This window comes from Rhagoletis pomonella, unplaced genomic scaffold (genome assembly GCF_013731165.1).
Source record: "Rhagoletis pomonella isolate Grant_MI unplaced genomic scaffold, Rhpom_1.0 Rhpom_scaffold_00002, whole genome shotgun sequence".
NCBI classification, from domain to species: domain Eukaryota; kingdom Metazoa; phylum Arthropoda; class Insecta; order Diptera; family Tephritidae; genus Rhagoletis; species Rhagoletis pomonella.
The window spans coordinates 42397314-42459386 of NW_023458556.1; the positions used below are offsets into that span (position 1 = coordinate 42397314).

Here is a 62073-nt window from a genome sequence, read left to right on the forward strand (position 1 = left end):
GGAAAATTAAAAGCGGCTATGAGCGCTTTCCCAAAATTTGCTTTCACCACATTCATTTCAGTTTTGTACAACGGATTAGGGAAATATTTTTCACTGGAGACGCATAAAAGGACACCTAAATATAACTCTGAACATTTATCGTATAAATGGCTAAAAAAATATTAACTCAAATTGACACAATAAAGTTCCAAAGAAATATTTAAAAAAAAGCGGAGGGCACTATGCCTGAAAGCTTAAACAGGTCAATCGTTATGGACATTAGTCTTTTCTATACAAATTTTTGTTGAATACTTATTTTGACAATATCTATGTGAGTGGAAAAATAATTGATATATACATATATGAGTGGAAGATCCACCTATTTCGGCAGCCTATTCGAAAATTGGTTGAAGGACGCCCTCTTTCAGAATTCGTTTCAAAACGCGCTATGTCAACATATTTTCAGTTGAGATAGGGCCTTGTTGATCCAAATTCTGAATAGGGCCCTCTGCAACCAAATTCTGAATTAGGGCGTTCGTGAGCCTATTTTTTTGTAACCGGCTGCCGAGATAGGTCGATCTTCCACTCCGCCGTCGATATAGCAATGGAATATTGTCATAAACGCTAGATGAGTAAATGCTATTATTTTAAAATAATTTAATGCTAATTTCATATGTAGGTTCAGAGACATAAACTCCTTAGCGTAAAATAGTAAAAGAAGGTAGACACAACTTGGACTAATACATATAAGTAGATGATTAAAAGATATATTGTGTCCGCTCAGGCATAGTTACCCATTGTAATTAAAGTTTGGAAAAAGAATTAAAAGTGTAGGTAGGGAAAAACATGTGGACGTGAAAAATAAGTTCTCCATTGAAAGCTTAATGAATCCTAGTAGTTTGCCGAGCGAAAGAGAATGTATCTCTATACCAATCTGGCGAAGGTGCCACAGCTGTAGAGAAAATTAACTCTACTATCCTCATCCGCCAAGAAATATGCACGTAGTTGGCACGTATGGTGCCCATATGGCGTTCCCATGAATTGAGTCACGTAAACTGTCCTGTAAGTTCTCGTATTCATTAACATCCCTCTAGTACTTGACATGCTTGGCCATAAAACATGTTCTGGTTGAATTTAACAGTCCAAAAACTGCATTTAAGACCTCAGTGTCCCGGTACTGATATTAGTTCAAGCTCTTGCTCTATTTAGAGCTACTTGCTGTCCCTGCAGGATTATGATCTGCGGCACCTTTTCGGTAATTATACAGTCTGCTACTTTAAGTATTGTAAGTTCCAATTTCAGTCCTGGCGACGTCGCTACAGAAAGCTTTTACCGAGTTCTGCGAGAGAGTGTGTGGATCTCTTTTTTACGTATGAAAGCTTTTGCTAAGTGTTTGCCCGAGCTCCTACTCAAATTTGTAATTTGTGCCTTGATAGTTTTACACAAATGGAGGGACCTACAGTTTTATGCCGCATACGAACGGCAAATTGATTTAATGAGAAGCTTTTTATTAGCAGAAATACCCTCGGAGGGGCGACTTTTAGTATGCACCTCTAACCACTCGACAACAGGGGCCGCTGAGCAGATATGAGGCCCAACTATCCTCCCTATTCTGTCAGTCGGATAAGCCGAAAGATTCATTAAAACAGCTTACAATATGGCTGGACAGACATATTAAACAAGAAAACTGTAATTCTAAAATATTTTCTAATCTGTATTACCATACTAACTAGTAGCCGCTACTACTCGGCGATAATACCACACAATCCAATTGAGACGCAATGATATAATTATGTAAATCTGTTTAACCAATTAACCAAAGAAGTCGTCAAGAAATGACATATTAAAACAAAGACCGAGAAAGGGAGGAAAAAAATAAACCAAAAACAACTAACTATTTATAATAACGATTTTTATGTTATTTTATTTTATTGAAATTAGGCTAAAGTAAATGAAGAGGGCAACCAGAACCGCAACGTGTGCGGCATCTTCAAAATCGTACGAAAAGGGACCCCAGGCAAGCAGGTGCAATGTGCAGCCAGTCAGTAGTCGGACAGATTTGGGCAATACTTACTTTTGTATGTATGTATGTATATATTCTATCATTCTTGATGCATGTACGAGTATGTATGTATGTACATACATGAATGCAAGTTTGCTGGCAGTGATGAGGGCAGTAACACAATGATCAAGAAACCCTTAAAAGCACTGTTGCTGGGCAAGCAGCACGGCAGCGGGATTCTCAACAGTTGAGCGCAATTTGAGTGTCACAGTAAGAGCGATGAGGTGGCTTTGATGTGAACAACCGGTCGACTAACATACTGTGTAATTGGATGGCCTACCGCTGGTAGACAGTAAAAATTTTTATATAAATATTTAAATTTAATTTTTCTTTTCAGTATCTGCGCTTTGAGCGCATAACTTTAGTTATTCAACTCGTGTTTTAGCTGCTTGTCTGAACTTTTAAAATCAACTTTGTGAATCTGTTTACACTAACATATGTATGTATGTACACTAGTGCATATATATGTATATGCCTGGGTACACAAAGGGTCGAGGAACACGGCTTCAAGCCGCGTCTACAGCAGCGGCTATACAGCCGTCATGTTCGACTGTCAAGTTAGACACATTAACAAGTCAAAACATGAGCTCCATCAAAGCGAACGCAGTTAAATAAAATCACATAAAATTGTAGAATTTCTTATCTACTCGTACATACATACGTTGTGTTTGTACGAATATAAATGCGAAGGTAAGATCGTAAATTTTCAACAAATTTTCTTTTTGATTTGTTTCTTTTTGAGAAAAAATTAATTGAATTGGACATTAGCTGGAATCCTCTCTCTGCGTATCAAAAGGTGAAGCGGTTCTTGCTAAATAAATAATTGCAATAAAATTTAAAAGCGTGAGAGCTTTTAAAAAAAGTTAAAGAAGTATTGAAGGTATGTATGTACATACATATGTATGTATGTGAAGGTGTGTGTAAAAAGAATGATAGTAAAATAATAAACTATATTATACGTACATATGTATGTAACGCAAAATTAGTCGGAAGTTTGGACTCAAACAACACTCAATATCATTGACACCTGGGCCTGGCTGGGGCTGGATTCTGTACCTGTGAGTTTACAAGTGTACACTGAAAATTGTATACACTCGTCATTTTGCGATTCAGCAAAGTAGCATTTACATATGCAAACACATATCGTGTAAGAGCCCTGTAACTAGGGTTGTCACTGACGAAAAAAAAAAAAATACTTACCATCTACTTGAGAAAGTTCTTCCAAATCTGGAAAATATCTTCCAATAGCTTTTTTGGTTATCTGAATAAAAACTATAGTTTTTCTCTGTTTTTTAGTTACCTTAATAAAAATTAAAAGCGAAAGTGATGAAACCAAAGGCATCAACGAAACGTCGTAATGTGAAAAAACCTCAACTGGAGTTGTTATAGACAAATACGCTGACTCAAGAAACCGCTTGGTGATTTTTCTTTTAATATTCACAATGTTTTTCAAGTAAAAATTTTCTTGCTATAAATATATTCTTTGCGCTTTAAATAAACTCATAAAAATCAAGGACTTAAGCTAAATTCAACATTTAGAAAAATTCCAAAAATCGCCGTCTAAGTTTCGGACTTTTTACTCTGAATTTTTTGAAAATTTTTTGGTAGGCAGGTTTATGGCCCAAGGAATTTAAGTATAACAAACAATATGCAGGTAGAAATTCCCGTTACTTTTTTATTTTTTTTCCGCCGGTCTTTAGTGTTTTTTATTTTTATTTACCAATTGCCATTTATAAAAACTGTCGTTGATTTTTTTTTTTTTAATTTTTTTTTGTCAACAATGATAGTGTGTTATTACATACCTTTTCCTTTTATTTTTTCTTCTTATTTAAAGAATTATTTAAAATATTTACATTCAAATGTATGTATGTATATAAAGAGTGTGCATTAAAGCGTACGAAAAATAAAGCTCGGAAACGAAAAGTTTTATTTGTTTTTCAAACAAAAACAATAAAAATCTACCAAAATGGGAAAAAGTTACCTTTTTACCAAGCCAAAAATTTTTTCTACCAATTTTGGTAATAATTTACCAAAGTGGCAACCCTGCCTGTAACCCAACCAAAAGTAGCGTTATTCACTGAAAGGAGAAGGTTAAATTTTTCCCACTACCTTTAAATGAGTCACTAATCACATACATTTCTTCCAAAGTGACATATTTACATACATAGGGTGATCCTAGGTACTAAACTTTTAGAAGAATCAACCAACTCTAAGAAATTTTATGAAAGTCTCACGTTGAACAAAAGACCTCAAAACCTTAACAGCGTTCCTGCAATGCAACGAGGTCATTGGTAAAACGTGGGTGCGGTTAACTAGAAGAATCCTGCACTTATACGATAAAAAAACTTTGAGCTATGTATCTTGGGTGTAGTGGAGCACACCCTTGACCAATAACGGGGAAATCTACAAACCAAACTTCAGGCAACGATGTACGGCAGATTTTTTACAATACCTGTGGCTGCCCTGGCTCAACTGCCTAATCCAACGTCATTTAATGCCTTTATCTACTGCGAGGTCCTTAAGGCACCTAGCAGACTTTAAGCAAACGGGGTTTGGTAACATAAAATCTAGATGTTAATATATTTCCCACTCCACAAGACAGATAACCAATATTGCCTTTGCCGAAAGGATACTAACATTTTTAGTTCTGTCAGACTGACAGCCGACAATACTAAGTCCAGGTTTCCATATTGTAGAGTCATTATTGATGACTTCGAAGCTTAAACAGCATCCGAGTCTGGAGTCTGCATCGTAGTTAACGGGAATAATCTTTGTTTATCACTTGCTTTTCGCATCTGTAGTGATCATCAAGGCCTGGAGTACCTGGTTATAAGACATATCTGACCATTTGCTCAGAGAAGCCTCAGCAGACTAGGCATTCATTGGTCCAAAACCAGTTATAGCAATACGACCTTCGGGCATCGAGGCCACCGACAGCTATGATTGAGAGGTACGAATGATCAAAGGTGAATAGAATTCAAGTAGCATATGAAAACACTAATTTTGCATTCTGCCTTGAAGAGCATGAAGCGGCGGAACACTTTCGTATATCTTCCGCGCCTATGCGCGCAGTATTTGTGTTAGTCCGACAAAAACTATATTGAACAAATAATTTATGCGGAACAAGTAGTATAGATCTTAAAAATGTATGTAGATATCAGCGAATAATCCTCTCCATGCGATAAAAATAGGCAATTTCAAGTTGTGATACATTTCTGAAAAGGTTGAAAGGCTTGCTAGGACGGCATTTTTATGACGCCAAATTTTTTTCTTGTGCGGCGCAGCCTAATGTGCGTGCTATTAATATTTTAAAGTTTGATTCACCCACTGTTGCTTATTTTGGCTTCCTAAAGTAACTGCCCGTAGCAATTTCTTGAGCTCAGCTGTCCCGTGCGTAAGTTCGACGATGTAAAAATATTGTACTTTTCACAATCAACTCTGTTCCTACTCATAACCGGTCACACAGTGGCATCAAACCAGACCAATTGTAAAATAAGTGTATCAGATAAATTTTTATTTGCAATATAATCCAGCTAAGGATTGAAAAATAAAGCAACAAATATTATTTCGTCCGGATATTAACATAAAATCAATGCTAGAGTTAAATGAAGTATGCTTTTGGAATGTAATATGGATGGGAACTGAGCTTTTAATAAGACATCTTCCATGCACACAAATCCCAATACATCGCTTATGAATATTTTATTTACAGGCAGATATACCTAGTTTCAGTTTAACTTCAAACATATTTACGTACAATCACACATACTTACAAAAGTAAGTAGAATTGTCGTTCCTCTTCTGGTGCTGGCTGAAGCGTATGTACTATTATTTAAGCAAAGCCAAAGGTCTACCCAATCTCGAAAGGTTTACTTCTTTCGACAGATAGCAATTTAATGCTAAATCAATTTTTATTAAATATACGTACATACATATGTATGTATTTTTAGCATATTTACTTATGCCATAATAGCTTGAGAGATTATTCGCCCTCCTCCCTCATGCCCACCATTTTGCCCACTTTCATAAACAAAAATGTCTCGTCGTATATCGTTTTCGATTACCATTAAGTCACAAGAAATCGAATGTTGAATATTAAATGAACTGTTCGGTAAGTGAATGTATTTTCAATAAATAAACTAAATACATACACACGCTGAAGGTGGGACAAAGAATACAGTCAAAGAAGAAAAACTTAAATAATAATACGAGTATGTTTTGATTGAAGTATGAATAAAGAATGACAGCTTTATAGACAGGTATAGACATGTGACTGTGAGAAACTGTAATAACAATAAAATGAATGCTTGAATGATGGTCAATAAGGCAATATTTTATTGGTTATTGTAACTTAAGTTATTTGTTTACTTCTTATTTTTTGATTTCGTTTGTTCTACGTTTATTATGTAGCTTTCAGCGACTGTCAGATTTAGCGCGGGAATGCTGAGCTATTGAGACAATTCATATGTTTGTATGCGCTGTCTTTTATCTACTAGTTGTTATTAATACCAGATTGTAGACATTTTGAATCTTTTTCAGGAGTATTCTTAAATTTTTTGAAAATCATCATCATTCGTTTTCAGCTACGAGCTTAACAAGCTCGCAAGCAGTATTAATCAAAAAATGCTAAAGTTCCTTCTTAAGGTTCTCGTAAACGATGAGAATAATTCTCATGGCAATGGGAATTCATTTTCATAATCACTGTCATCTTAGAGAAAATAAATATACATTCACACTACGGTCAGGATGAGGGTGAGTTTTATTCATGAAAATGTATGTGGAATCACTTCTCACCTCTATATCTTTTATTTGATAGTTTTTCGCATGCCCTTATAGAAGAGGGTGTCCCGTAAAAATTTAATAACCTTTTTGATATGAACTATGGCATCAACAACAAAGCGTTGTGCATTTGCTTTGGGACCCAACGCATAATGAACGAAGTGAGGGGAGAAGAATCATCTTTTCAAGCGGAGAAGCTGAGAGGCAGGCAAAAAATATAGCAGCAATCAAATGATTCAAAAAGCGCAATGCTGTGTTTTTTTTCAGAGATATAAAAATAAAAAAATAAAAAATACTTCCAGAGTACAATAGAGAGAAGAGTGGGTATGCCTTTGAAGTTGGAACGTTGGCTTTACACCATAGTGTTAGGACAGGTACTATTCCATGGCGTAGTCGATACTATTGGTATTGTACTTCCGAAGGTATGAATAATGGCATCAGTGGAGACTTGCGCACAGAACCCACTGAGGCAATAAATGTGGTTCTAAATATCCTACTCAAAATGAAAATCTTTAGCTATGGAACTACTTAAAGTCACTACGGAAACGGCGGAAACGTGTAAGAAGGCCCTGAAACTATCAGGCGTATACTTTGTATTATACAGAAGATTAGAGACATTTTTGCAAACAGGATTTTAAACGATCTGAACTTGACGGGAACTTGGCTAAAACTCGATGACTCCACAAACCAATTCATAGACGGGTAGGGAATTCCAGCTTTCAATTTAATCTTTAACAACCTTGAACCGACGAGTTTGTCGAAGGAGAACACGTTAAGCGCTAGTCTGATGAATGTAAGCTTGAATATAGTATACCCTAGTCTGACCCAGTTAAGGTCTGCAAACTGCAATCGTCTGAACTCGTATCTATCTCACGAAACAAGCCGCTGCTTCAGCTGCCCTTTTAAACCCAATCAGTAGATACGCCTCCCCACTTGGTCTAATCCCGTCCAAATGACACGTTTTAGAGGCCTACCGCAAGTGATCTTGACGACCCCTATAATAACAAAAACAACATGGAGAACCCTGTGACTGCATGAAGTGGGATCCTAAATTTTTTGGCATTTAATTTAAATCCAAGTTACATACCAAGTCTCTTTGACGATACCATGCAAAATACTGAACCAACGGTTTGGAGGATATCAGTATTTAAAATTAGTAAAGCCCTAAAAAAATCACTTGATAAAAGTATATATGTATGAACACAGCCCACCTAGAAGTATTTTAAATTTAAGGAAGCATTTGATATTACTTAGACAAGCTGACTCTACGAGGTCATGCGTAAACTCGTTATCTCCAGAAAACGCCTGCATTGTTTTAAAGAAACGTTGGTCCAAACGTGGGGGGGGGCGCTTTCTCTATGAGCCATATGCCACAAAAATTTGTGCTAGATAAGCTGACTCTCTTTTGTACGATTTCTGTGATCTGATGTAGAAAAGTGAAATACAGACTGCCCTTCCGCATCGCAGTGGCACAATGATATTGATATCATCAACCTCAACACCAGATCCGTGAGCGCAGCATTTTCCAGCTCAGAGGTGGCAAAAAAAATTTTGGCCGTGCGAAAATATAGGATCAGAAAAAATATCTACTTTCTGGCAACCTACAAAAAGACTTCATGTATTGGAACGCAGGCTTGGAAAACTTGGAAGTCAAAAGAAGACTAATTTTTGCTACTAGGCGTTATTTTGGATTACATAGGCAAGCAGAGTCGGCTTTCGAGGCACAGGAATTTGACTAAGATGATTGCGTGCATGCAATAAAAGAATATGCAAAATCAATGAATCCGGGTACCGAAAATATATCGATGTGGGTGATGAAACTCCCGTGGAAGTATTCTTTGCCTCGGTACTTATGAATGGAGAGCGAAGGTAGGAGCCCGATTAAAGGGCCAAGCGCATAAGGACCTGTCTACGCTTGCCGTGGCTTGATTGTTAGGTTGTTTCAACTGGACACAAACCAACAAATGGTTGTAGTATCAAATAGGAATGAAGAAGAAGCGTCATAGGCACGGTCGAGAAAGTAAGTCTATGGAAATCGATTTTCTGGAATTGCTTACTTATAATTTAAGCTCTTACTTTCTAGTGCGCACAGATATACAACACTCCTCACAACTGAAAAACTTGCGGCCATCGCTTTTAAGAAGGCCAATGCCGCGCCATATAATTGCAAATTTCAATTAAATAGCAGACAAAAAAAAATAATATGTAAAACAATAGCGAATTAAGAAGATAAAGAAATAAACTGGCGAAAAAGGCAAAACGAAATATAAAGAAATTTTGCAAATATTATAATGAAGACAGAATCTCTGCGAAATCTTTTTGTGCAGCAAAACAAAGCAAAAAGTAGTCAGCAGCTCCAAGGCAAACGCTTACTTATGGGATATGGCCACATGGCGGGAGACTTTGCAAATTACTTTGGCTACCCATTGGTATGTGGCAGCTGCAGTTGAAGGCATTCACAGCCACGCAGTCGGTTGTCCCCTACACTGGATGGCTAAAAACGCAAATGCCATTTAAATTATATGTACATACATACATACATACATACAAGCCTAAAGAAATGTTCCTTAATACGACGGGATGCTCCTCCTTCCATACTTTGCTAGCGCGAAAATTACGCAGCGAAAGACTTGCGCTGGGGTCCACCAAACTGGCGCAATGAAGTGTATCGAAGGGTCTAAATTAGCGCGATAGCAAAGACTAAGGAGTTCCAGAATCATTCGCAGAAGAAGGCATGAATTCTGTGTGACAGGAAAGACCAACGTCTGGGTGAGGTGTAGTGCAATTGAAATTGAAACTGAAACTGGACAGAAGGCAGTAGGCAGTAAAAATTCCTATGACGGCAATAACAACAACAACAATAACTTAGTAGTGTGAAGAGTCGACGAGGACCGTTGCTATATCAACTAGCCACTAGCCAAGTCGCAATCATTTGACGGACGCACTTTTTCATACACACGCAACCATATATGTACATATGTATGTATTAATGTAGATAGACAGATGAGGCACATAAAGAGGCGGACAGTCATTGGCAAAAGTATTGATAGACAGTAGCAACAGTAGCTGAGAAAAAGCAACAACAGTAGCATTGGAGCAGTCAGTCGCCTCAGCAAGTGTTTGCCAACATTCCAGAGCAACATTCAGGACAACATTTAGAGCAACATATTCAGATGGAGAAGAACAGCTAAAGATGCCCACTTGCCACGCACTTCAATTTACGCTATTTTATGTTGCAAGTACACTCAATCACATACAAGCAGACTTTTTTTTTTGTTGCAGGCATGCAATCAGGCAAAGTATTTTAACTTTCTGGCTACGTAGGCCTCAAAACGAACGCTCTCACAGCCAATGTGGATAAGTGGTCTCATATTTTGCAATGTGGAATGCTTGCATCTTGCAACAGCAACTAGTACTACGTATTGATGGTGGGTCAACTTTACAACAATTATGGTATGTAGATATGTGCATGTGTGCATGCATGCATACGTGCGCACATTACTAACCTCTGCAGTTCGTCAACTGTCACGCACAAATGACAACTTTGATGTATGCGAGTCAAATTGAAAAGCTGCATTGTTGCAATTGATGTTGGAATCTGGACTGGATGAAGAATGAAAAAATGCTGCACATCAAGTGAGGGAAAATAGAGCAATAATTTAAAGCAACTACAAATTAATTTAACTTATTGCATGAAAGAGAATACGAGATTTTAAATGTTTTGTTTTAGAATAAATTTTTGCGTGCCGCTAGTTTAGAGGAAGTGGCTTTTAGTGCTTTAGCACAGCCACCTGAGCGAAAGATGCCAAGCTGTAGCTGGAAGTTCGCGTCAATAGCATACGAATTCCGACTGTGAACAATCCGAAATTTCTAGGTTATACTTTTGAAAGATGTCTTAAAAAAAATTGTCAAGTTGCTGGCTGGAAGCAGCAAAAGAAAAGGTAAGGTAACGCTGTGGTCAGTTTGATCAGTGGACGAAGCTGCAGACACGCCACAACAGTCCGGACAGCTGTTTACAAAGTGATTTCTGATGTTGTCAGAAAATCCTCTACTTGGCGAGGCGCAGGTCACCCCAGTATTGGAGCACAACATAAAGCTGACCAAACAGTTTCTCGGCAGCTGATACCGACTTAAGCCACCACGCAGGAACCAGGTGGCATTACTTAAAACTTGCGCTAAGAATACATCTATATGAACTAAAAGACGAGGTCCAGAGCTACGCACAACAACCACTTCACTCGACGACATTAACACAGAGACCATCAGCACCCTCACCACATCTCGCCGAATGAATGTCGATAATGGAGTTCAACCCACACCTATCACCGAAATATGCGGTCTGGATATTGTAACGTTTTAAGCACCCACTTGTCCCCGACTGAGTTCGGCATGCGAAACTTCCCAGCATGATACTAACCACTTCTTCATATGTCCCCTTAAATACACTAAACACCCTTCTCGCTTTGGTTCAACCTCGTCAAAACAAAACGTTTCCCGGGCCTACTGTTAGTTGAGCTTAATGACACAGTGTTTCGGCTATATGGAGGCAGGTTGAAAAATTTCATGGTGAAAGTTGATCAAAAAACCCTGGTTGGGACTAGAGAGGGTAGAGTAAAAGTCATAAATACAAAATTTCATATCATTCACGCAAAAAAAATTCCATCACAATTAATGACTCCGCCGACATTTTTTGTCAGTTTTGGATGTTATAGTGATCTCCCCATATTTTATATTTGGGATTTTCTAATAAAATAAAGACTACAAACTAAATTTCATCGAAATCGGATGAAATTTAATGTTTCCGCCCACAAGAGTGGAGGGCGTGGCAATTATTCCATCTTTCCAGAGTAAAATAAGAGCACATGTCAAGTTTTTACTATTTAGGATTACATCTATTACTTTACTTCGGTAAAATATTGAATTGTTACACGTTTAAGGCCAGGAAAAACAAAGGCGCTTCTAGTGTATAGTTATTATCTACTTAATGATGGTTTTTATATATTATATTACTGTTATATTTTACTAAAACAAGTTAGAAGATTTTACCGCTGCGGCGACAGTATAGAAAATTCCTTACTAATGTTGCACATACATATACATACTATGGAAGACTTTTTATTTTTAAATTTATTCGCAATATTACTGTATTTCAAGCTAAATAATAAAATATTATTTTAAAACTACCACCCGCGTGGATAGCTTAATGAAAGTACGCATTTCTCTACCAAGGAATTCTATTTTCTCTTTCTTTGTGCTGACCGTCAACAGACTGTCAGCTACCCACCAGCATATTATCAAAGATAGTAAGTAGCAACAGCAATAGAGATATGGCCATAAACAAAGAACTAGAAGTCAAATATGAGAAATACTCCACATTCTGCGGCACCTGCAGGTTCACAAGAAATTCTGACATTAATTTAAGGACTTTTTTTATTTAATTTATTCGCAGTAGGACAAACCTAGGACAAACGTTTGACTATTGTCGCTATAAAGGTGTATTTGTATGCTTTATATGTTTGCATACATTTACCTATATACATACATAAGTGGCAGTATGCCCAGGAAATGTTTAAATTCACATTACACACATATATTAGAGTGGTCCAATTTTTGTATGGAGAAAAAAATTTCATCCTAGAAAAAGGGGCACCCCCTTAGTTTTTCTTTTTGATATTTGTAATATCTATACCAACATTCAATGTTACCGACAGTGCGGTCTCGTAAAATTTTCCGTATCCGGAAACGAACAGAAAACGACTACAATTTTAGTTCATTTACGTATCCAAGAACGTCCAAAAAAGTAACGCCGGTTTTTGTATCCGGAAACGAATGGAACACGACTACAGTTATCATTCATTTTCGTATTCGTAGAATGTTCGAAAACGATGATGCAGAGGAGCGTGCCGCTATTTGTTAGCTTCCAGAAGAGCCCGGTTTCAAATTCCGCCAGGCGCATCCTTGATATTTAGCTTTTTTTTAACCACGAAAAAGAATCTGTGAAGTGCAGAAGAAAAGCATATTGAACGAAAAATTCCATCCGGCAAAATTCAGAAACAGTCAAAAACCTCTCCGTTTCACAACAATTTTCGGTACTTGTCTGTACATACGTTTCTGCGGCGCACTTTAGTGGGAATACGGATCGTCAAAGTATCCGACAACGGAATCGGTAAGCGTACAAAAATCCGAATTTCATCTTCACTTTTTTCCTTTTTCGGATCGATTTTCGGATTTTACGCTGGCTGGGATGCTATCGTTCGCTTTGCGTACTTTCTGCTGCCTATATTCTATATCATGTTATTTCTGGCATAGATATCGGCGTTTTGTTCATATAAATAACACTTCCTTTGTTGCTACTTCTTCCGCCTAGCATTGCCATTGTTATGGCAACAAAAGCAATCAACGACAAACCATGGCAGTAACAGTCTGATAGACAACCTTGCCCGGAGCAGCAAATGTTGGTAGCAAACTACCAAGTACATATATATGTACGTACATATGCATGTGTGTTACCAGCAGGTAGAGGAGTTAAACTGGGGAGGGAGGAGATACATTTGAAAGAAAACACAACAGCATTTTCTGGTAAAGGGCAATCGATTGCCTTTCGCAGTTGATTATCAGCCTTATCATGAGCTTCATTTCCTCCGAACCTATTCACTTTTAACATTTGATTTCCATGGTTTTACTATGGGCGGATGACAAATTTTCTGGTGAATTTTTCCTCAGGCGAAACTCAGGATAAGGCAGTATTAATATTTTTGTGATATGGTTGTTTTTATTGTAGTTATTAAGTGTTCTTTATATATGTACATACATATGTACATATTTCTATATATAGAACATATATACATATATGTAATAGTAAAATTTCTGAATTATTTCTGAAATATATTGGAGTTTCAGTACGCACTTCCATGTACATATGTACATATGTATATGTAGCTCAGCGATATGAACATATTAAAAATAATAATTTTTACAAGTAAAATCTTAGCAATCAGAAATGACGTACATATTGATCCCTTAATGCTATTATACGAACATATAATGTTGTTGCGCAATAACTTTTCGTCCTGTAAGCCTTTACGCCTCGTCAGAGCACTCGTTAATTTTAATACTCGCTTTTAGTATTGTTGTAACTGATAAGCATCATCACTGCATTTGTACATAATTTTTTATTAACTAATGAGAAGTACTATGCGACAAAATGTGAGCAGGTCACGCAGTCAATTACACGCACGCCTATTTCGAAAATGAGAAGGTAATTCATTAGACTATGTTTGTGTGTTTTTATATTGAGCACGAAATTAACTGAGTAGACTTTTCACGAATCATTACGCTTCACGTTATGAATATTGGACGAAAGTATAAAGCTCCTTGCCAACTTTATATAGTAGTGAAGTAACTATAGAATACATTATTAATACTATAGTTCTTGTCTGAGTTTAATTGTCATGTGCATTCTGTGTCTTCTTGTAGGATAAAAAGCATTCCAGTTTTTGAACAAAAAGAAATCTTACAAATAGATCAGCCTCAACCAGCATAGTAGTTATGCTCGTATTAAATAATTTAAAGAGTTAAATGAATGTGTTCTTGAATTTCGTGCGCTCATCAAGCATTATTTTGTGCATAAAAAATCATTACCAAAAGCAACCTTAATAAGTATTAATTACAACGCTTTATAAGTGGCTTAGAGATAGAGTTCGTCACGCCAGAAATCGTCGATAAATTTTAATGGGATGATATTTGAGGATCGGGGAATGAAAGTGTCTGAGGTTGATCAGGCCGTGGACATCTTAACTATGCATATACATTGTTTTTTACATGAATATTTGGACTTAAAAATCTTTCCGAGGGATGGATGTCATCATTGTTTACACTCGTACTCAAGTGACAACTTTAAACAAGGATTTGCCGATGTTCACTTGCAGTTCGGATGAGTTTATGCATTTTTTAATAAACGTAAACGAAATAAAGAGACAACGAAACAGTAAAAGCTGTGCCAGTTCAACTTACAGCAAAGAAGGCGAGAGTGGGTCATGACGACAGCTTTTTTGGTATGCAAGCGGTTTAACTCACGTCGAATACCTGGAAAAAGTGTAAACCGATCATCGGAAAATGTTTTTCTGATGTGTGTACAATATTCGACATTGATTCGAAGCAAAAATTACAGCATTGGCGAAGAAAAAAACGCACGGACGTACACAGGCGCAGTCCCAATGCATGAGTTAGGTCACGTATCTCTCCATTACCCAGCATTTTATCCAGACTACGAAGCTGCGTTTTTTTTTTGTTTATCTGTAGAACTGGCTCGGTGGTGGGAGATTTGCGCCGAATAAAGAAGTCATTACTGAAATACCTATTTTGAGGAACTTAAGGAAAAATATTCTTTGTTCTGAAAGTCGCTAAATATACAAACTGTTTTCATATTATGATATGGACATAGTCAAACAAAAAACAAGTCGTAAGCGCTTCCTTAACCATGTGGTGCCTTCAAATTGGTAAACAATAATGTGGTTAAAAGCACAAACCGGGAGCGCGCACTAACGTAATGAAGGACAAGTTTTAGCTTTTATAAACGTTGCATATTTTCCAAAAACCTTTCAAAAAGGTAAATAATTTTCTCATGGGTGGGTCAGAATCTATATGTGAATTTATATGTGAAGAAAGATTTCCTTCAATTATTTGAAAAACTGAGACGTGTATGTAAACTTGCACACCCTAAGTATATTTACGTATATGTATTTTGAAACTAAACAGAACCCATTCACTTCCTATTTGTACCTACCTAACATAACCAGTATACATATTTACACACATATTTACGTATGTAGTGCATTTGTATGTATGTATGTACGTTCATAAAACACCGTAACCGGATGAAATCAATGAATTTGCTACTTAAAAATTATTTTTCAGCATGAACTTTTACAACTTTGCAGCTTGCAACATGCAATAGCACGTCATTTCCGTATCCGCCTAATTACAATTTGTGTTTGTGGGATGCACAGTGGGTTTTAGGCGCAAAAAAATTAATAAATTTTTTTAACATTCAATTTTTATATTTGGATGGTTTTGCTTATAAAGTAATATTTGAATAAGGAATATTCAATATAACTTTTTACATATTTGACAATTTTATACAAAACTAGCAAATACCCGGCGTGCTTCACTGCGCCTTAAAAGTATTTTCGTGTTGTTTGAAACCCGCACTAATAATATTTCATTTCTTTTATCAATTTCATTAAATAAATTTTTCCAAACAGGTGGCAACCCTCCTAAAAAAGATTTTCGGCAGTAACCTTTCCTAAACCTCTTCAGTTACCCATATTGCAATATTTGGTTTACCTTATCAATTAAATAAATATAAGCAATGTCGACGTTGACACTTTTTATGGATAAAAACTTTTAAGACTTTTTTGAAGTGAAGTTTGCATGGGAGGTATGCATCAAAATAAATCGATAGTTATAATACACTTAAAAAAAAAATTGTGTAGATTTCCTAGCTAAAAGGTAGGTTACTCATTTCCTACCTTATTATTCGCGAAATTACATGCTCGATTATTTAACGAATAGTTTGTTTAAATTTCGAACCTTTTAGAGTGTAATGTAGCTGCTGTAAAAGCTACAAAATACACATCTGCTGTTTGATTTCACCCGTAGAATTGTGTAAAGCCGCTAAAAAAAGGATTTCTACACACGATAATATGTAAACGAGAAAAATACATATTCATCGTGTAAATTTACCGAAAAATTTTCAAAATAAACAAAAATATACTCGATTTATAGCCGCATTTTTAAACAGTGTTAAGTAGTATTATTAACAAAAATCTACCAAAATTAACAAAAGTTTACCTTTTTACCAACCTAACTTTTTCTAACAATTTTGGTAAAAATTTACCAAAGTTGCAACCCCGCATACAACATTATTATAAACATGTGGTCGAAATTACGGTGTCATATATTCACCGGTACGCATTTTATGGCATTTTTTAAGCGTTATTGAGTTTAGGCCTTTATTGGAGGTATAAATCGATCTCGCCAATTTTTCGTTTTTTTTTCTTAATTTATGGCCATAAATTTTGCATACGGAAAATTAAAGTTCTACAGCGACTCCAATTTTTTTCCAAGAAATGTATGGGATTGTACCACTGTGCAACGCAGCAAGAAAACTGTTTACGGGGCTTGCTGCATAAACTTCATTTATTTGTTTGAGTTTTTCTTATCGACATTAGCTTTACCGTTACGTTCTAGCAAACACTGATGAGTACAATGACAATACACCTCTTGGGCTATTTCTTGCTGTTTTGTCGCTATGACACAGCCAGGCTACAATCCATTGTTGGTATGTAGTTGCAAATTTTCATGCAACAACAAAGAGTTTTCAACTAATAATGTCGAACGAAATGTGCTAATATATATAGATATGTATGTAGTATATGTTTGCATATTAGAACACTTTCCTATAAATTTGTGAGCTGATGTGCTCGCTTTGTGTGCGAAAAGGGAAGTTTGCAATTCAGTTTTTGCCAACGACAGGAACCGAATAAAGGAAGTTTAGCTAAAGTAACAGCCCTACTCAATAGAGCGGGGATACATTCATAGATATGTATGTTAGACTGACCCGATTTTACTCAATGTCATTATTTTTTGAGGTCGATAGCTAAAAACTTTCGAATACTTGTAAAAACTCACCTGACCAAGTCTGGTTGCGAAATTGAAATATTAACCCCTTGCGAGTCTCCGTTTTGTAAATTTGTTGGCTCTAATATTTAAGAAAGTGTTCAAGGAGATTGCAAGGGTAGATTTTGTAGAAATATATGTTTATGAAGTCGCTGAATGGTGCCATCGGGTCATTTATTTTTCCCTATAATCAAAACTTCTTGAGAAATTAAAATAAATCTGAGAAAAAAGTAGAAAAAATATTCAATTTTCTTATTTAATGCTTAAAATTTATTGTTTGGAATTTGTTTTTATCAACCAAAGATACTCAGGATCGTAGGCAATTGAAAGAGCTTTAAAATAGAAAAATCTAAGTACAATTTGGGTGAATTAGTGTCAAGTTACATACAAACTTACATACAGTGCCTGCCACATGAATGATAGTTTTCCTTTTGTTTATTTAATATTCATACATTTTTTATAAATATATAGCATATTCTATAACAAAAACCATGTTAATTCCGTTTTCAAATTTTATACAAAATTTATAATAATAATTTAACACATTTTCATAAACATTTTAACCTTTTAAAAAATGGGTATACAGCTTTATGATTTATTCAATTTAAGTATAATAAGATGCAAGTTCCAAGTTTCTAAAAAATTGCTTTGATTTTCGCGAATTTGTTTGCCGAGGATGTGGCGCATTTTCCTCCACATAAAAATTGTTTACTATAAATATTTATTCCATATCTTCGTTTAAATACATAAATACATTTGAAACTCAACGCGATTTTTTTTTTGTATAAAACTTGCAGATTATTCCATTAAAATTTTATAGACTGCAAACTGCATACGCAAAAGGTTCTAAAAAATATTTAATAATGTTTGAAGTTTTGATGAAAATTTGTTAAATTATTACGCTAAACTTTGTATTAGTGTCGAGAATTTGATTGACATGGTTTTTGTTATAGAATATGCTACTTTGGGAACATGAAATAAGCAAGAGCAAAGCTGTCAATGCTGAGTATCAAAATGGGGTGCTATTCAAGTGGGCGGCAGTGTATGTATGAAGGAAGGTATGTACGTAGGTAGGAGAGTTAAAACCAGAATGATTGCTGGTGTGTACTGGATACAAAAAATAGTAAAGCGTACATTATAGTGCAAATATTTACTAAGTCATCTTTACGAACATACGTATATATGTATGTAAATACAAATGTATTGTACATATGCATAAGCGTATGTGTTGTGCCACCAACAAAGAGTGCATATACATACTTCTTTGGAGTTTTCGAAATATCCAATTAGTTTGCACTTGGACACTACATTTTCACAGAAAAATTCTAAACGATAGATATGTATTAGAACAGTGCAGGATTATTGTCGTTCTTATAGATTACCTGCTTAAGGTCTATTGTAACAGAAATCTATTCGATTAATAGATCTTCTTCGATCAGTAAGAAACTTCGTGGTTTCATTCGACTGAGGTCTTGTGCTGTATTTATATGTGTATGTATTTATACATACTTGTGCTTAGACAGAATTGTGCTACATGGCGCTTTTCCTAAAGGGTCATCAGTTACATACGTACATACATAATAACACAAACACATTCTTCGTTGAAGGGATTTTCATTCACAAAATTTCCATTCAAACATTTAGAGTCCAGTCATAAACTATCTAACTACATATGTATCTACCTTTTTACCTTATTGTGTCATCAATTTGTTTATGAGTTTTGGTTTTACTATTGTCTTAACTTTATACAAACGTATAACTTTTGTTTGCATATTAACGCTATGCGGTGGACACAAATAATGTTTTTCATTGTCGTAAAAGCTACTCTCATAAACAAACGTAAACTATATACATACGTATGCAAGTATTTATTTTATACATATGCATGTATGTACATTGGGGTGGTCCAAAATAAGTAAAGGCGGAATCTTAATGCTCTTACCCCCTAGAAAGTGTATATATAGAAAAAAAATCAAAAAAGTTGTCCATGTATTTTATAAAAAAAAACAATTTTTCGGAGAAATGGTATAGCATTCTTTAAAAACAATATAATTCGATCGGAAAACTCTGGTTCTCTTCAGGAGACTTCCAATAACAATACCAAATTGTTTGTTTAACCATTTGCTAGTACTAAAGAGTTTTTATTTATCCCCCCATTGCATTTTTTTTTTTGGCATTTTTCGGGGGTTTTAGTGGATCAATAAAATATAGTTACAATGAAACATTTTTTAAATAAATAATTGGGTATTTTTATTGGGAATATCGAAGAGGAACACAGTTTTCTTATCGAAAAATATTGATTTTCTAGAATTCTATACCATTTTTAAGAAAAGTGTTTTTTTCCCATATCAAATACATACATGGAAAATTTTGAGCGTTTTGAGCGACCTAAAATTAATATTTCTTGATTTCAAAATAGAAAAATTTGGGAAATTTATTTTCAGTATAGAACAGAGCATATACATATAGAGAGCATAAAAATTCCGACTTTACTTTCTCACATGCATTTTTGGACAACCCTTATGTACATATGTAGGTTTAAGAGCAACGTATCCGGAAATAACGGATAGAAATTAGCGATTTATAATATATCAAGTTGTAAAGAGACGAAGCATATAAAAGAGGTAAAGGTGCTAATGGATATATAAAAAAGGTGTATTAGAGAAGTGAGTGCTATTATGGTTACGAAGAAGTTGCAAGTTGCCAGCTTTTCTAACCATAACATGAGTATTCAAAGAAAATGAAAGCAAAGGGAGCAAAGAAAACCAGGCCACAGATTGTCAGGACAAGCTCAAATTAAAGGCCAATTTGAATTAGAAGATTTAGTAAGCTATTGCACATACACATATACATAATTCAAACAAATACATTTATACTAGTAAAAGGTTTAGCTTTTTTGAATCTTCTTCTTGGTGCTGTAAGTGTTTTCTGGTCGGTTCCAATAAGGCACAAAATCCGTTTCTTTTCTATGCCAACTGCAACCAATTGGAGATTACAAGTAAAGCCATGACCTTCTGCATCTGGTCTTTCCATTGCAGACGAGGCTTTTTCTATTCATCTACTACCAGCATCGCGATCCGCGTTATGAATTTTCAGAGCTTGAGCGTTTCCGTGCATTTATACCAAATGTTATATAGTAAAAGCGCAAATGCGTTCACATCTTCCGTAGAAACACTCAATCCGCCGCCCCATCAAAAGTTTAATTGTCCATGCATCCGCGCAATGAATGCAATATTCTTCCTCCAAACAGAGCCAATCCGGTGATCCGAAGTGACAGAAATGTGTGTCCCTCCTCACTCACCACTTCAAGACCTAAGCAAATGTTTATTTTTTAGTATTTATAAGCTAGCTTTTATATTGCCTCTTTCCAAATTTCAACGGTATTCGAAAGGAGAGTACATACATATCGATGGTCCTCTGCAATAAAGACACAATTCAAAAAATAAAAACTCTTCCCACTACTTTAGTAAAGACAAAACGTGGATTAGACAACGATTAGAGACATAAGATAGTTAGCGGTAAATAGTGTTTTGAGTTTTTGAATTTTGAGTTGTGCCGATATTGCAGAGGACTATCGATATGTGCAACTAGAGACTTAACATTTATCCTCCCACTTTGCGGATTTATGTATTTACTTTCCTTTCCTACATAATTTATCTCAAATGGAGAATAACGAATATTTAAAAAAAAAGTTTAAACGACCAATGCAGATCTCCATTATTTGAGAATAACAAGCAACACTTGTATGTATGTCCATTGAAATTTATCAATCATTGAAATGAACTGAATAAAAAACAAAACATTAAACTGTACTTTTTTTTTGTTTAGCGAACATATTTACCAATGTTATAGAGCTTATCTAAGCCCTTAAAATGGATTTTTTTTCGTGCTTATTTCCTTGGTCCCTGCTTATTTGGAATGACTTTTCAATTGTCGCTGTTTACCACCGCAGAATAACATTACATACAACGATAGTGAATATTTAGGTCTTGGTGTTGGTTGATTTTTCCGACAGGGTGGTAAGATGATTTATTTTGGAACGAATTTCCGTCATCCCTTGTCAAGTTTGGTTTGCAGACAAACCGGTTTCGGCGTTGTGCCATCTTCAGTGTCATTTTTCGTCAGGTCCGTTCCAGGCTAGAATCTTCTATTTACTCGGCCGGTATTTTCCGCATTAACGCTGACTCTCTTAAATATGCAGCCCAGTCACTGATGGCCATCAGCATCTAGTTCGCCTGAGAGCTGATGGTCGTCAGACAGCGGCAACAGCTCTCTACAATCTAAAATGTTGATTGTGCAATTCTTCAGAACGAGATGAGCACCTACCTCCCTTCTAGTAAAGCTTGCCACAATGCAATACTTAACACAGACAGAATTCAAAATAACTAGGTCATTTATATCTACCAATACCTAACCTTTGAGATTTTATTCAAAGTTTCCATACCGAAAATGAGTTTTCATGAATTTCAACTGGTAATTCGAAATGCTTAATAAAAGAACTCAAGGTAAACTAAGTAAGCCCCACCAAAAAAAAAAAGTCTGACGAAAGTTCTGAGAAATTTTAAATTAAAATAAAGAGAGATGAAATGCAAAGTATGTATATTTTATGCACTTAGCACATAAATGGAAAATTTTGGTTTTTGTTTATTTGTTTTTACAACAATTAAAAACTCAATTAGTGCTATATTGAAGCTGCCAATCAATGTGGCTTAACAAATAAAAAACATCTGGCAGCTACATATATGTATGTACGTATGCCCGAGTACTTTAGGAACACACTACTGATCAAGAAGCTTTGGACAAGCTTTCAAAATGGTTTACTTGTTTTTTTTTTTAGTGAAATAGAGAGTGGAAAAGGAAGGCTAACGTTTAAAACTTCCAGGAATTACCAGCTGAAAAAATTCTATTTATTTTGTCACACATGCGAGATGCAGAAAAGGCACATAAATGCACAGGTATGTACAGCAAAAAAGTGCAAAAAGTATAATAGAAATATCGAAAAAAAAACTCTGCTATAAAGCAATCAGCCACAGGCCTTTAGCTGGTGGCAAAGTGCAAACAACCAAACAAAAACAAACACTAACAACAAAGTTATAACAAACAAAGCAAATAGAGCGTGAAATTGCTAAATGGCAATGCAGCACAAGCAGTGGCAGCAACAAAAACATTTTGCAGAAAAATTTAAAATTATTTCTCTTAAAATTTTATTCATTTCGCCTGCATTTACCGCACTTGCCATAGAGATGAATAGGAAAATATTGTACAACTTCCAATATATGCAGCCACTAAAACCAACTCCACATGGAGTTGCGATCCATTGGAGCACGATGGAACCACAAGCTTTTGTGTACAACAAATTAAATGACGTCAGAAAATAAAGCAGCGAAACTGAAAGCAAAAAAAAAAGAATGTTTTAATGTTTACTATTGTCAGCTTAAAATTCTTATTTCTGCAAATTGGAAACGGTAGGTGGCATATTTGACAACATTGCCATCGTCTTAAATATGTAATAAAGGTAATAGTACAATAAAATTGATCGTACTAATTATAGAAAGAGCGACCTCAAGCAGGATGTGAGAATAAAGAGAAATGTCTAAGCCGTAGAACAGCTTGTACTATTTACCTGCCCAGATTCAGTAGCGCAAAATAGTAATTGGTGAGTTGAGAAGTACCCAAAATGGCAAGCTTTAAACAGCCAAGTTCAGACTGCTAATACTCAATGCAAATAAGCTGATAAATGCTCACTACATATCTACTTTGCTTTGGTAACGTCTTAAATATTAGCTCTGATCCAGTACTCCATGAACTTACAGGTTTTTACACGAACTTGCAGGAAAAATGATCCCGTACTCCAAATTCTTCCAAAATCCTGTAAAAGAGAGCGATTTTTAGAGAGAGGTGTGTAGAGAATGAAGTTGCAAGATTTTACCCCAACTTTTTCTTTTGGTAAAATCCTGAAGTGTCAAACGATCACTGGTTGACGTTTTTACTGGAAAATTCTTATTATGTTCCGGTACTTTTTGTTGATACTCACTTTTCACTCTCAAATCAGACAGTAATTTTTCTGTTTGACACTTTTACAGCATTTTAAACGAAAAGTATTAGATCAGAGCTATTATAGGATGCGGAAATAATATTGCGGTTTAAATTTATTCAATTACACTGACAAGGCGGAGACGTAAATTTTAATCGCACATTTGTTACTCTAATTTCGGGGAAACATTTGATTTTACATTAAAATTCTAGTGTAGCTCTCTAATCGAAAACCAGGTTAGAGAACCAAGTTCGAATTCGACTGTTATTTACAATAAAATAGACTAATAGCCGGTTTCACCAGCAATTTAAATGGAAAATTATTTCCTATTTTCTGTCAATTTCCATATAAAATTCAAAAAAAAAAAAATTCAACTCTTAACCCGTTGGTGGGAACAGATATAGAGAGTGGCCTCTGCTGTGATTGAAATATCAAATGGAGAAGTTATTGGCCTCACTTGGCATTTCCAATTGGTGTCAGTTGGCACAGAGAAGAAACGACTGGCGTGCTTTTTTGAGCTCGGCCAAAATCGCTTAGGCCGGTACAGCACCCAATAGGAAGAAGATGAATCTATGAAATTAAAGACCAAATCAGCAGGAGAGACAAGGCTCTATTCCCTCGCCCTTCTTCTAAATATTGCGGCTAAGTGCGCATTGGTGGTCCCCTTTTTTATTTTGAAATCAAAAAAATATTTAGAGGAGGGACAAATTATTTTTCGTGGAAATGGTATTGAATTCTTGAAAATATGTTTCGATCAAGAAACTCTGTTTCTGTTTAGGCGACTTCCAGTAATAATACCTAATCGTAAATTTTTCAATATCTACCTACTAACGATTTTTTATAAATTTTTTGGGTGTGTATTCGTATAAAATTATATTTTACATTAATCTTGTACTTAAAGGTCTAAAGTAAAATTTTATGCGCATATTTTTTTTAGAACATGTTAACCCAACAGTTTTCATCCGGTTGGAAGTTGTTTGGGTCAAATGAAGTAATAATAAAAATGTCTGACCCATACTGCTGACCTATTGATGTGAATTTTGGTACACACCTTTAGTGCTGACGCCACCAAAAACCGGGGACTATTTAGGTACATATTTCTTCGCAACCCTCTCATTGTGTGTACCAAATGAAAGCGCTTTCGGGCAAAAAGAATCTTGAGTTGAAAGCTGTATAACTGACAGACACTGATCTTAGTTACAGTGAAATCAAAAGTGATATACAAGTGTCAAGATTCCTTGCAGAGTAGAAGACAGAATCGGGACTACGGACTTAAACTGGAACCCGCAAGGCAATCGACAAAAGGTACTTATCTTTGGGCCTTAAGCTGCTGATACTGATTTTCTATCGATATAGGATTCATTGTGTATTGGAATGTGCGAACGCAGTGCACCTGCTACATTTCAGAAACCTTCCAGCGAAATACTTTTGAGACTTTTAACACAAAACAGATTTTCAGTTCACTTCATTTGAATGGATAGTAAAAACATCTTTTTTGTATCACGCACACGAACCTTAAAATCTAACTGAAGGCAGGTAATTCAATTCACAACAACAACTACAACCTATGCTATATAATTTAAGCCGACAGCCGCCACAACAGCAGCCAGTAATCAGTAGAAAAAGTGACAGTTGGCAGCATGTTTGGGATAAATAAAATATGTACAAGCCACAAAAATGTTTATAGGATAGAATAACGAAAATATATGTACTCACAATTTGCACATGCACATACATATGTATAATGTAGGTACATATTTACCCGCATACATAGCGATACTTTTAATCAATTCAGAGGCCTACTAGACAACAGCCAAAATACGTTTGTGAAGGACGTCATTGCCAACATTACGTCAATTACTGCAATCAGACTGGCGACAACAGCAAAAACAACTGTGAACTACAGCAACATAACATAGCCTAGAAATGAGTGCAGACAATGGACCACATCATAATTACAGCAACAACAACAACAGCGGCAGTAACAACTATTCACAATTATGGCACAACTAAATGCATACAATGGGTATACTCGTGCTGCTGATTTGAGAACAAAAGGTGAACAATATGTCGTTTTGGCGCAGCAGCAATCGAAAATTGTCAGCTGCCAAAGCAACAATACATTGTTCTCTGGTGTCTGTTGTCGTATAACTATAGCGCTCTAACAATATGGCAACGTCAATTTGGCGCGACGCTTGCCAAAATAACGACAATGCCGTAGTTACGTATAAACGTACGAGTAAGTACATACGTATAATGGTGTATGAATTGATGTTGACGACTAGACGCCGATAACATTCGTCTAAACAACAGTCTGATCGCAGTATGCGATATTCATGGAAATATTTTGCAAAATCAGGTAAATGTGTGAGGCGAAATATTACACAAAATAATAAAGTGGTAGCAACAACAATGGAGACGCGCACAAAATTCGCTGCGTGAGATTACGTAAGCTTGGAAAAGATGATAAAACGATTACAATGTTATGTATGTATGTATTTGGGAGACCTTGGCGCCATTTTGCTGTGAAAATATTCAAGCTGTAAGAATGTTGATAATCTCATTAAAAATAAAATATTATAAAAAGGTGTCTTTGTATAACTACTATTAACAAATATGTATGTACTTATCTATGTATAAGTTTATATTGCGTTGGTTATGGTTTTCATACCAAGTCTGGAAGAAGTAATTCCTATTTACACCATCTAGAATACTTAAATAATTCATACGAACATTTAATATGGGTTACTTAACAGGTTGGGTATTTATGTGGATTAACACAAACGGCAATAACGGTTATTTATCAATTGAATGTGATATAACACAAATTTGCTTTATTTCATTTCTCGTTGAGCAATAAGACCAACTTTTAAACTTAAGAATTCAGTTATAAAGCAAAATAGTGCACATATGTATGTAGGTAGTCACCCAGTTACATTTGACAAAAAATAGTAGGTATGAAGTTTTATGGCCGTAGGATAACGATAACCCGTGCCAACATTTAGTTGAAGTTTTAGTTAATAACTTGAATTAATCGTTCATGAAAACTTTGGAAAAACGAAAAATTCGGTATGTTTCCCATATTTTAACGCATTTATAGTAAATCTGCATCTTTAAATTTTTAATATGACGGCAGGATTTCTCCCAAGGAAATCGAAAAAATTAATTGAAGTAAAATATCCTTTGCAACTTTTATCCTTCAATTAAACCAAGATTCTTCAAAATGCATTCAAAATTAAAAATCTTGAAGAATGATATTTTTAAAGGACATTTTTGACATGTTTCAAAAGGATTATTAAAAACAAAAGTTGTTATTAATTTTGTTTTAATTTTTCTTTTCATTGATACCTATATATCCATAGTTTGTGTAAACTTTTGGAAATATATTATCTATAAATTATAGAGCTTTGAGAAAAGTCCTGACTACCTGGTTAAAAACTAAAAACGCAGATTATACTCTATGGAGTATAGCAATACAGCTTTATATAGAAGTAAAATGAGTGAGTTAGAAATCACGCGAACTGCACAAAGATTATTCGGGTTGCTGTGGTCCGAATTGCATAAACATTTTTTTGGATAGTTTTTAAGACAAAACCAAAAAAATGAGGGCGTGTGCGTTAGTAAAAACAACTTTGATTTTTTGCGATAGTCTAATGTACATATATGCGCTTAAGAAATACTGTGTAAAAATCTTAAACGCTAATATTTAATCACTTTTAAAAAATATGACTTTTAAGTTAAGGCGTGCGAGTAAACGGTTAGATGTCTGCGTATGGTGCTACGAGGCGTATACGGTACATACGCAACTGCTGGTATATGTATCGCAGCCCTGGGCGGCGCCTGCCCGTCGGGTATATTCGCGTATACATACACGCTCTGCTTTAGAAGGCAGCGAAAGCTTCACTCAACCGCACGACTTGGTCGCACGCACACAGTGACATCAACTGCACGCACACTACAAAAATTCTCTGTCGAAGCTGCCCACCTCTGATGCACGGTGACCGTATTTATGAAAGCCGAATAGATACGGGATAAAAAATAATTTTGCAAATTTTTTCCACAACAGCTTAAAGATCTTAAAGCCTTCTTCAATGATCCTAGATATATTAGCCCTGAAACTGTATCCTTTTAGTAACATCACAAATTTGTAGGATAATTTTCTCAAGATTTTTACCCCGTAAAATTTGTTTAAAAAAATTCGTTAAATTTTAGTATAATAAAGTGGAATTTAAAGTCGCTAAGGCTAAAAACATAGTGGAGCGGCGAGCAAAGAGCATCGAGCAAAGCGTCGATTTTAAACGCATATTATGTTTCAATGGGAGAGTGAAGAGCAAAGCGTACATACTCGTTTGTAATTGAAGCTTTGCTCGATGCTAGCTCTTCACTTTGCCCGCCGCTCCACTATGTTTTGACCCTAAAGCTTACCATTAATTCTTGGCAATTTATTTGATTTTTTTGACGGTGTTACGCATTTTTTACACACAAAGTAAGTATGTTCGGCCATTTTTTTTGAAAGAGAAGCAAATGAGCAGCATTTTCCACTCGCACTTTATCATACTGAATTTTAATAAGTTACAAAACTGTAAACCAAATTTTTTTCTAAAGACTCTTATTAATAAGTTTGAAATTTTGGTGAAACATTGCATAATTAATTTTTATAGCTTTTTTGCACAAAGTTGGAAATTTGGCATAATATGGTTTTTTGTTAGGAAAAGAGCTCTACTTTCATAAAATATATAATAAATATTAAACAAACTAAGGAAAAATAGGCAAAACTTACTAAAACGTCGCGTCCTAATTTTGGGTTTGGTCGCTGTATGTGTTCCTCGATTCGAATCACAGGCATTCCGATTAGAAAATAATAACTGTTTATGGAGGAAATTACGATCATATAACAATATCACCTAAAACTCGTTCATAGGCATGCCATTTTAATGAGCACGAAACACCGAATACGGGACAAATACAGGACATCAAAAGAAATACAGAACATTTGGCGTCCGGTATAAAATAAATAAATTACCAGGACAATGGGTCAAAAAAAGAGGACTGTCCGGTATAATACAGGACGGATGGGTACCGTAGGTATATGAGCACGAGTGGTTATTTTTACTTTTTTAGTATATATATTTTTATACCCGAGCGTACTTGTGCACAAGGGTATATTAATTTTGTTCACATAACGGTTGTTTGTAACAGCCAAAACGAATCGAGATAGATATAGACAAATGTATACATAAATGATCAGGATGAAAAAAGAAATCGATTAAGCCATGTCTGTCTGTCCGTCCGTCTGTCCGTCTGTCCGTCTGTCCGTCTGTCCGTCTGTCCGTCTGTCCGTCTGTCCGTCTGTCCGTGTACACGATAACTCGAGCAAAAATTGAGATATCTCAACGAAATTTGGTATGTACGTTTCCCTTAATCCAAGGTAGGTTGGTATTGAAAATGGGCGAAATCGGACTTTAACCACGCCCACTTCCCATATAACGGTAATTTCCAGAAATACGAAAACTGCGATATTTTAGTAACTACTGAAGATTATTCACTCAAAATTGATATTTGCAACAATTTTTAGACGAAAAATAAGAATATTATAAATTTTTGGAAAATGGGCGTAGCCACGCCCACTTATGGTTACATGTGTATATCTTGGTAACCGCTGCACCAATTTCTTCCAAACTTGGCAAAGTTGTTGGCCTTCGCACAACATACCAAATGGCCGAAAATTTTTAAAATCGCTCAATAACCACGCCTACTTCCCATATAACGGTAATTTTCAGAAATACGAAAACTGCGATATTTTAGTAACTACTGGAGATTATTCACTCAAAATTGATATTTATAATAAGTTTTAGACGAAAAATAAGAATATTACAAATTTTTGGAAAATGGGCGTAGCCACGCCCACTTATGGTTACACGTGTTTATCTTGGTAACCGCTGCACCTATTTCTTCCAAACTTGGCACAGTTGTTGGCCTTGACACAGCATAAAAAATCGCCGAAACTTTTTAAAATCGGACAATAACCACGCCCACATCCCATATAACGGTAATTTAGAGAAATACAAAATCTTCGATAAATCAGTAAATATTGAAGCTAATTTATTCAAAATTGATGCTTGCAAAAATTCTTTACCAAGAAATACTTTTATGGTGCAATTTTGGAAAATGGGCGGGGCACCGTCCACTTATGATCACATATATGTATATCGGTAACCGTTCTACCAATTTGTACCAAACTCGGTGTGGTTATTGTGCTTGCCGCATGAAAGCAAAGCGTTGAAAATTATTGAAATCGGACTAAAATTACGGCCGCTTTTCATATAACGGTAAATTTCAGAAATGCTTCAAACTTCAATATTTCGAAATTGAAGGACGCCAATTTACTCAAAATTGATACACCCCGGCTTACCATCTAGCGGTAGGTTTCGGAAAGGTGAAGAAACATATATTTAATACTTGCGCCGGGTATTTAATGTTCGGCTCCGCCCGAACTTAGACTTTCTTACTTGTTAAATGTTCACTTAAATACAATTTCGCGATGGAATCTCTATACAAAACTAAAGATAATGCATTTTCTAAGATAGAAGTAACACCATTTTCGACCACAAACACGTTTTTGTCGAAAAATTTAACAACTCGTTAGATTTGCTCACATCTTATTTTTCAATGGACACTAGTAAAATAATCTTCATCCCAGAACTGTGAAAACTGAATACATATACTCGAAAAAATAATAAAAATACACATGACAAACATTGTGAAACTGGTTTGCAAAATTTTCTAGATAAATTTGAGGAGGGTTCTCACCAGCTGGTAGTGCTTCGTAGTTGTGATCGCCGCGGACATAGACGATGGCCTTTGCATAGCTGGCTTGCGACTATTCGTTGTGCCGAATAAGGTCAAACTTAAACGACTATATACTATATCACTAGATATTATCACCGACTATATCAGGGAAAACAGATATAGTCATGCTATACTTAAGACTCTATTCAAACTTATAGAGTACTCGGTTATTGCTAATGCTTGTAGATACGCATTAGACCGCTAGCCTTTACAGAAATTTTACCGTTCTGCTATTTTAAAGTTCTGCTACTTGAACTCCAAATTCTATCTTCAAAATCTGAGAGAATATGTTGACAGAAATCCCTAGGAAAATTGATAAACAAAGAGTAAGGAGGTGACAAATAAATTCAAAGATTGCGCGGCTGGACCAATCAATTTTAAATTTATCAGCCTGTTCAAATTAAAAATTAAAAATTGTCCAGGGTTTTAAAATTTATCTGCTCTTAAAGTTGATTTTTTCAATAAAAAATTTGTGTTTAAAGGGCAGATAAATTTTAAAACCGGAGATTAAATACTTTCATACAATCGCTTCCATAATTAAGTGTTAAAAAAAATTTTACATTCTCATACGAGTATAAAAGTAAAAAAAAAAATGGTAAAAAATAGATATATGGGGCGTTCCATACCAAAACGTACGGGTACGTAATATGTTTGATGTGTTTCAAGTTTTTAGGGTTGATGCATAAACATTAATAATAAATAAATATGAAATTTGAGCTTGATTAATACATTTTTAAAAACTTTACAGCACAAAAACCAAAACAAATCGATTTAATAATAATAATAATAAATCACACGTACACACATCAAAATTCTCTATGAAAATAAATATTTTTAAAATTTTTTTCATGAAAAATTTTCCACATACAAATTGTTTGATAGAAAAGATTAGTTTTGAAAATATGGCATCTCAAAACAATTAAAAACAAAACCACAATGGTAGCTCTGAGTATTGCGCAATATTTAAGTGTAGTATTATGGGGTGCACTCTACAATAATTTGAGTTAAGAATTTTTTTGACACCGAAGTTGAGTAAAATGAGTACAATTCAAATTTACAAATTTTTAAATTTTTTCTTAGAATTTTTTTGAGTATGCAGTAATGTAGCCTATTAAATTTTAGTATAATACAGTGCAAGCTTTAAGCTACTCCAAAATTTAATGGGCTACAAAACTGCATACTCAAAAAAAATTTAAAAATTTTTAAATTTTTAATGTTTTCATTTCACTCAAAACTCAAATTATTGTAGTGTGCACCCCGTAATACTATACTTAAATATTGCGCAATACTCAGAGCTGCCATTGTGATTTATTTTTTTATTTTTTTGAGATGGCATATTTTCAAAAATAAATTTTTTTATCAAAAAATTTGTATGTGAAAAATTACAAAAAAAAATGTCAAACATAATTCTTTTCATGGAGAATTTTGATGTGTGTACGTGTGATTTTTTTTCAAATTTTTTTCTCGCCCCGTTCTCGAGATATTTGGAAAAGTATTAAATCGATTTGCTTTTGTTTTTGTGCTGTAAAGTTTTTAAAAATGTATTAATCAAGCTCAAATTTCATATTTATTTATTATTTATATTTATGCATCAACCTCAAAAATTTGAAACAAATTAAACACATGAAGTGTGAACCCCGTCCATTTTGGTATGGAACGCCCCATATACAAAATTAATGAATACCACAAAAGTACGAGTATTAATTACATTCACATAAAAATTTAATTTAGTTTCCCAATTATTTCGTTGTATGGTTTCAAACAAAGGACGGATTAATAACAATAATCAGTTGGAAAATTACTAATAAACTGCAAATAAGTACTTAATGCATTAAATTTATTGAAACATTTGTGAACTGAAGTCAAATGGTATTTATACGAGTGCATAAATACATAACGATTTACAAACATGTATTAATTGTATGCTGATATACAATTAGCGTTTGCTCAACTTAATTTCAATAGAATAATTACATACATACAATAAATGTTGATTTGGGTTTTTGCATTGCGGGGTATAATTGCATGGCATTATGAGATTGATGAGTAAATTAGTTTTCTATCTATGCGTATGCATGAGTGTAATCACAAGCTTAATTTACGCATTAGTGTGGTAATTAAAAATATCAATACCTAAATTTTGTATGGGGCACCACTTTATTTTGTTATGTGCACATAATAGAGATAAAACATTTCATTTTTTTTTAGCATTTACACATGCAAATACGTATCGTGTAAGACCGCTGTTTGTATTTCTACTCCCATAATCAAAATACTTTATTCTGAAAAGTTTAATAATTTTTGGGGGATCTTTAATTTGCTGACATAAGGATGGTACGTACGGGTGATAAGATCTAAGGTCCAGTGGGTAGGTATTAGAAAAAGGTACTTGAGATCAATGAATTTTGGAACAAAAAATTGTCTTTTTGAGACAAAAACATCGATATATCATACCTCAAGATCCGACTGTAAATGTCAAAGATTCGGCGTAAAATTTTTAAAGTCGACCGCTACTTTCGAAAAAAAACTACAAATTGCCTTTATATCGAAATACCTAATGTTAGCGAAAATTGAATGACTTTTTGCGAGCTTTAATTTACTGGCATTAGGATGGTATGTTGGCAGCCACCGGGGTCGAGTGCTTAGAGGTGCGCTCTACCCCCAGTAGGATCGGTGTTGGATCCCTGGTCTAAGCAGCATAAAAAATTTTTTTTCTAATAACGGTCGCCCCTCGGCCGGCAATAGCAAGCCACCGGGTGCACCACAAATTGGAGGAGAAGCTAGGCCAAACACTTAGCAAAAGTGTAAGCGCCCAAAAATTTGTTTATGATATATTTTTCGAATTTTCCATATACATTTGACATAGTTAAAAATATAAGTATACAACGATATAGCTCCTTCAACTCGGCACCACCAGCAAAATGGAAGGGACAGGTACAGGGTGATCTGTCTACTTAATTTTGCAAAGGAGATAGGCAATCGGCGAAAGCAGTTTGCAAGTATGTCTTGCCAATTAACTTACCAGTGAAAGTAGAAGATTAATATGCTAAATTTTTGTTTTATTTTAAAAAAGAAAAAAATGCTTGTAACAAATTTTCTGCGAATCGAACGTAGATATTTCTAGAAAGAAAAAAAGCGAAATTCTTTTCTTCACAATTGGCTGCAAATGATGTGCATGTTCCACATGACCTGCGTCGCGACGCCATCGAATGGATTAAAGTCTCAAAATTATGAAATTTAAAACTTCGCTCCCTGCAACCACAAAAAGGCGAAGGAAAATTGATTGCCAGAGAGATGACAACATAAAGGGATAAAATTGCAACAATGGATTTTCGCAACATATGTAAGTAAATTTGTAATGTTCAAGCATTCAGGTAAAAGCACACACACATAAATACATATGTACGTATGTACTTATCAGCACACTTTCCAACCCGTACCTGCCACAGCACGTGTAAGTAAGTGTGTTCGTTGAGTAGAGTTTTGGGTGTCTGCGCTTGTGGTTGACTGTGCAGCAGACGACTGAACTGAGCCTGTCTGTCAGCCCTGCAGGCCAACCAGTCAGACTGACATGTATCTGTGGCTTAAGTTTGTAAGGCTTATTTGCCTACCTGGCTGACTGCCAACCAAGCTAAAAGTTTACCGAGCACTTGCAGCAATGAAGGAGTTAAGGTCTTACAATCGATGCATGCAAGTGTGAATATGAGCGCAGTGATATTAAATACCTACACACACACACACACACACACACGCAAATATTGATTGCCTGTGTTACATGATCAAGTTTACTTGCTGGAATTCCTTGCGGTTTTTCGGCTACCACATCTACTGGCACTTCGTCGGCCAGATCATCGAAGAAGACGACTACCAGAGCTGGACTGGCATACTTGCCACACACTTACCAACAATAAATACAAATAATAATTTGTATTTAAGTACCTTAATTACCACTTCACCTCGCACTTTGCCCTTTTACTGAATTTTGTGTGTGGTTTGTGTGCTTGTGTTTTTTTTTACAATATTAAAAAATCCTTCATCTCTGCCGCATGAAATGTGACTTGTCAGCCAAGGAATCTGGCTGCTATCTGCATACTCATCCTTTTTTATCAGCCATTACTGTTGCTGTATTCTCCCCTCCTTGCATATGAATAGACGATGCGTGTTTTTTTTTTGCCACTGCCACTGCTGGCTGAGTAAACATTGTTGACTGGCAACAAAAACTTAAAATCATATGAAAAGGGTTGCATCGAAGGACAACAGCCTGGCCACAACGGCCTGAGCTGGTTGTCGTCGTCGTCGCAGTGTGTTGAGTGACGTGAAAACCCAACGCTAGCGGGCTTCTTCTCAACGCCAGGGTAGGCTAAAAAGCATTCAAAAGTGATATGGTTGCTTTTTTGCTATTATTTTTGGTATCTGCAGTTTTTTCGAACGTAAAAATATCCTTGCCATTATTATGAAAACTATTTTTACAAGTGGCAACATAAGAGTGTATGCAAAAAACTGAACCTTGCCTCGACAAGTGCGCACGTGCAGTTAGTAAGTTCAATGTAAAAATGGATATGTTGTAAATGGATTTTTGTTTGTTTTGTATGAATTTCATACGCATCACCAATTTTAATTAATATTCATAGGAGCCTTACAATAAAATGTATATGTATGTATGAGTTTGTGTGTAAAAGCTAATGCAGTTTGTTTACCAAAAACAAAAAAAAACGAGCTTTTTGCAAATTCGAATGCACACAATTTTAATTAAATCAGTTTTTGTTTAATGATAGTTTAAGTCTCAGATGGTCGTAGTGAATATAAGCCATCGAATAGTATACTGATTAGCTCAAGTACTTTTTGGCGGACCTATAAAATACAGTTACTATGAAAAAATGGTTAAATAAACAATTGGGTATTGTTATAGAGAATCTTCTGAGGAGAAGCAGAGTTTGCCGATCGAAAAATATTGATTTTCAAGAATTCTACACCATTCCTACGAAAAGTTATTTGTTTCCAATATAAAATACAGAGAGCATAAAATTTCTGACTTATCCTTTTCACAATCATATTTTTTTTTTTTACCACCCTAATGTGCATAGGTACTAACATACTAATAAGTAAGTTATTTAATTTTGAGCTAAAGTTAATTGTTGCATGGATCCCCTGATCTACACCAATCATTATCCAGCTAGCGAACGAGACTGAAGAATGGTGTTACGGTTGCCGCCGTAATCGAATAGATAAAAGTTCGTTCTATTACTCGTTAGATAACGGCAAACCCCCACAATTCCATCGAATCTTCTCTATAGCAATTAAGTACCCTTTTGGCAACAAAAAAGTAATAAGGCGAGCCTCGGTGTGGTTAGCTTGTTTCAGCTCAGCTAAATGCCCCTGGCTCTTTGACGTTTGTTCAACACTAGGTGTCGAAAAGTTTCATACCTTTAGCTTACAGGGCAATTCTAGCAACTGCCTTTCAACTTACCACAGTCTTTTCTTCTGTTTGCCTTTTAGAAATAAGTTTTCTGACCGAGCAATAAAAAAGACACCTAGCGTGGTGGAAGAGTTCAATTTACATAATAAAAATTATTTATATGAAAATTATAGTTATTAAAAAAATATGTTGTTCTCTTTAAAACAATGAAATCTAAAAATTCAATTCAAAAAAAAAAAAAAAAAATTAAGACGAAAATAAGTAATAAAAATAATAATAAAAAAACAAAAAAGAAGAATCCGCGGCGCAAATATTCGAACCTCGGATCGCTGGATTGGCACGACATTGCTTCGCTCACTCGATCATTGCGACTGTTGGAGCAGCGCGAGCAAAATGATATACGCAAAATAAACCTTGCAAACTATCTTGCCTACTGTCTTTAAATTTTCTTACAAACTTACAAAAGGTCTTTAACTATCTTTGCTAGAATCGCCCTGTTGGTTTGGGCGTACAAGCGAAAGACGACAGATCTGCGGAAAGAGATACTCAACTATCGTCAGCACATGAGCCTTGCCCCGCCATTTAACTGAAAATGTGCATGCTGCCTGTATAGCTAAGAAATGAAGAGAGAGAAAGCAGTATGAGCTTCGGTACAAAAATCTGTAGTTAACTGCCGATTCTGAGTTAACTACGCGCTGTAAATTTGGCCCTAAGAAGCTCTACATTCATGATTAAACGTATGCTTCCGGAAAATCACTTCATTTCAAACCCCAGCACGTCTACTGTGTAGGTAAGTTCATGCACAGCTCTTCATTCTTCGGTTTCGCACTTTAGCGGACCGTTAATAAATCGTTGTTTTTTCTATGAACTGCAATTTTTAACAAAAATGATACATATATGAAATATTTTTATGGCTCAATCTACGGTTAAACCGTGTACGGGGAAGTAGTCCCACTAAAGCTCTATCTTTCTAGCGTGACCCAAGGCACCACACGGGTTGACTACAATATCACGCGCATGGGTTGCTCAAGGTGCGCGAACGCAGACGCAAGAGTAGGGTTTGAGTATAGTCGAGCTACTGTAATTGATATGTAACCATAAGCTTCACTAAAACCCTTTTGCACTCCGGAAGAAATTTCTGAGTTGCTTCCAAAGGAAATTTGCAACATTTAATGAGGATTTAATTCTACAAATACTCTACGCTGTATTCTTCCAGCAAATAATCTCTGCTAATTACATTAAAAAGAAGCGGAAAAGTTAATAGATCCACGCGAAGGGTGTCACCAAGAATCACACCGCAGTAGGTACATATGAAAAAAGGACTCGCAAAGAACAATGAGGGAGAAAAAAACGATCGCAACAAAAACAGCAAACAATAGGAAACATTAATCGCATGAATTTCAAATTGTCATCGTCGCATGATTTGCAAAATCTATCGACGATGTTGAGAGTTTTGTTGCTGTCACAATGCAAATATGTTTGGTTAAAGCTTTTTTTACAGTAGCAGTCACACAGCAGCACCTTGGACACTTGCGACGCGCTTATAAACACTATAGTGTTGGATGAAAAAATTGCAAATTAAACATCACCACAACAAACAGCAAGCACGGCGGCGTTTACATAATTACTAAGCAAATACAGTAAAAACAATAATAATAATGCAGATTGAAATGACAGTGGCGAAAAATTATTAAAATAAATATGAATGCAGAAAAAGACATTAAACGGCAGCTGACATTTGTGTCAGATAAAAACGTTTATATGCACTTGCCTAGGTACATACATATGTACTAGGAATGTTTCGAATGGCATATTTTTCAAATTCGCGAATGCGAATGCGAATTTTCGGCATGCGAATGCGAATGTTAGGAATAACATTAAAAAAAACTATAATCAACTTAAGTCCTCGTTTTTATTACTTAAAAATTTTGTAAATTATTAGAACATTGAACGAGTGTTTAACCTATATATATGTACAGTTTTTTTCTGTTTGTAGTAGTCAAAGTTCAAAAGGAGCATATTATATAAAAAAAAAAAGTAATTTTGCTGCCTTTTCTCCCATGAGGCGATTTCTTAGAGGCTCGTATATAAGGCCGGCTGCACTGAACAATTGTTTACATACTTGGAACGCTGGAGGGTGGAGCGCTCAAATATTTGCGTTCCAGATCTGCCAAATTGTTTTTCTTTAAGAGAGGCCTTCAATTGAGCTTTGGTTTAAAATTTTTAATGTCCTCAGATTCTACATTCGATCCTTCGCTTTCGCCGCAGGAATCTAAAATTATTTCTATGTTGCTTATAAGACTTTTAGCAGGCCCATCAATGTTGCTTGATATACTAATTAACCGTTTAGCGCCTGGAGCTAAAAGCCGGTTATTGTCTGCACCCTGGTTAGACAGATTTAGAGCCATTTCAACAATATTAGAGTCGACTCTCTGCCCATTTACACATTCGCATTCGCAAAATATTCGTATCATTTGATGTGAATGCGTATGTGTAAAATGATGCGAACCATTCGCATAACGAATGCGAATGCGCACATTCGCAACATCCCTGATATGCAACATCCCTGTATGTACATATGTACATTAGATCGTGTACCAGAAGGATTTTTGAGAGGCAATTTTTATTTATATATTTTTTGCCGAACGTGGTGTCGACTTTTTAAATTTTTCGTGATACCTTCGGCATTTACAGTCGGTTATTAAAGTATAATATATAGATGTTTTTGTCTAGAGGAAAAAATTTGTTTGTCTCAAAAGACATTGACCTTAAGTACACGGTTATATCAATTACACACCAGATCTCTATTCCTACCACTCTAACGGCGGTAAATTAAACCTCGCCAAAAATCATTAAACTTATGCTCAGGAATTTTTTTGATTATTTCGGTAGAACTATTTTAAAAATTTTTTGCTCGATGTAGGTGTCCGAACAATATAATAGTAAAAGGCGCGACCCTTGGGCTCAGCCAATTTTTTGAATTTAACTCAGGGGTGTACCGCGAACTTGTTTTATTTTCTTGAAACGTGGTACGACCTAATGTAGATTTATATGTACATATTTAATTATGTATATTCATTCTTTATATTCAAACGCAACTGGTGCTTTACAGTCACTGTACTAATGACAAGTTATTTGCAGATTTTTATTGCTCTTTTATTACCTGCCACTGTTGCGCACCAATTTTGTAAACGTGCGAACGTCACGCTGGCTTGCCCGCCTTATGACCGACCATACACAGGTGCAACTGCCATGGCTGCCACCAACTTGGCCTGTGAGCCCCTCGCTCTTTGTCGAACTAAGTAAGTTGATTGCTGATGATTTGTTAATTTTAAAACTTCATAGCTGCCTTTTCACTTTTTTGTTTAAAGATGTATGCATCTATGACTTTTTGTTAGATCTATCGAAAAATAACACCATCAGCTACCAGCCATTTGTTGCATGAAAATGCACGGGATGAGTTCGCAAACAGCAACAGGTATCTTAGCGCTCGAATCAAACCTCCTGGAAGACCACTCCATCAACTATTGAAACGTCAGCGGCGCTGTCACCAACCAAATGTCCAGCCTCTTGAGTGTTCATTAGGATCCAACGGCAGTAAAAAAAAAAAACAACAGCTACGCCACTGCATTAATGCCAGCAGTCAGCAACATTTGTTGTCATAATTTTGTAATCGATCAGTGTATATAGATACATGCAGACATATTTGTGCGCATATGTAACTTGCAACACGGCAGCATTTTTCGCCTGATTACACACGCATAGCATAACAAGCATACGTATGTATGTACATCCATAATATCCTGGAATGTCTGTGCATTCATTTGATCATTAGAATATCAACAGAGATAACCCAGCATATGTGCGGTAAATTTGAGATACCTTGAGGGCTTCATGCGCAAGATATAAAAGAACAGCAACAGCAACATTAAATTGATTTGATACGCCCGTAAAATAGTGGTAGCAACAGCATTGATCACCAACCAGCAACGTCTGCGTGCTACATATGTATGTATGTATGTATGTATTAATACACTTTTATACATGAGTACTCTGTAGCCATAATATGATAGCTCTACATAGCTACAAGCGCTGTCAGCTCATCATAATTGCTCAGCCAAGCAACTAGTTTGTTGCTCGCAATTTACTGCTTCGTTTTGCTTCAATTTCGAAACTTTGTTGCTGTTTGTTGATGTTTTACTGCTGCTGTTGCTGTTGCTGTTGCTGTTACTGGTGTCATTCGTTGGGCTATGTGGCAACTGTTGCGCAGTAGCAATTACCATGTCGCTGTCTCATCAACACTTAAGAACACAGAACGCGCACACTAATAAGCGCATAGTAGGCTTGAGAGCCTTGATAGATGCGGACATATGAAATAAAGGCACTAGACACTGTGTATAACTTCGTTCTGTAAAGTAAGCACAACTGATAATTTCATTGAAATCAGTCACATACGTAATTATTATAGTATGTGGTGCCGCACTCGGGAAAAGATTTTGGTATACATGGTTCCATAGTCGGCGATCTAGTAAGACGAGTCGCAACAACCATCCCAAACGCTGCTTAGAAAAGGGGACAGTAGCTGGACGAAACTGCAGAACCTCTTTCAGACAATAATCCACATCTTGTCAAAATTCGTCGAAAGAATATGTATATAAATTGCTTCACTTTAAAAAACTTATTTAACCAAAGATATTTGTCGCAGCTGTAGAGACTAGAGAGACGTGGCAAATATCGAACACTATTTCCGCCACTGCCACTGCCCTGTCCAACTGTGGTGCCAAACTGGAATTTACTGTTCAAAATAGTCCAGAGCTTTTAACAAATAAAAATTTAAAACCGGGCTCGACAAATCTCTTCTCAATCACTTTAGCTTTCGATTAAAGTCATTCGTAACAACCAAGAATATCATTGTTTTATTTAGAGTATTCAGCATATAATTGTGGATATAATTTAGCAAAACTCACAGAAAAGTCACATGCAAATCACCGAGGTATAGATAAAAGCTCTTTTAATACTGAGCCAACGTTAACATTCAGATTGCCATGAATATTGAGAAAAGCTAGCTAGAGCATTGTGTGCTCGTTCTCTGCCCATGCCCATTAGCCTGCGCCTTAGTTGTGTGGAGAAATTTTTTTGTTAAGTTATAAAGCAAGATTCCCCCTAGAAATGTTCCTTTGGTCATGAAAACGTGCCCTGCGAAAAATTAAAAAAATCGGACAACGGAAAGACGTGCCTCGAAAGGTCAGCATTTTCATGCAATATGCCATAAGTCAGAGGGGAAATTTAATATATTTCAATACCACTTGTTGTAGTATGGACCCCCCGATGTCAAATATGGCTAACCTATTTTTAAACCTCCCCAACTTTTAAAGTTATTGAGGTCTTTTACACGTAAAATTGCAATTTTCTAGGAATTCAGGGGTTAAATTTAAGCCAAATAAATTTAGATCAAATTGGTACGATGAAAAAAATTTGTAGTAGCGAACTTTTGAAGCAGTTTACTTCTATTTGACACCATAAATTTCATACCGGAACATTCCGCCATCTTGGATTTTAATTTTTTTTTGGGGTTTTTGCGATTTGCAAGCTTATTGTGCATTTTTCGTAAAAAACGGTTGTATACAAATATGTAGAGAATTGAATTTCCCATATTTCTTATATACAAACTTAAAAAAAAAAAATCATTTTTTATTGTAAATAATTAGCAAAGCGTGCATTGTCACGGTTTTCGCCATTTTCCAACAATTTCCGATATAAATGCGTAGCATATTCAAATGCCAAAGTTGTAGGGAACTTTTCTCTTTCAGTGTTGGGTACTCTGGTGGCACAAAATTTGTAAAGCAAAATCTAATTTACAGTTAGTTTAGATGCCAGATCTGAGACGCCATGTCGAATTTTTCAAAAGGCCTCACGGCTTTCTACCAAAAAAAAACCTCAATAACTTTAAAAGAGTGTAGCTCGGGGGGAAAACTCCATAAAGTGCCATTACAATATGTATGTATATTGAATTCCCCACTTACTTATAGGCAAAGTGTTGACCGCTTTGTGAAAAATTCCATGATGTTGCTGAACCTTAGGGCCTTTGAGGTACATCTTTCCGTTATCCGAATTTAAATATTTTTCGCAGGTCACGTTTTTATGACCAAATGAACCCTTCTGGGGGGAGTCTTGCTTTGTAGGACAAAGTTGCAAAATAAGGCGCAGGCTACTGCACTGTCATGATGATATTCATTGAATTATTTTGAAAAACTATAATTAAATAGGGGAGCGAAAGGTCTTGTAGACCACATAAGCAAAAATTTCTGTAGAAAAAACGGAAATCTGAATTTTTGCTCATTTCTTAATGGATAACACAGCGCAACAAAAATAAAAAAAAATTTTGGTACAGCAAATATTAAAGCTGTTCCTGATAGATTTTGTTTTGTGCTTAATACGAATCCGTAAACATAAAGTTTCCATCAGCTGCAGATTTCGCAAAAAACGAGGTCAAAATGTCAAAAAATAGCGGTTTTTGCAATATTTTATAAGCTCTAGCAAAGAAACAAAAGGTGATGGAAATTTCCTGGCTTAAATTAAACCTAGATTTCTCGACTACTATCTCTGAAAAGAAATCTTAAATATTTGAGATCTTAAACAATTTTTTTTACCATTATTATCTTAAACTAAATGATGGCAAATTTTATGCATATTTGCCTTCACAGGGGGTGTGTTGATTGTGCTGTTGTTACCTTTATAGTCTTAGTGCCGATTTCTCCACCTAATTGTTTCATGACTATGTCTATCGAATATATGTTTGGAATTTGCTGAAGTAGAAGTAGTCCGCAACGGGTCAGTTCCTCAAAGCTTTTAACAGCCTTCCAGTTTTTGAAGTACATACGTCTTTTCTTTGTACCCCCGGAATCTTTACTAAGACATCTTATGAGTTGAGCTCCTAGATATTTGCTAAATGCTTTTCAAGTTAACGTAATATTTCCTAGTTTGGGTAGAGACCAAGATGGAATCTTATACTTTCTAGCAAAAAGTATCAGATCCAAAATTTCTGAAATTTCATTGACTCCTGCTTATCTTGTCCAATTATAAATACTCTCCGATAAGCTCTCGAGTATTTTACCCAGAGATATTAAACTAGGGATCGAAAATAAGCGTTAAATATGAACATTTTTACTCTTAGATCATTGCAAAATCATTCTTTTTTATTCTTTATTTTCCAATAAATACTAATCTATATTTTTTCTGCCAAATTAATTTTTTAATTAATTTTTAACCCTTATGGTGGAGACTGCGTTTTTATGACTGATGTAAATCTTTTATGATCTAAAAAAATAAATCTGATAATAACTTATAACTACTTGTAACCAATATGATTGAAAAAAATAAAAGTAAAAAGAAAACACGATTACACAGGTTTACACAAAAAAGTTTATGCATATTAAACCAAACCTATATATCCCTATGTTATTCGACACGCTGAATGCGAAGTCCGTTAGCTTCCATTACGTCAGGTTCGTGGTCAGTTGAAGGTCAAGTAGGGAAAAATTCATTGAATAAACATTCTTGAACTCGAAACCACTAAAAGCGTTTACCGATTTTTTGCTGCGTTCTGTCCCAATTTTTTTATACACCAGTGTACCTTAGCACATAGTATGTATGTATGTGTAGAAAAAAAAATAGGCATATGTGCCTACGTATTACCTCACAATCAGTTTCATTCTCCCCTTTTAAATTGTGTAGTGACAAGTGGCCTTGAGGTATTCGGCTTCACCAGTACAGCGACAGGTTTGCGATTGTTATCAAAATTATTATTAGTCGCGTAAAACTGGTTTAATGGAATTCAAGGGATTCATCGCAAAAAAATCTATACTCTAGGTGCCATCTTCTTAAATAGTTGGCATTCCTTTCATAGTATGGAAATACATACCTACATACGTAGGTACATAAATTATCGGAATCAGAATTTCGTTGTAATGTCTAATTAAAATTATTAATTAACGACCTGCTGGTGTAAGATTCGAGATTTGAGTAATTAAGACTTTGAAACTATTTATGATATATACACATCCATACATACACACAACAATCTGTTTATTCTACATACAGGCAAATTTAGAGCAATAAAATGGCTTGCTATTGAAATTATGTGAAGCATAATATATTTAACTTATTTTTATACGCCTGCCAAATAATGTGAACGAAGTTTTAATAGAGCTTATTAAAGTAGATTTCTATAGCGCCAGAAGACAGGCGTGTGGTAGAGGTGCGATCCGTATAAATATTTTGGACTTTTCAAAGGTAAAATGTGGTAGCCAGCTGAAATTTCATTATTTGTGTTGTTAAAGATTAATAAGGAAGCCATCTTGGAAAAAATACTAATGGCCCTATTCATAAAAAATAAAGTAGATTTAAAGAGCTTCATAAATTGACGTTTTTATATATTTTTCAATGTATAAACCTTTTTGAAGTGATACTGCTTTAGCGGCGGTTGGTTGGTTGGGAGTAAATTGGCAAATTCAACGGAAATGATGCAACGAAAATGGTTGAGGCGAAACAAGTGCTTCTTGAGTGTATGCACATGGTATGAATTTAACAAAACCTTGCTAATAAAAGGTTAAAGAATAACATTTAAAACAAGTAAGAAAGTCTAAGTTCGGGCGGAGCCGAATATTAAATACCCGGCGCAAGTATTAAATATATGTTTTTTCACCTTTCCGAAAGCTACCACTACATGGTAAGCCGGGGTGTATCAATTTTGAATAAATTAGCGTCCTTAAATTTCGAAATATTGAAGTTTCAAGCATTTATGAAATTTACCATTATATCAAAATCGGCCTAAATTTTAGTCCGATTTCAATAATTTTCAATGTTTTGCTTTTATGTGGCAAGCACAATAACCATACCGAGTTTGGTACAAATTGGTATAACGGTTACCGAGATACATATGTATATGTGATCATAAGTAGGCGGTGCCACGCCCATTTTCCGAAATTTTATCATAAACATATTTCTTGGTGAAGAGTTGTTACAACCATCAATTTTGAATGAATTAGCTTTAATATTTACTGATTTATCGAAGATTGCGTATTTCTCCAAATTACCGTTATATGGGATGTGGGCGTGGTTATTGTCCGATTTAAAAAATTTTGATATGCTGTAGCAAGGCCAATAACTGTGCCAAGTTTGGAAGAAATTGGTGGAGCGGTTACCAAGTTATACACATTTAACCATAAGTGGACGTGGCTGCGCCCATTTTCCAAAAATTTATAATATTCTTATTTTTCGTCTGAAGATTATTGTAAATATCAATTTTAAGTGAATAATCTTCAGTAGTTACTAAAATATCGCAGTTTTCGTATTTCTGGAAATTACCGTTATAAGGGAAGTGGGCGTGGCTACAGTCCGATTTCGCCCATTTTCAATACCAACCTACCTTGGATTAATGGAAACCTACATACCAAATTTCATTGAGATATCTCAATTTTTGCTCGAGTTATCGTGTACACAGACGGACGGACAGACGCACGGACAGACAGACATGGCTTAATCGACTTCTCTATTCATTCTGAGCATTTATGTATACATTTGTCTATATCTATCTCGATTCGTTTTGGCTGTTACAAACAACCGTTATGTGAACAAAATTAATATACCCTTGTGCACAAGTGCGCTCGGGTATAAAAACAAAGATAAATATAAAGAAAGAGATGAGAATGAGGATACTGATAAAAGTAAAGATGAAGATAGAGGAAGAAAGATTAAAATAAAGGTAAGTATAGAGAAAAGGATATATGTAGATGGATACACAGAGACTCAATCTGTGAACTATTTTGGGATTTTCGAGATTCTCGGAACTTATCGATATAATAATCGATATTTTTATCGCTTTTGTTATCGAAATTTTTATCTATATTGTTATGGATTTTGCTATCGATATCTTCGGAGTGTATCGATATAATAATCGATATTTTTGTCGATTTTGTTATCGATATTTTCATCGATTTTGTTATCGATATTTTTATCGATTTTCTAATCGATTTTGCACCAATGTTATTGTCGATTTTGCTATCGAACTTTTTATCCAATTTGTCATCGATTTTGTTATCGATATTTTATTAGTTTTGTCATCGGTATTTTGTTGGATGTTACTATCGATTTTGTTATCGATAGAGTATAAAGATAAAAATGAAGATAAAGGAAAACAGAATAACACACATATATGTAATTATAAGGAACAGGGGTAGAGGTAGGGATCTAGATAGAAAAAAGACTAAAAAAAAACCTTAAGCAAGAGCAGATGTATCCGCTGCTTAGCCCTGAGTTCACACTCAATAACTTCTTAATTTTTTCTCTGCAAATTAAAGAACAAAAATTGTAGGTTCGACGTATATTGATGCCGTAAAGCGCTCAAAATCTCTATGGTAAAATTTAACGAAAAAAACAGGACGACAAATTACACTGAAGAGGGTACAACGTCGGAACCGGTTTGTCACCAAACCAAATTTGACAAGGGATGGCGGAAAATCGTTGCACATTACATCAAAATTTATTCTGTTTATTGCTAGACACAAAGTACGAGGAACAGCTCTCATTCTTAAAGGAAACTCGTAGTTAAATGAAGCTAAAAGGTACATATGTTTATTACGCGTTTGGTTTGATTCGAATTTTTGCTCCTATCTGCTATCATATCGAGCCGTAACCGTGAAGATAACTTAAGCCATATTTTCGAATTTTGATGCTCTTAGAGCACTTAGTTGAAGTTCTGCATCAAAAAGTAAGTTTTGAAAAAAAAAGTTGGGTTAGGAACCGATATGTTGAGAAAGCTATGTAAGTCAGACGTATTTGTAAATTTTGACGATAATAAAAAAGGTGGGTTTCATGTGCTCAGCAATCTTTATCTTTTGCATAAAAAACATCCCCAAAACTACGGAAAAGGACTCCTTACCATCAATTTCAATGGTAAGGAGTGGCTTACTGAATTCCGTTGTGGTCGTATCAGCAAAAGTGACACCGAATGTTTAGGTCGTCCCGGGGCCTATTTCATAAAGCGACGGTGATAATGTTGTAACGACAGGCATTATCCATGTTGTCAGTGACAATTCGACAGTTTGGTGGGTGTTTTGTTTCATAAAAGCAATTGTCACCACCTCTTAAATTCCATGAGAAATCCCATTGAAATAGTGACAAATTGTCATTGTCGGGTTTTAAAATTGTCGTTGACAAAATTTTCGCCAGTCATATGAAATTTATATATAAATAATATGTAATAATTGCATTTGCATTATTTTAGTTTTAAGAAATATTAAAAATTATTGAAAAGTAATGAAATAAGCGCAATTACCATATAAATAAAAGTAAAAAACTCTGCTGTGAAGACTTTCCAACGAAGCTATTTGGTTTTGTCGCCATTGTCGCGACAATTTTGTCAGAGTGACAATTGTCAGCACAATTGTCGACAATATTCCATATTATCACTGTCGTTTTCCACAAATTTTCACATTTGCCTACAAACGTATATGAAACAGGAAAAATGTTGGCAACAATTCTGGCAGTGAAATTTTATAGAATAATCGACAATTGTCGCACCTGTCACTTTTATGAAATAGGCCCCAGAACAGACGGCAACGTAAAACACGGATGACTTCCTTGGAGTGGTATTTAAAGATCGGAGCATGAAACTGTACAAAATAGTTGCTCACCAGTGCTGCCGTTGCGCGAGTAAAGGGGCAATTTGACCCTTTTTAAGCACCTATACCCTTCGACCCGACTTTGATGTTTTGACCCTTTTCCAAAATTATGTGCGACTTTTGCCCCTTCTCAGAGATTTTTTAAGGAAATGTTAATAGAACCATGCTATTAAAAAATATTTCCTACTATAAGTACGAAAAAATGCATCACTAAAAACTATCCGCTATTTTACTTTATAATACATGTAAATTTTATTTTGACTTTGGTTTTCAGATTTATTCTTTTACTACTAGTAAAGACAAGCAAAAATAATATGGTGACCCTTTTTTTCGTCATTTACCCCTTTTTTGCGAATTTCTGAAACTTCTCAACGGCAACACTGTTGCTCACACCAGACCATAAGCGCAACGATGAACCACTGTAAAAGAGTTTTTGGCAATAGGGATGAGATTTTGTGTTGTTTCGTAAGCATGAATGAAACTTGGAGACATCACAATACACCAGTGGCCAGCAGGGCACAATCAAGCAACTTTTTGCAGTTTTCAAGCCTGTAGAAGTCACTCCATGGCAAAAGATTTGGGTAGAATGAAGAGGCCAGCCTTAAAAAAATCCTATTTTGAAAATCTTGAGAAACCAAATTACAACTACTATTTGGACCTACGAATAACACCGCATATTGATGATTTAATTGCTAAAATTGTAGATGTGACCTAGGGCAGTTACGGAATGGGCAATTTGCCCATTGAAGTAGACAATCATGCTTTCAGCTGCATGGGCAATGTCAAATGGTCTTCTCGGAGCTGCCTTTAAATTTATAAGACTTTTTTACATACATATGCGCAATCGATTAGTGCATAAAGCATTGTAGGTCGAGCATCGTCCGAACTAATGTGAGAGCAATTTTATAGGGACGGAAAAGAAATTAGGTAGAGAGGAGGAATACAATATTCTTCAAAGTGTGCTTATATTTCAGGAGTAGGGAGTTGTTTGAAAAAAATCCACCAAATGTCTCGATTTATACGTCAAGTATAGCATGGATCCCCTATTACAATTGTGTTACCAACAACGTCTACCATTCCGCCTCCCCTTACGCGCGCCATATTCACATCGCATCCAACCATCAGTCACTCATCTTTCACCACAAATTACTTCAATTTGATGCCATCAGACATGCATACCACAGATCTATTGCTGTGGCGAGTACTGATGCTGCTGGCTGCTGCATTTGTTTCTGCACTCGCTGCTGTTTTATGTCGCATGCCAAGCGATGGTACCGCAGAACGGACTGCCGCCACAACGTAAGTCATTCATTCAAGTTTCCTTGCCATGCCACACAGCGACGCAGTTGTATGTCTTCAGCTGCCATGCCCACCACAATGAATGCAACTAAGTACTTCAACAACAACAACAACACTAACAGAAACGACGACTGCAATAGCAATAGCCACTGCTCTACCGCCTAAGCGGCAGTCACCATAGAACGTGCAATAGATCGCAATTTAACTAAATACTTCATTTATTTTATGAATAAAGCTAACATCAGCAGAAATTTTCCATGCCGCATGCACAGACACATGCGCTCAAAAGTAAGCAGACTTCCATGTTGCAAGCATGCAGAATTATATTGCATAAGCGCTAATATATGTATGTGGTGTAGAAGGTAAATACATATGTATGTAAGTCCATATTCATATACGAGTAGTTATACATTTATAAGTTGCACATAACTACTTTCGGGTGTATTGCACTTATTTTTTTATGATTATTTTTTTTACCACCGAGTTTTCGTGCTCAAGAGGCTGCCACAGCTTTAACTTAAGGATCTCTTGAGCATATCATATGTGGCAGGCAGTAGATGTATAGTATATCTGCCCTTATATATGTATACATGGCGGCGTTGTTGGCTCCAATGTTTTCCTGTTGTGGCGCTGGTGGGGATGGAAGGATGCTTTTTGCATAAGCACTATATATGTATGTACATATGTATGTGTGTAAGTGTAGTGGTGGCGATGCTAAGCTGATTGCTTTAGTGATACTTGTAAGTGGCGATTGTGGTGGCATTCTGACATCACTTGGCACCCAAAAGCCTCTACTGGTCTACTTAAAGAGTCATAGATGCTAATGTATGAGTTTGTGCTTAGGTATGTACTTAGTTGAGATCAACATATAAGTATATTTATTACATAAGATGATATGACGTTATATACATATACACATTTATATGTACATAGTACGTATATCTGTATATTATTTAATGCAAGTTACTTATAGATTGTGCGGCTTCTTAGTGAGCTTAGATGATCCATTTCATACACAGTGAATGATAGCCGTACAATTATTGTTTTAATATGAGCATTAGAAAATATATTTCTTTTTGGAATTACAAGTACACGATGCTAAAAGCGACGAAATATTTTGAAATATTTTTCGATATATATTTGTTTTAAATTTAAAAAATGATATTAGGTAAGAGAAATATGTATCACCATATGGGTGTCAAATGAAAGGGGTTTTAGAAACTAGTAGTTTTAAAATATTTGAAGGGGGTTGCCATGTGCTTCAAATGTCGAATTTAGTTGACTTATACACAAATTAAATATCGAAATATGGATGTCAAACGAGAAAGTGTTAAGAAATCTGCAGTTTTAATGCCAATAATGTTTTTCAGGTGTTGGAAGAGGGTTGCCACCTGTTTGAAAAATCATATTAGGTAAGAGAAATATGTATCCCCATATGGGTGTCAAACGAAAGGGGTTTTAGAAACTAGTAGTTTGAAAATATTTTGAAGAGGGTTGCCACCTGCTTGAAATGTCGAATTTAGTTTAATTATACAGAAGTTATACGAAATAACAAAATATGGATCTCAAACGAAAGAGTGTTAAGAAATCTTCAGTTTCACCGCCAGGAATATTTTTGAGGTGTTGGAAGAGGGTTGCCACCTGTTTAAAAATTTAAATTCAAATTATTTTATAAGTTAAATGAATTATTAAAATATGGGTATCAATCGAAGGGGGTTTGACAAATTTGTATTTCTAAACTGTATTTAGCGGGGTTACCACATGTTTGAAAATTAAAATTCCATTTAATTCATCAGTTAATTAAAATATGTATCGCAGTGTCCGGCGAAGGAGAGCTAACAATGATTAAGCTTGCAAATGCTTTTGAAGAGGGCTGCCACCTGTTTGAATGGTCTCACTCAATTAAGTAATTAAAAAATTATATGAAATATAAAAATACCGCAGTCAAACGAAATAATGGTAAGAAATCTTTAATTTGAACATTTAAATTGTTTAAAGAGAGTTGCCACGTGTTTAAAAAGTTAAATTCAAATTAATCTGTAAGTTGGATGAATTATTAAAAGATGGGTAAAAATTTAAATGGATTTGAAAGGGATTTATTCCTGACCTTTATTTAGGAGGGTTGCCATTTGTTCGAACAATCAACTTTGAATTAGTTCATCAGTTTATTGAAATACATGTGTATCATTGAAATGTCAGACGAAAGAGATTTAAGAAGATTTTAGTTTGAGAATACTTTTGAGAAGGAATTTCAAAAATAAGAGGTCAAATTAGAGACCTTAGCCTATAGATGTATGACAAAGTTTTATTTTTATAATTAAGAACAGTTTTAATGGATATAGGGTGATTCGAAATTCGATGAAAATAAAAACATACACTATGCGAGACTGATCTTCCTTCAGAAACGGCTGCACGGTTTTGATGAAATATGGCACTCGAATCTCTTATAACTCCGACTAACATTTAGTATATTTTTTAAGTTTTTGAAACTCAATTTTGGGGCGTCATGCGGCTTCACTAGTAAGTGTACATTAGGCTAGGTCGGATGGCAAGTTTGAAAAGTGAGAGTGCGTTCATGTTAGTGATAGAGATAGAGCTAAGTTATCAAGTCGTTCGGACAAAAATCAAAATCAATCTTATTCGAACAAAGAGCGTTCGGAACATTTTTGTTGCGCTCTCATTGAAACAGAATGGGTGAAAGCGAGTAAAATTACCAACAAAACGTATCAGGACACGAACGGTGGATCCGTCTTAACTCATTTATGCATACCGACGCGATCTAGTATATATCTTTTTGTATTAGTATAATTTTTATTCTGGGGTTTCCTTGTATCTAAACCAGAACTGGGCGGCGCCTGCCCGGCGGGCATATTCGCGTATACATACACGCTCTGCTTTAGAACGCAGCGAAAGCTTCATTCAACCGCACGACTTGTTCGCACGCACACAGTGACATCAATTTCTCGCACACTACAAAAATTCTCTGTCGAAGCTGCCCACCTCTGATCTAAACTCTCCAACGTCAAACTTAAAAAGAGAGAAAAGAGAGAAACTGTAAGATGGGGCGGAGCTCGACGGACAAGCCAATCCAATTCACATTATTTCGAGGTACGCGGAAGCTTGGGAATAAGAAGCAGCTGTAGTTTTTTAATGAATATTCAATAACGAGTTCCAAACTTTTCAAAATGGCATCCTTTCGTTCTCTTTATATATATGCCCTCATCGTATTTGCCAGAATAACTGCTCATAACATTTTCTATCACTCGGACCAGGGCTCGGACGCTGGTCCTAAGGAGTGGTAGTGCGCACCTCCAAATACTCGACCATGGCGTCCCGATGATAAATCTAGGATATGCCAAAGTCCCCGCCCCAGTCGGCTTTCTACTGGTGTGTTTAATTCTATTCAAGGTTGTGTATAATCAGTGTCCTGGATTATCTTGCACGATAATTTAAAAATATCCTACTAAATATTTATCGGTGTCCAACAGAAGGCACTAAAGCGGCTTACATTATGTGCAGATCCATAGGAAATGTAACATAACATTGAAAGAATCCGTATGTCCGCTTATCTGAACTATGCCAAGGTTTACATGATTATATCAGCGAAAAAGACAGTTTCTTTTAGATAAAGCACTAAGCATGATGTTAATACAAGTATAGGGTATAATTTTAACCGAACGTAACCAGGATTATTTTCTTCTAATGTCAAAATTATTTTTTAGTCCTGCTCTACCACCCCTACCGTATGAAATAGAAAGTACAAGCAACCAATTTTTTTAGCACCGTGTACCTAATCGTTATTTTGGATTTTAATTTATTTCTATCTTTAATCGTTATAATGGAGAATGTGTTTTTGGTTTACCGTTTTAAATACTTTATGATTTCGTGATTGATTTAGTTTAAAGCATACCTCCCATATAAATCTAACCTTAAAAATGACATAAAAAGTGCACCGAGTCTACCAATTTAAATGAAAGCTTAGCTAAAACTTATAGTACATTAAAAAAAACAATGGAAAAGACTACAAAACGACAAGGTCAGAATTTTTCTCTGTGTAAAAGCAACTACCCTGAACTACTTAAATATATTTTCGCTTGCAATAAGTTATACCAATATTAAAAATGCATAAATGTGTACACGTGTCTAGTCATACGCTTGTGGTGACTGCATGCCGCTCCTCATGGTTAACCAGACGAAAATTCCATCAAGCGATGAGTTCTAGTTTCCATATCAGAGCAATAAACTCACATACAAGTGCATGAATATTATTTTTATACATACATATATGAAATGTATAATAACCTAGCTCGTGCTGCTTATCCTTTATTAACTTCTGATATACTTACACACATAAGAAATCGCAATGCTGTGCATCCCACCGTCCGTATTTGGTCGGTTGCCAGCTTATCAAATCTTGGCTCATTTTAGCTGCTGACAGACCGAGTCGTACGTCAATCAATTCGCTCGCCTGGTGGCGCATTCTCTGGCATCGTGGTGTTGATGTCTGGTTATGGATACTGAAAATTATGATTGCATTGTCGAGATTGCTGCAGCCCTTTCAAATGCGGTTAGGTACCTAGGAATTTTGCAGCATTAAGTTTGTGGTTTTGCGGCTGAGTAGATTGAAATAATGGTATTTTCATTACGGATGTCACATTAGAGAATTTAAGTTCTAAGCTGACTTTGTTAGAAGATATGCAAATCAGTGTATTTAAATTTGTAATGATTCGTGGAAAAATCTGCCGAATGGGTATTGTTTAATTTTTTATGAACAAATATTTAGTTTCCATAGACTATGGACCATAGTATTGAATAAATTTTTTTCTTGAATATCTTCATTCATTACTCTTCTTTGAAAGAAATATTTTACACTAGAAAATACCCGGCGTGCTGCACTGTGCCTTAAAAGTATTTTTGTTTTGTTACTCCCTCCCAAAACTCTTAAAAGCCTCATTCATATAACATAAAATAGATTTAAAGAGCTCTGTGAAGGGAGATTTTCAAACAAATTTACGATTTATGAAACAGTCTTTATCTTTTAAATGTGGGTGTAGGTTAATATATTTTCGAAGGTATTTAGAAAATAGGTAGAGCATCGGCTTTCTCTGGGAAATTTAAATTTTGGTCTTACGTACTAATTCAATATTGACTTTATCTTATTAATTTAACTGAATTAATTTTTTTGAACATGTGGCAACCCTCAAAAATATTTTCGGCAGTGGGTAAACTTTCCTAAACCTCTTCAGTTTGATACCCATATTGCAATATTTAATTTATATTACTAATTAAATTATATTAAAATTTTCAAATAGGTGGCAATCTGCCACGCAATTTTTCCGACTGTAAGCCTTCTTAAACCTCTTTAGTTTAGCTTATCAATTTACCTAAACTGCAATTTTCAAACAGGTAGCAACTCGGTATTTTTTTTTTTTCTATAGGTACTTTAAGTAAGACCTCAAGAAATACCTTTAAGAAAACTGCATTCGATTCCATGCATTAGTTTTCGAGTAATGCGCGAACAAACATACACACAGACAGACAGACAAAAATTCTAAAAATTGTTGATTTGGCTTCTGTTGCTCTAATAAAGACCCCCCATTTTCTTTAATATCTACAATATACAGCACTGGCCGGTTACAATTTTATTATATGTATAGATTGCAGCTTCAGGAAATTGAGAATGAGGCAACGATGATGTAAAGATCTATTCCTCTGACTTCTCGACGTGACGTACAAAATGTCCTAAAAGTCATAAAACGTTACTCGTTCAAGGACCTGATGCTGATTGATAAATGCGAAATGGAATTTTGACAATTCGCAACGGCTGATAAATACTTGTACAAGTAGTTTTCCTTTTATGCTCCGAAACAGACTTTGTCGCTTATTTTTTTGCTTTTTTTTTTGTTTCAAAAACAACCACTTTCATTACACAAAACAATTTCGTACGGCAACGCCCATTTACAAACCATCAACGCTCAGCTGCAAGGCATGCCTTTTTAATAGGATATATTAACCTAAATGATGGGCAATCAAAAATATTTCGTTTCTTCATTTTCCATCCATTTTATGCAAAACAAAAAGTGGAACAGTTTATTTTCCAAAAAGCAAGGGGGAAAGGAAAGACACGGCACTGGCACGTCAGAAACTGGGGCACGACGCTCAACACCTCCTGGCGTGCTAATAAGGCATCAATAAACCGGCCGAATTCACGCATTTCAACAGCAACCATCAGCAAATCAAGCAAACGCGCAAACGAGTGGAATGAACCAGCGAAGGCAAAACAACAGTGGCGAAATTAATTTATGAACAAAACAGAAAGTCGAAAAAAAAACAAAAGGCTTAACTGCTGAAACAGTTGCGGGTCATATTAAAGCTTTTCCACATACATACGTACATACATGCACGTTCACATTCTCTGCTACCACTTAGTTATTTAATAAATGAAGCGTAAATGTTGTTAGCCATCAGCAATGACAATGCGTGAAGAATTAAAGAGGCAGAAGAAGATAAATTTGAAAGGAGCTTCAACAACCAGTGTCTTGCTGCCGCGCTTCGGGTAACATAAAAATTCTTGGAATTGAACATATTAAATTTTGACTTCTCGATTTTTGCTTTTGACCAACTGCATTTGCGATGATTTGTTTGTTTTTAAAGGCAGTACTACAATGGCCGGGGTTTGCCAAATCATCAACATTTAGTGAGTATATTTGAGATGCAGTTTTATGTTCCAGCACAACGAAAACCATAACCCATTCTTTAATACACTAATTCTATTAAACAGAGAAGTAATTTGTTATTCATGAGCTGGTGTGGTCTCCAGGCACATCCCATCCAGGGCCGAGCAGACTGAACAGCAGATGAAACGTGGCACCGGTGAACTATTAGATGGATGGGTTGTAGCTCGACGGAAAGATTACTGAAGGGGTCATCTCCGAGGAGCTCTCCATCAACATTTTAATCTCCAGATAACTGTAGTGCAGAGGTTACTGCTGTTAAAGAAGCAGTCGATCGGCTTACGTCGGGCATGATGGCACGAGGTTCCGTAATAGAGAAGGTAGAACCCCAGCCAGAGGGATATCTGATGAAGTCTTTTCCATGCTTCATATCGCACCTTCTTCAAAAGAGTGGCAACTTAATCGAATCGGGAAATATAACTGCTTTGGAGCGAACAAATTCAACACAATTAATACAACAAGTAATTTTTAACAAAAAACACAACCGACTTCAATTCTCATATAAAAATTTTAGGAAACAGTTAATTTCTTCATGATCTAATGATCGGATTTAAGCCAAGTTATTGGAAATTATAGAAATCGGTTAACGTGGTTCAAAGTTCTGCGCTAAAATACATTAAAAAAATATATATACTGACGAATTGATAACTTGCTCCTTTTTTTTGAAGTCGGTTAAAAAGAGGTGTTATGGTAGTTTTCTGGTAATGGAAGAAACAAATATTTGCAATATCTGGAGAAAAATCCAAAGAAATGATTTATGCGTAAAAATGCGACTTAAGTTTTTAATTTTTTTTTTAGTTATGTATGTCTCTTTTGAAGACTGTGTGTGATATTGTCTATCCAGTCTATCAAAGTATCTTATCTTACAGCAACCATAGCAACCAGACTGTGCTCTATAATAGCTTTACAGGTTTTTGTATGTACTACAAATTGTAAAATTGTTTACAGCTCCACAGACCTGAATTAACATATCGGAGATTTTTTTAAGAGAGTTGCCACCTTTTTTTAAATTTAAATCAATTAACTAATACCTGAAATAGAATATTATAAAAATCAAAATTGATTTAATTAACATGTTAACGAAAATTGTAGTATGGATATAGAACAAGAGGATTTGAGAAAGTTTTACTTAGAAAACGATTTTTGTAGAGAGTTTCCACCCGTTTAGAAATTCAAAATCAAATTATTTTCCAAGTTAAATTCCTTTAAATGTATCAAACATATCGAGCCCTAACCGTTAAAATAACGCAAGCGACATATTTTCAAAATCTTCTTTTTGATGCAGAAATATTCCTAGAGCATCTAGATGCATTTATGCTTCAAAAGGAAAATTTAAAGAACGTGTCGCTTACGTTATTTTGGCGGTTACGGCTCGATATTTTCACCAATTTCTATAATTCTTTTGCATGTACATACATATGTATATAGGGGAATATTTTTTTCGTAGAAATGGTATAGAATTCTTAATCAAAAAAATCTGTTTCTATGCAGGAGATTCTCTATATCAAAATTCCGAATTTACTTTTTTGGGCCAGCATAATGTACAAACATGCCATGCACAAATTATTTATTATACAAATGGCAGCGAGCAAGCCACACCAACAGGGCGAGTATTTGGAAAAACCCATTAAAAAGAGGAGTTGGTTAAAAGCGTTGGCTGCAAGAATATAAAAGCAAAATCATTGCATATTTTACCGACACCAGGCGGCATTTACACTTCTTACTTAAACACGTACATACATAAGAGCATCGTTGGCGTTTTTCCCACAACAATTTATCTACTAAAGCGCAATATTGACGCAATTGTTTTGCTGCACAGACTCCATTGCGATTCTCAGCCAACACCTGTTCGAACAACGCTAGATAGCCTAGAGCATGGACGGACGGACATAAGACATTCATATGTCACCACGCCAAATATGGTTTCTAGGCTAGCGGCAATAAAGGCGCACACATGCAATCAAGCCGACAAGCGATCAGAAAACGCGGTAAATAGGCGACGTGACTGTTGTTTCGACGAATGAGTTAAAAGTTAGAATCACAGGCGTTTACCACATACATATTTAGCCGCACTGATCAATCGTCGATCGTTGTTGGGCAGCTGTTGGCGTATTGTGTTGGCAGCAACAAATTGCTGCCTGCAGTTTCAGCGAACCAGTAAACACATCTTTTATTTGAGCCACTTTTCATGCTTACATATGGCGCGCGAGATGACAGGCCGCTGTGGCTGCGGCTGCGGCACGATTATGGCTGACAAGCGATGGACTCGTTCAACGATGGCTGACTGAAGTGGTTGTACGTACATATAACAGTTAACGGTGGGAACCAAGTGTGCCACCGAACTGAGCTACCCAATCAACCTGTTTGCACAACAAATAAGAAATTAAGCTAGACTGGATAATGAGTGAGCTGGCAAATGCGCTGAGAAAAGAAAAAAAACCTACTCGTAAGTAAAAAGTGAACAAAAAACGACTTTGGCTTAAACGCAGAAACCCCCAAACGAACATAAGTCTTTTATAGTCTGGTAGTAAAGCTGGAGTCCATTGCATTGGCGGCTTGTAATAATTTTATTGCTTACAGCGCATAAAAAATCAGAACGGAAAGCATTTATGAGCAACGCTTACAACAAGCTCACCCAATGCGCTGTGATGATAGGATATTTCTCTGGCTAGCTGAAAGAAGGCGCTTACGGCTGATAGATCTGCTGCTAGAGGCAAGATCGCGCCAGCTACTTACTAGTAGTGTTCTGTGCTGCGATGGCGATCGGCTGCTTAACCATTTAAAATTGGACTTTTAAATTATATAAACTGTTAGTCTTGCATGCATACACATACATGAATTAAGCTATTACACCGTGCTACAAAATAATTATTTTTTTTTTGCACCCACTACGAAATCAACATTTTCGGAATATAAAGGCAAAAAACTACCCTATTTTGCCGTTTTTCTAGATCAAATAATTTACGGTTTCCTTGGGGAAAACAACTCTTAACCATCCCTGTAGAATATTGCCATGTGATGTTTTTAAACTTTACCAAACTTCGTACGCAAGGATTTTTGCGGGTGGTGGTTACGAATGTGAAGGCTGTTTTTGAAAATTAAAAAAATGGCTGATCCAAAATTGTCAGATTTTTATGCAAATTGATACCCAAGGCTTCTTTGAGTCGCTAATTACAAAACTGAAATCTCTTCAAAAATTCAAAATGGCGCATCATCGAATTATGTATGTACATTAGACTGCATCACCAAAAAAAGTTGCGGTTTATCCGCCGGGATTACAAAATTCATTATATTTTAAGATGTCCACCTAAATATTTCGGAAAAATATTAAGATTTACGTGAGCTGGACCGATTTGAAAATATCTCCAGAAATGGAGTTTTTATGAATAAAAAGAGTTTCTTAAAGAACTTTTTGAAAAAAGTCCCCTCAGATGACAAAACGGATTAAGCATAAAAAATCTGCCAAAATACGCTAAAAATACTTTATATTTTTTCACGGGCGCCAAAACAATATCGGCCGGTGTTGCAGAGAGAGGAAAAATATAGACATACTTTACTCCGATCGATAATCGCAATGCGCGCGGAGACCGCGCCATAAAACTAGCTGCAACAACAATGAAATCAACACAGGCAACAAACCACAGCAAATTATGGGGAACATAGTTATAATTTTTGTTCACACACGCCGGCGCCGCCTGATTACCTAACTTGGCTAAGACAGTTTATAGTATTGGCCACTTCAGTGGCGGCGTAGTCGCTTGCCACTCCGTTAATAAAGTTTTTTTTTTCTTTTCACGTTTACTATTTTCGTGTAAAATTCTCGCATGTTTTTCTAGTAAATAGTTGTTGCTGTGCCAGTTTTTTACGACTCATGATTGCTAAATTTCAGTGATCGAGCGATTAGCAAGTATCTACAGAAAGTTGCCGCGACGAAAGCATTCAGCTAAGCTAAGCGAATCAACGGATATGAGAAACGATCAGTCTGTGTGATCAACCAAACTATGAAAACTGGTCTTGCGCAGGTTAGCGATCTGCCAATGTGTTTAGCGTGAAATGCTAGAATTGTCATTTACTGCTAATATTAATCGCTGGTTGGTTAACGGTTATTTTTTCAAGATTCTTCGGCCGAACTTAAAACACTTTTTATGAATACATATCTACGTACGTACTAAATATTTACGCTTAGTGGTCAAAAATATTCTACTATAAATAGTATGTACATTAGGGTGGTCCAAAATAAATAAAGTCGGAATTTTAATGCTCTCATCGCTTAGGATTTTTCTATACCGAAAACTAGTATTTTTTTCTTTTTTAAATCAAAAACTATTTAGAGGACGCTCAAAGCTCAAAGTATTTTATAGGGAAAAAACAACTTTTCGTTAAAATTGTATGAAAATCTTTAAAATCAATATTTTTCGATCAGAAGACTTTAGTTCTGTTCAGAAGGCTTCCAATAACAAAATCCAATTGTTGATTTAACCATTTTTTAATACTAAATATTTTTTATTTATCCCTCCATTTTCTTTCATTTTCTAGGGGTTTTGCAGACCTAAAAAATATTTTTACTATGAAAAAATTGTTAAAAAAATAATTGGGTATTATTGTTAGTAATCTTCTGAAAAGAAACAGTTTTCCGGTCGGAGAAATATTGATTTTCAAGAATTCTATACAATTTCTCTTTAAAGTTGTTTTTTCCCCCATATAAAATACATGAAATACCATTTATAAATTTTTAAATTAATATTTTTTGATTTCAAAATAAAAAAGGGGTTTATTTTTTGCGGTATGGAAACATCTTAGGGGGTGAGCTCATAAAAATTCCGACTTTACTTTTTTTTTTTTACATGCAATTCTGGACCACCCTAATGCACATATATACACAATTTGTCCTTATAGCTAAGAAGTGCCTTATTTGTCGACTTTATTAAATTTGTAATGTTTCCTCATTCCGAATTTGTAAAATCTATTTGAGAGATTTCTTTTATTTTTGAGTATTGTGTAAATTGCTATTGTCATTTCATCTTTCGCTAGCTGTTCGGCTAATAGTTTGTGTATCGCCATTAGGTAAATTTTTCTTTCACTTCCATAGAAAGCTTGGGAAATCCATGACTATCATTTTGTCTTTTCCCTTCAAATGTTTTTGCTTGCTTCTTGATTTGAGTCAGGTTTGCGATCGGAAGTTGATTTGCGGAAGCAAATTGAAGACTTTCATTTTCCATTAGAAAAAGACAAAAGTTTCGTCCGATCAAAGTTAATTAGAGTTGATCATGGAAAAATAAGTTGAAGCATCACATCAACGCTTAACATTAAAAGAAAAATGTACAGAAAGTTTTTGCAAAGAAACCGATGCGTTTATTTTGAAATCAATCAAATCGAAGATCGATTCGTGAAAACTGACAGAAAAGAAATCGGAATCCTAAACTTTAGAAGACCTTACCAGGATTTTCCTCTCGTTGAGAAAATGAAACAGCAAAAATTTTGTGGCATTGCTTACTGGCCACTTTTTGTGGGGCAAAAATCTGGCTGAGGAAAGTATGCATGATAATCCCATTTTCCCTTCATGCCTTCAAAGAGATGAGACAGCAGAGTGGTTATTTACTAGTCTTCAACTAATCTCATTGGGACATTTTTTAATTGCTCCAACTAAAGAACATATGTATGTATATATCAAAGGGGTATAAGCCCCTGATGTTTTTTGACTAAGCTCGGACTAAGGAAATTGCATATGTATGTATTTATGATGATAGTTAAAATTTTTCTTCTTTTTTCTTTTACTTCTACGTGAACTTTGATATTTTTGTTCAACTCAGAATTTATGACACCAAACGAGTCCGAAATAAGTCAGTCTGGTTCACTGCTCTCATAATAATATTTATGGCGAAAGAAAGACTCACAAACCCTCAAAAAATTTATTAAAGGGTTGTTTGAAAAAATATATTCGAAAATTAATACCCAATGAACAGGTTGAACTCCACATAATGTACATACATATAAATCTTATGCCGAACTTCCATGCCATGTGGAAATGAACTTAATGGCCATTTTTTTAACGTAATGACACGATTATTTTTTAATGCCCAACTTTGTTATTTTTGCCATTTAATGCCTGGTGGAAATTCAGCATTAGTTAGTGAATAATAATAATGGTATAATACATAATACTCGTACCATCTTGTGCAAGTTTATTATTTTTAATTATTTTTTTTTTTCATTTCGAAATCTAATTTCAATTTCGATCAATAAATATTTTATAGTCTCGCTGACATAATTGCATTCATTATTTTGCCATTTTTTGCGACAGTCTCATTTGTACGTCCATTACTTAATCGTCTATTTTATTATAATCGTTTTTCAATTAGTGAATTTACTATGGTTCCGGATCATAAATTACCTAAAGAAGAAAAAATCGTATGCCGCTTAACGAACTTTTAAGCTTTGGTTATGTAGCTAGTGACAGCCCACTCGGAGTTGAGAGCTTGCCAAAAAAAAAAAATAAAAAATTTCTAAATTAAAATATCACAACAATAAATTGAGCCAAACATTTATGATCTGGCGTCAGA

At 35.3% G+C, this 62073-nt stretch overlaps 1 long non-coding RNA gene across 1 annotated transcript; it reads right to left on the reverse strand.

Annotated features, from left to right (window-relative positions):
* Positions 1–23429: 23429 nt before the first annotated feature.
* On the reverse strand, positions 23430–47671 carry LOC118734662. Its single transcript, XR_004992406.1, has 3 exons — positions 47562–47671; positions 36454–36459; positions 23430–23440 (listed from the first exon to the last, which is right to left on the reverse strand). It is a non-coding gene; the product is annotated as an uncharacterized LOC118734662 (long non-coding RNA).
* Between the last annotated feature and the right edge of the window lie 14402 nt (positions 47672–62073).